Source organism: Pararge aegeria (assembly GCF_905163445.1).
Source record: "Pararge aegeria chromosome W unlocalized genomic scaffold, ilParAegt1.1 SUPER_W_unloc_1, whole genome shotgun sequence".
Lineage (NCBI taxonomy): Eukaryota > Metazoa > Arthropoda > Insecta > Lepidoptera > Nymphalidae > Pararge > Pararge aegeria.
In genome coordinates this window covers 568,662-640,750 of record NW_024396987.1, presented here as the reverse complement: position 1 = coordinate 640,750, position 72,089 = coordinate 568,662, and the positions used below count along the sequence as shown (strand labels likewise).

General features: G+C 36.4%; 3 protein-coding genes and 1 non-coding gene across 5 annotated transcripts; 1 reads left to right on the top strand and 3 right to left on the bottom strand.

Moving 5' to 3' along the window:
* Nucleotides 1-16,538: 16,538 nt before the first annotated feature.
* On the top strand, nt 16,539-21,800 carry LOC120636771. 2 transcript variants are annotated; one of them, XM_039908336.1, is made up of 6 exons: nt 16,539-16,660; nt 17,041-17,162; nt 18,525-18,653; nt 19,889-20,152; nt 20,274-20,387; nt 21,592-21,800. In XM_039908336.1, the coding sequence occupies exons 1-6, from the start codon at nt 16,619-16,621 to the stop codon at nt 21,677-21,679; spliced, it is 759 nt and encodes a 252-aa protein (XP_039764270.1). In that variant the 5' UTR covers nt 16,539-16,618; the 3' UTR covers nt 21,680-21,800. The 2 variants fall into 2 exon arrangements, with proteins under 2 accessions (XP_039764270.1, XP_039764269.1); XM_039908335.1 differs by having other exon boundaries at nt 18,522-18,653.
* A 6,638-nt stretch (nt 21,801-28,438) lies between these two features.
* LOC120636757 (MATH and LRR domain-containing protein PFE0570w-like) lies at nt 28,439-31,463 on the bottom strand. Its single transcript, XM_039908318.1, has 2 exons — nt 31,431-31,463; nt 28,439-29,748 (listed from the first exon to the last, which is right to left on the bottom strand). The coding sequence occupies exons 1-2, from the start codon at nt 31,456-31,458 to the stop codon at nt 28,439-28,441; spliced, it is 1,338 nt and encodes a 445-aa protein (XP_039764252.1). The 5' UTR covers nt 31,459-31,463.
* Nucleotides 31,464-40,019: 8,556 nt separating this feature from the next.
* On the bottom strand, nt 40,020-66,043 carry LOC120636756. Its single transcript, XM_039908317.1, has 13 exons — nt 65,802-66,043; nt 63,970-64,122; nt 55,832-55,981; nt 54,483-54,518; nt 53,005-53,037; nt 51,963-52,133; nt 50,592-50,657; nt 49,670-49,743; nt 47,152-47,310; nt 45,599-45,729; nt 43,502-43,585; nt 42,180-42,295; nt 40,020-41,123 (listed from the first exon to the last, which is right to left on the bottom strand). The coding sequence occupies exons 1-13, from the start codon at nt 65,976-65,978 to the stop codon at nt 40,020-40,022; spliced, it is 2,454 nt and encodes an 817-aa protein (XP_039764251.1). The 5' UTR covers nt 65,979-66,043.
* Nucleotides 53,626-53,707, bottom strand: Trnas-aga. Its single transcript has one exon. It is a non-coding gene; the product is annotated as a tRNA-Ser (tRNA).
* Nucleotides 66,044-72,089: the final 6,046 nt, after the last annotated feature.

The following is a 72,089-nucleotide window of genomic DNA, read 5'->3' as shown; positions in this document are numbered from 1 at the left end:
ATCTTAACTGTTATAGTCTAAACTTACATCTCGATTTTTATTTATTTCAATTACATTATCAAACTCTGCGTAAACTATGCAATTCACAGTTGTCGTTAAAGCTCTTTCAAATCGAACCTCAAATCTTACACTGCCCCGTTTAATGAGGTTCCAGTGAGAGTTTGAATTAGCAGACAAATCGGGGGTTAAATCAAAAGCAAAAAGACAATACCCATTATTATAATCCTCTTTAGAGACATCATTTCCATCATTCAAAAATTGAATTCCTGTTCCAGAGAATAAAGTATGATATGCACTTGTGAACACATTATCATCAAATGATGGTGTTAATGTTTTAGATGGTATGGATTGACCATCAACATATAAACCGAACAAGTTAAGTCCATGATTTCCAAAATTAAAAGGATTAGTATTTAGAGTTCCATTAAAAGCAGAGTTTCCTACGAATCCAATAATACATCTTTTGGGTATTTGTCCTAAAAACACATTATCTAGCATTTTACCCTGGATTCCAGATGGAATGGTTAACACTTTAACTTCAGCACGAGTGACAGGATATTTTGCAGTTGTAGTAGCTAACACTTTTTCATGTGCAATTAATACACTAGGATTGATCCGAACTTTACGCATTATAAGGCTAGCACTAGATAAATGCACTTTGAATTTACTATCTATAGATGAACACATAAGATTAAAACTATCTTTAGAACGTACGAGTTTTAGACGCATTTCAACACCATTGATTAAAAACTTGTCTTGATTAAAAATATCAGCATGTATATGACCAATCATTTCAATAGTTTGACTTTCCTTTGCTAATTCCATCGGGAATGCGCAAAATTAAGCCCTAGCGGCCCCATTCCCAGGAAATGGATTTGTTGTCCCTGTATTAAAGGCAAGGGAAAAGTTGCGACCTCAAGAATTCCAGACACTCCGAACCATCAATTGCCATGCTCCCCTAATCCATCGCAGGCTGCGGCTGCCATAGCCCAGGCCGTTGGGATTCCTAGTATGCACGATGATGTTGCAAGTAGCATAGTGGCCGAGCTCAGACTTTTGCGAAGTGAAATCTCCTGCTTCAGAGGGGAGATGGCACAACTGAATGCTAGTATAATCGAGTTTAACTGTCGGGTGGAGAAAATGGAGGCTAGGCTCTCACAATTGGAGGCGCAATCTACGTCGCGCGAATTAGGTGACCAGGATAATGTGCAATCTGTTATTTCACATCTTCAAGAACAACTAAATGAAAGGGATCAAGACTTACTATCAAATAATGTGGAAATATCGGGTTTGCAAGAAATTGCCGGTGAGAACCTTATAAACCTAATTAGCCTGGTAGGAAAAAAATTAGGAGTCGACGTGGATGATCGTGATGTGGTCTCTGCGGAGCGCGTGGGCCCGCGGCGCGTCTCAGTAGGCTCCGGCGTCGGCGATGCGGACGGGCAGTTGCGCCAGCGGCCGCGGCCCGTAGTCGTGCGTCTCGCTCGGCGCGCGGTGCGAGACAACTTGTTGCACGCGGCCCGCGTGCGCAGAGGGGCTGATACCTCGGGCATTATATCTGACTCCGCTCCACGACGTTTTTATGTTAATGAGCATGTTAGCCGAATGAACAGGCAACTATTTTATAAAGCACGCGAGGAAGCCCGCAAAAATAACTGGAAATATGTGTGGACCAAGGGGGGACGTATATATATTCGGCATACGAGTTCAGCGCCCGTACATCGTGTTCGCACTGAAGCAGATATTGAGCGTTTTTTTGGAAGCGTATCTATTTGATTTTAGGATGCGATAAGGCTATATCATTGTATATAAATAGACTATGGCGTGTTTTTTCATTTTTAGATAATAACAATCCACAATTGTTGTTTTTTACAAAAGTATCTATTAATTATTATGAATATTTTAAAACCTATGAGTATAGTAAAGCAGCAATGCCTGATTTTATTTATATTATAACGGTATATATTATGTGTGAGAGTGGGTGTAAAATGATCGGAAGTAATAATAATTGTATTTTATTTTTTATTTTCTATTATATGAATCTACATTTTACAATATATTACATTATTTTATTTTTGTGTGCTTATAGGATGACAATGCTTGTATACGTAATATATTCTTATAAATGTTTTGAAATACCATAATAATTTTTTAAAAATAGGTTTCCTCAATGCGGGGTCTTTAGGAACTATGCACGATGAATTCTTAGTTGCTATGGGTCGTGTTCAGGTTGACATCATGGCAATCAATGAAACCTGGCTTCATGATGGCGAAGGCAAGGCCGTGCGCCCTCTGTCCCCGACTATAGACTTTTGCAAATTCCTCGTCCGGTCACAGTGCGCAGTGGCCGTGGTGGAGGCGTTGGTTTTTATATCAGAAAGGGACTCAAGTTGAGGCCCTGTCCGTTCCCCAGGCACGAAACTGTTGAGCAAATGTGGCTAGGTCTCGCCGTCAACTCGCTTAATATTGCTATTGGTACAGCCTACAGGCCCCCGTGGTTAAATGTTGATCTTTTCTTGGACGTCCTTACAGATACTATTCAGGCATTGTCTAGCTATGAGCATATTATACTGCTAGGAGATTTTAATATTAACTTATTGAACAGTAATGAAACTAAAAGCATTAAGCTGACAGACTTTTTTAATTATTTGCAATTGACACAATTAATTACTTCCCCGACACATTTTACTGATTCTAGTGAAACACTTATAGATATTATAGTTACGGATCTCCCTGTTAGAAGTGTAAATGTAACATCTATCCCGTCTTTGAGTAGTCACGCCCTTCTAGACTGTGTTTTGTGTATCAAGAAGAGAAAAATTCGCCCAAAAACTGTTGTGTACAGGCCTCTTAAGAGTGTATGCATGGATACTTTTAATAGGGATCTCGATGCTATACCATGGGTTGACGTTTCGTCTGCGGACTGCGTCAATGACATGCTATCGGTTTTTAATAATTGTTTAAATGAATTGTTTGATAAACATGCACCAAAAAAAACAAGAGTTTTCAGAGAGAGATACAGTCCTTGGATTACATCTAACGTAAAACTTATGATGAAATTGCGAGATGATGCGCATATTCGGTGGCGGTATGATAAATCAGACGTTAATAAAACATCTTATAAACAATACAAGCATTTGGCTGTGGAGGCTATACATAATGAGAAATGTTCTTTTTTTAAACAAAACATTAACAGTAAGCTTAAATATCCAAAGGTCCTATGGCAAAATTTAAAAAGGACAGTCTTGCCTAATAATCCGAACCAATTGCCGGCACATTTCACTAATGCAGATGCTATTAATGCACATTTTCTTAATGTCCCAGGATCGAATCACGTCTCTTTCTCTCAATTAACTTTTTATGAGTTCAATAAACTATATGAGGACACTTTTTCTCTTAACACAGTCTCTGATACCGTAATCTTTGAAATACTTAAGCGGTTACATTCTAATGCTGAGGGTATAGATAAAATAACATTAGATATGATTTTTATGTCACTTCCTCAAAGTTTAGATAGCATTTGATCCATTGTTAGAGCGTCTATAACTACTTCTGTTTTTCCGAATGACTGGAAAGTTGCACTAATTCGTCCACTCCCGAAAATTTCTAACCCTCTCACGCCAAAGGATCTTCGTCCTATAAGTATTTTGCCTTGCTTATCGAAGGTATTAGAAAAAGTTGTGTGTTCTCAGGTGTCGGCTTATATTGAGAAGCAAAAAATTTTGCCGGATTATCAATCAGGTTTTAGGGCTGGTCGTGGTACTGTTACGGCACTGTTGGATGTGACTGACAACATTCTTAGAGCACAGGATTTGGGTATGTGCACACTGTTGGTGCTTCTTGACTTCTTTCGGGCATTTGACAGTATCAATACAGCACTTTTATTATCAAAGTTATCGCATTATGGCTTTACTGTTGATACTGTCAAGTGGTTTGAGAGTTATCTTAGCAAAAGAGCACAAATTGTGGAAATTGTACTCGAGGATGGTAAGGTGCATCGTTCGGCGCCGGTGCCAGTCAATAGAGGCGTGCCACAGGGCTCAGTCCTTGGTCCTCTTCTTTTTATATTGTATTCTGCTGATGTTGCTAAGCAGATCTTACACTGTAAATATCATATGTATGCAGATGATTTGCAACTCTACTACCATTTCAAGGCAGAAAACCTCGATGACGCTGTTCGTTTTGTTAATGCAGACTTGGGCCGAATAGGGGCTTGGGCAGACCGTAATTCTCTTGTACTTAATCCGTCAAAGTCGAAGTATATACTATTCGGTTCTGCAAAGCAACTATATAAGCTTCGTTCCGGTGTTAGTATAGATATTGAGGGCTGCGCCATAGAGAGAGTCTGCAAAGCTCGAAATTTGGGATTGCTCATGGATGCAGATTTGAGGTTCGAGGAACACTTAGCAGAAGTAGTTCGCAATTGTTTCTACAGACTAAAGATACTCTACAAGGTCCGTCAGTATCTTTCAGTAGAAGTGCGCTTACAGCTAGTAGAGGCTTTGGTGCTGTCTAAACTAAACTACGCGGATGTTGTGTTCGGTCCTCGATTGCTGTGCCGTACGAAGCGTCTCATCCAGAGAGTGCAGAATGCATGTGCGAGGTTTTGTTTCGACATACCTCCTAGAACCCATGTAACTCCTTTCTTAAACAATCATCACTTGTTAAAAATGGGTTCTAGAAGGAAGTTGCATCTTGCAGGTCTTCTCTATGGCGTAATAAAGCAAGGTAAGCCTTTGTATTTAATAAATAAACTGAATTGGGTTAGTGACGATGAAAGGAAGCTTCGAAGCAGTCGAAACCAGCTTCGCATCCCACTTCATCGTACTGCTGCGTTTAGGGGCTCGTTCACGTACTCCGCCACGAAGTGTTGGAATAATATTCCTCCGCCAATCAAGAACTTTAAAAGTAAGTTTGGATTTAAGAACCAAATTAAACAATATTTATTGGCCAAACAGGTGGAATTCCAAGAACATGTGGCGGAGTCATCTTTTCTCTAGAGACAGTCTGTATACTTTACTATACTTTACTTTACCACTTAATAATTTTATCACTATTATATTACACTGTGTATCTTAATAAGTTTATGATATATGTACGTTTTTATTTTCAAGTTTATATAAATATATGTTACTTTAGTTTATTATTATTATTGTTGTGGATTTATTTAGTTAGTTTTTTTTTTAAACTAAGCTTAAAATGTGGTCAGTAGATGGCTACGTATTTCCGTGGTGTTACCTGGTACAAGGTGCCAACTGAAAATCAGCGCTGTATGCTCCCACTGGCGCATGCAGCACAATGCTGAGCTGGCACCTTTTTTCTAGGTTGTGCCACACATAACATATGTGGTGTTGTGAATATTGTAATGTGTGGCGCAATGTAAAAAATAAATGTTTCTTTCTTTCTTTCTTCTTTCTTTCTAATTCTTCTCTTTTTGCGTATCCCTGGTTTGAAGCATCACATGAATCCATTTTTGAAGCCGTATCTTTATACCAAAGACCACAAGTAAGGTGAGATTTTTTAGCAGCTGTACCATAATTAAGCAAAGTCTCGATGTAAGCTCGATATCCATAAGTGTTGTTTGGAGGTGTTACGAGCTTTTGATTTAAATATATGTCAACCTGACTAAAAAGTGAGTGAAGCCAATTGTTAACAGGAGCAACATTAGAAGCACTTGAAATGTTACTTGAATCGGTATTCTGAACTTTGGCTTTTATGTGCAGTAGGGTATGAGATAAATCAATGTAATCATCACCATTTCCTGGTACTAAAAATTCAATTGGTCCATCATCGGTCAATGATGAAATGGGGTTGTAATGAATCCATTGACCTCCCTCAATACTAGTCTGAGTCGATGGTAGAGCAAATAAATCCAACTCTGATTTTACGCATTCACAAGAATTATGATGTAAAAATGACATTTTTAAATTTTAACTTTTAAAAAAAATATCCTGAATATTACTATGTTTAATTTTCTTAGAACCTTTCTGTTTGAGAGTGTTTTTGGAAGTGAAACGTTTTCTTTTTTGCCGTCTAATTTTATATCCTGATCCGTTTATGATGGAATCAATTTTTTTATCAGCTTTTTGTTTTAGATTCGAAGTTGCTGTTTTAAAACGTGATCTGATAGATTCATCTATTGGTTGTACATTCAACATGTCGGATAATAAACCCACACCAGCATTCAGAGCTTCTTTACCGACAACTTTTGCACCATTTTTCAAAAGTGGAAGAACAGATCTAAATAATCCACCCAAAAAACTACCTATACCATGACCTCGCTGATACGGTGCACCCTTGTAAATTGCACCTATACCTGTACCAGCTTGATGAGAATAATAATGTAAGTATGGGCAAGGCATTTTGAATGGAAGTTTTTTCACTTGATTCTCTTAAAATGTACTTTAATACACGTCGTCCCAAACTGAAATGGTACTTTTTGACCTGTACTCATTCTTATATCTTTTTCTATTACATCAAACTCTCTTCGCATGAGAGGTAGGTAATGAGGTGGTGAAAAAATATGCATTTTGTTTGCCCCGTATACATAGACTGCAGGATCAAGTGGAACGATTCTAAGAAGAGGGGCCATGACATCTCCAACAATTTGTGGTTCGATAATATCACAATAAATAAACAATTGAGAGGGTAATCCTAATTTTAAATTATAAGGATATGTTCCCGTTTTATTTTGAATTAGATTTGTATTTGGTTCAAACCCTAGCTGTAAACATAACTTGGTTGACAACTTAAGTACATCAATTGCATTATCCATACATAATACTGATACTTGACTTTTTATTTCATCATAATTAAACATAAGTTGAGTATCAGTATGTTTGTTTAATTCAGCTACAAGATGTTGAATGCTATCATAATTCATAGCAGGAATATGGCTTCTATAGTGTACTAATGAAATTATATCTTCATCAGGTATCATAATCCATTTTGATGTATAAATAACGTTTTCTGATTCCCGAACTGTATACATAGTACAAGGATATTGAATTTCAACAACTCCAATATACCATTCTCCTTCCAAAATAAGTGATTTTGGTAATTTGGTTGAGAACTTGGTCGTCGTGTTTTCTGGGAAGTACTCCATTGAACTATTACTAAGTAAAGTTAAATAAAAATTTTCTTCCATCATAACTTTTTAAGGCTGGATTCTAAAATCCAACTGTTAAACTTATCAGGATAACCTTTCCACTTGACAAGCAATTGTTTTCTGTTACCTGAATAGCGAGAGCATAGTATTTTATCAATATTATATTGAGTGGTGGGGTCATATGTTACTTTTTGCAATTCATCCTCATAGAAAGTACCTACAATAGGCTCATCTTGAAGATCTGTGATGGTATAGACCACCTTACGCATACTATTTTTTATACCCGTTATTATAAATATTTCATCACTCCAATTAGTTTCATATCCTTTTTGGAAAATGTGTTTATATTTCGTTATCCTCACGTGATCACCGATTGAAAACTTAGTCTGCTTTGTAACACTAACTTTATTGTTGAGGCTTCCATATAAATTGTTCCATACTTTCATGATATTATCTACATTAACTTCAAATGGACACATTTTTATACTGGAATGAAAGCTATGGTTATAAGCATAGAGTAAATCTTGTAAAACATTAATATAAGTATAGGTATTTTTGTGAGTGAAATAACGCCACATTCTGGTTTTTAGTGTCCTTTGAAATCTCTCAACTATACTAGCTTTAATATCTGGGTTATTGGTTGTATAGTAATTCATATTTTTACTTTTAAAGTATTGTCTAACATCTTTTGAGACAAATTCAGTACCTTTATCAGATTGTAAGTGGGTGGGAGTTGCTTTAGCTTCGGTAAATATGCTTTCAAATGCTTGTTTTATATTTTTAGAATTTTTCTTTTTAAGTGCTCTTGCAAAAGCATATTTACTAAAAACATCAATAACACACAGAATATAGTTAAAACCTTCATTATATTGAGAATAAGTACGCATATCGCTTAAATCAGCCTGCCAAAGTTCATTAAAATTAGATAATATGTATTTGTTTCTGGGGAATTTCCGATGCACAGGCTTATGTAACGTATAAGTTTCTTGAGCTTGCAACCACTCTTTTAGTTGTTTCCTATTCATTTTACCCTTTAATGCTCTTACCAAGTGATCTATGCTACTGTAACCAGCTGGGTTCGAAATGTCGTAATAGATATCATTTATGTCTAGTATGGATTCCATCTTTCCCAAATGTCGTGTTTTTTTCTTAATGATTTTTGAGTTTCAAGACTCTCACCATCATTTGAGGTACTACGTCTTCTGAATTTTGGTGATTTATTACTAATATTTTCAAAAGCTTGCGGATTACCAATACAAGTCGAAGGAACTTCTATATTTTTTAGAGCAACAATAAATTTTTCCCATCCGATAGGTTTAGGTCGTTTTAATGATCTTAACGTATAATTCACTAGATCAACAATATTACTATCATCTATAACTTCATTATCTAACACTAATACCCCATCATTTTTCCACCTAATTTTGTCTTTATGGTTTAGGAGAGTATTTAACAATATATCACCCTTTTTTTTGTACGTTTTTGGTATAAGTTTGTTTATATAAGTGGTTGTGTAAGAAATATCAATTGAAGAACCACATGCGTGCTTTTCATCTTCAGAGTCCTCACAAACTGCAGAATAATTGTCTTTGCTCTCCTTTTTAAGCAATTCAGTATCGTGCTTTTGCTCATTCTCTATAGTCACGGGTAGTTTTAATGGTCTCCTCTCTTCTCTGGTAAGGTGAAGATATCTTTGTAAAATTTGCATATACAATGACCATTTTTCACGGTCGTCCATTTTACTTTTTAGTATATTTTTCATTTCTTTGTCTTATCTTGATAATGAGTCTTCATGTATCGTATTTTCTGATTTTAAGCGTTCAATTACCTCTGGTTCAATAAGAATCATTTTCTTAGTGTACTCCATTTTTATACTAAATTAAACAATCCATTCAAAACAGCCCCCAATATAATCGGGAGAAATGCTCCTCCTTGCTGAATAATAATACGCTTTCTTACTTTACCTTTTCCTTTTTTAATTAATTTTCTTAGAATTGTTTTGTGTTTTTTCAGTTTACCCTTCTCACTATCCTTCAAAGGTTAAAGTACCTTTCAATATATTAAAAATACATTCACTAATGCAATCAATTTCTTCGTCTTTGCAAACTTTTAATAACGCTGTACGATATTTAGGTTTAAGCGTAAGTAAAGCCCTTAATAAATCTTTATGAGTTTTTACACGTCCAAACATTATTATGTTCGTATTTTAATATTTAAATCACATTTGTAGAAAAAAAGCAATTCAGTTTTACTATGCTTAAGATGGGTTTTCTTGCTTCTTTATATTTCGGGGTATCGTCTTTAAAAATTTCTTTGATATATTCACATACACAATTTATTTCCTCTTTTTTAAGAGAACGAAGTAAAATTTTACGATATTTTGGTTTAAATGTTTGCAATGCAAATCTTAACTTTTTTATGTGTAACGTCGTGTTGCCTTCAACCATTATTTGTTACTGACATTAATCGAGTGCTGCACACCATATTTAAACCCCTTCTTAGGGACATATACTACACAGTCATTAGTAGAGGGGTCAATTTTAGTTTTAAAACGACATGCGTCATTTGTATTTTGTTTCAAATCAACCATTAAGTAACCATGAGGTTCCATAGTTGCATCTTTATAGGCCTCTTCGACAAATTTTGAATTATCTGGAAACACCTGGCGTGCTAAATGACGTATTTGCGTCCGGTCTCTGGGATTTTTGAAGTAAATAATATAGCTTGTATTCAGAGAAATATCTCGTTGTCCTCTACCTTGATGAAATAAATTTTGTGTAATGTAAAACACGCTTAAATTTCTGTGATGACTACCTTTAGTAAAAATATCAACGATGCGGCCATCAGACTCTCGCATGAGATCATCAATTATTACTAAACGCGGTTGCTGACCATCAAACATACTCATTTCAGGAATTCCTTGTACATACGTTACATTTTCTAAATTATAAAGAGGTTGCATTTCATCATAACACCATAAAACTTGAGAAAAATGTGTGCTGCATACATTAGTACAGTTTTTTAAAAAAGTTGTTACAAAGTTTGATTTACCACAACCACTTGGACCTGCTACTATAGCAGTAAATGGATGTAAAAAATGATACATTTGTGAAGTGGTACGTGCTGTCTTGGTTATGGTAGAACAGGGAATGGGTTCAAAAAATAATATAACAGTATTTTAAAGTCACAAATATAATATGCTTAATAAAATGTTAATATTACAATGGAATCGATTTTATACACCTTTAATACATAATACAATTATTTGTAGTCTACATTATTTACAGTTTTAATACATCTTTGTATGTCAGCTAAATTATTCATCAATATTAATGATTAAAGAACTTTATAGCTAACATGGCTTTCCTTTTATTTATTATATTTTTCATAGCCTTGCTCTGTTGAAAGTAAAAAATTAACATTACTAATAATAATCAAATACATTTAAAAAAAAATTATAACAAATAAGTTTATTAAGTATAGAGAAAACTTATTCTACAAACAAATACCATCGATAAAACTCATGATTCAGTATTGAGCAAATTAATTTTGTAGTGACCCCAAGCTAATGTTTCAGTAGAGTTATTGATAAAAAATCGTTTTGTATCAGAATGTGAAAGTGATATTTTATTATTTTTTTGAGTAAATATAACATGTTTTATTGATCGAAATCTATACATTTCACATATCTCATTTTTCTTTTTGAATAGAACTGTTTTATAATTTTCCATTTGGAATGTTTTAGTAACTGATTTGTTTTTGCGTTGGAGTTTTAAATAACGAAGATCATCAATATTTTGAAAATTCCTACTCAGTTCAGTAAAGTTTTCATCATTTAAATTTTTCGATAACGAATCTATGCTACATGACAAAAATTTCAAAGAATCAATGAACCTTAATTCAATCTTATTAACACCTATTTGTATAATTTTTGAAAAAGAAATATATCGCTCTTTATTTTGGGGTATGACATTTACTTCACCCTCCGAAAAATTTAATGCATGCACAATGAAATGAGCATCATAGTTACTTAGGTTGTGTAAAATTATGGGAATAAATTTGGGGGTTTCAAACTTTTCTGCACAACTTGTATGACAGACACCTACAAAGGTACCAGTATATTTATTAAAATCTATTTTATGTTCCGAATCGAGATCTTTATCACATATATAACATGTAGTAGTGACAGATATTTTATCCTTCATATCCACCGTGAGGGGAAGAGGGTTAATCACAGTTAAGTTTTGATTAACAATCCGTTTAACGTCTTCGCTTAACCTCTCCATAAATACTTTGGAACAATTATTACCCGTATATGTTTCATACTTAGACAAACTATCATTAAATGCACATTTTATATAGTACCCAAAACTGTATTCATCGTGTCTCTGAATATTTTCAGTATACGAGGTAGATGGATTATTACCACAGCCTTGTATAGGATTTAAAAATGATTCGAAATCTGCATAAATAACAAAAGGTACTTTTAACTTCCTCTCATATTTATCAAACGTCAATTTAGCTCTCGCAGCGTTCGGTAAATCGGTTCGGATGTGATTACAATCATGTTGTTGATGAATTTTCAATTTAGAATTAGTTTCAAAGTAAAGCAGACAACCATCACAAATATGTGTAGCATGTTCATGTGAATTTATTTGTCGGCTGACTAATCGAGAAAGATTTTTAATATAACAATAATGACCATTGGATCCATTGTTAATGAATAATAAATTAACATGATTTTGTTTACGACATTTTGTGAAATATAGTGGACCAATTATTTTCGTAGATTTATTTGTTATATCACGATCAAGACCAAAAACATTTATACTTATATTATTAAAGCACTCAAATTTATTAATATCTTTTAATTTAACCGGGAATGGGATATTTGTGAAATTTAAAGAGTTTTGTTTAGATAAATATGAAGATACTCCATCTGAATTTTTATTAACTGGATGCAAAGCAGAAAGTATTGCCCATTTAAAACATTGATGATCTTTGTTTTTTACATTAATTATAGCCCGCTTATGTTTAATGTCTAAAGGTAAATCTATATAAGAAGATCCTTTTAATGGGTTAAATTTATAAATGTTTATATCAATATACTTTATTTTTTTAAGACTCCATCCACTGTCTTTCTTTTCAAAATTACTTATTTTATTTGAAATTTCTGTACTGCTACTAGAATAAATAACACTAATGTCATCACCTAAACAAAACATATAATTAAATGTTTGAAAATCAAAAGTATTTTCTATATTTTTTGTTGGTTGTACAAAATCTCCTTGTAAAATAAAATTTACTTTTATTGTAGTATGCTCTTTTAAAGCATTATCAAGCAAATTATATACAGTATTTTTAATTATGTTAAGAAAGTGCTCAGGAGTTTCGAATATAGAATTAGTGTTAGTGGAATTGGGGATTCTGTACGTTACTATCCGCCGTCCGAAAGCAGTTTCTATTAATTGAACATTATTTAAGTTGGGATTTAAACTTAGAACATTTTTGCTATGAGTCTTGCTTTTAAGATGATTGGTATAATATTTTCTGTTAACATATACTTTGCAGTTAGGGCATTCGATAGTATTATTGTTTGTAGAACTTACAGATGTAGTTGTTTCTTCCTGTATTGGGTTCGTTGTTACCACCGCAGCAGATGTTGAAGGCTCTTGAGAAAATGGACGCTTACTCGAAGAATATTTTGTGACAGCAATTTTTCTTTTTACACCTCCTCCACTTTGTCTTGATCTGAAAATAATTAAAATGATAAAATCAAATAACATATCTTAAAACGTAATAGCATTACTAATACACTAGTAATAATTTACCATTTTTTATACACATTACGCAGTACGCCATCATAGGAAACACGCCATCAATTTCATCGCTTGAAATGGAACACGCGGAAGTAAAGTGATCCGTACAAGGGGTATAAAAAGGTTTTATGTCTGGATCCTCTAACAACCAACTCGGAAGTTTATCACTTATGTACCACAATCGTATATACCTATGCATCTTATTAACCACAAATGGTTTAGTGAATACACTAATGTCATCGTGGGTCAAGATTCCATAGTGATTATTTTGCTTTCACAGTTTACCACTCAATGAGTAAAACTAAGAATCATCCGAACATTTATATATGGCACGCCCCACTCTCAGAACAGACAAGATGCAACAAGTATTCTTATGTAACTTAAACAATAGTGAAAATATACTCACAAAGCAGCTTGATCGGTTTCTACTTGTATACACAGGTTCACTAAGTCAAATTCAACTTCCGCTGCTTGACATAGCTCAACCATTTCTTCTTCGTAAACAAAGTCGTTGAGTTCGACAGTCATTGTGCAGTTTTGTGTGGTAACTTAGAATGATAATGAAAATAGGAAGAAGATTAGGAAATGTACTTCATGTACATTTCCTAATCTTCTTCCTCGGAGTCCCAAATGGGGCTCGACGCGGTACGCGGGGCGCTTCGGCGCGGGGCGGAGCTGCCTGACGTGGCCCGAGCAGCGGTGTCGGCGCGCCAACCCCACCGACCCGGCCCCCGGGGCTTGCCGCTGGTGGCAGACCGGGGAACCAGAATCGGGGAGGAATGACGCGTAAATCCGAGCGCCGCCGCTGGACGCAGTTGGTTCGGTAGGCAGTCGCAGTGACCGAACACTAGGACGGGCCCGAACGCCGGTGCACAGGTGTGCACGCGATGGCAGCTCGAGCAACTCCTCATTTAACTCAACAACAACTCCTCCTCAGAAGTACATTTAAGAAAAAGGATAGCTTTTATATTAGTTTCGCTTGCATGAAGCAGTGGGGATAGCAAATAGATAAAGAAAAATATTTTTAAAATACAGGTAATAAGCACTTAAGTTTTCATGGGTTCGTATAGAGGGTCTTTTTACTTTGTGATGTTTACCGACCGCTGGTTCAGAGAATACTTATTGTTTCTGGTTATCTCTGTCAATAAAGTATTTTTTACAGTCATGCTTCCCAGCGATTTGCTTTGTAATGTTGTATATAATATCTCGCATGCTTTGATAGTGCTTATCACCAGCAGATTCAACGTAGTACTTTAATCGCAAATCTGCATATTTCCAGTATTCAAGAGGCGAAACATCTTTAAGACTCTTCATGTCATAGATGTCTATTTTGATTAGATGTGTTGCACTGATACTGTCATCGTCGTTGGATGAGATATATGATAGGCCCCCGTCACTTGCTTGCGCTACACATGAAGACTTTGACTGTCTCTTCTTTTTCTTTTGCTTTTCAAAAAAAGCATCTATACTGTTGCTCCTTCTCATTGCGGTCTTTTTATTGTCACTCATATCTTGATCATCTGATATATCGAGTGGATAGAAGTGCTTTAAATTATATTCATCATTCGGTGAATTCTAGAATAAATATGAGATCACGATTAAAACAAAATATTAATTAGATTCATAACAGTTCCACATCGTAAAGATTCAATTATAAGTTACGAATAGATAAAAAAAGACAAACGTATGTGCTTCTTACCTCCATGATGAATAAATGTTGTTTCACACCACTGGTCGATCTTAGTAAGTGTTTAATAAGTAGACTTTTAAAACACTGGGCTGGATACTAACAGTCTGACACTGAATAAACTTATGCCTTAAAGACTTTTAAAACACTGGGTTAGATACTAACAGTCGGACACTGAATAAACTTATGGCTTGTATGGTTGAGTGAAACGTTTTATACGCACATTTTTATAATACAAGTTTGTTCTTGTCTTTAATTAATCATTGAAACTACCGTGGCTGTTTATTGCTTGTAACTAGGAATGGACAATAAAAAATACTTTGACAAAGGAAAGGTTGGGTTATTTATTACGGTGTTTCGTATAGTTAAATAAAAAAAATTCTTTAGATAATGTTCCAACGAACAATATATTTTTTTTTTGAGTTGAACAAGTAAGTTCTTGTCTGCAATCAGGTAGGTTTATTGTTTGTAACGAGGAATGTGCAACAAAAAATACTTTGGGAAAGGTTACTTGCGTGTTATTTATTTCAGTGCTCCATAAAATAGAATTAAAAAAACTTTGGAATCTTTTCGAGACGAAAATAATTTATTAACAATACATTGTCTTATTTTAAACGATGCTCTACTAAGAATTTCTCTTTTTTTGTTATAAATATTCTAATGTTTCAAACATGATGTGCATATCCTTTGTCAATAACAATTATCGAGTCTTTAATACACTTAATCAAACCAAAATCATTTTGATAATGCTGTAATATTATGTTAAACCTATCGTAATATCAAATATAGAGTTCTTAATAAACTTAATCAAACGAAAATCCATTTGATAATGCTGTAATATGTTAAACCTATCGTAATATAAAGTCCTTAATAAACTTAATGAAACCAAAATCATTTTAATAATTCTGTAATATGTTAAACCTATCGTACGTAATGTTTTCATAAACCTATTTTAATAAGTTGTAAATATTCTTATTTTCCAAATATTATGTGCATATACATTAAGTATATGCACATAATATTAACAAAATATCAATATCACATATTGAGACCTTAATAAACTTAATCAAAACGTAATTATTTTGATAACGCTGAAATATGTTAAGTTTATATATTTTGGTTTCATCTTATCAAAGTATGAATTTACTAATTGAAATTACGATAATTTGAATTACTAATTTAAAGTACGAGAAAATCTAATAATAATTAGAATAATAGCTTTGGTTTTAGAAACTTGTTAGAATTCGAATATACCTATATCAAATAGTAAAGTTAATAAAAAAAGTTATATCTGCTATAGTGTAATGCGTATTGGAACTTATCCCAATACGCATTACACTCATCCAGGAACTATATTCCAATATGAATTAGAATCCACGGACTTAGGTAAAAACCTGAGGTAGTGAGGTAGAGTCGGCGCATTTATGAGTGCTATGAGATAGTATTTTGACCTATATAACGCAATTGGAATTAGTTAGATTTTCATCAAAATCCAATAAGAATCTTATTAGAATCCTCAAAAAATTTTCGATGAGGTTTCAGGATGAGGGAAACCGGGCTTAGCCCGGTTTCAGAAGGGAGGCAAAAACGGCATTCTATACTACTTCTGATGGCTATATAGCTGGACTGAAAGATCTGGATAGCAATTATGAAGAGTACTTCGACGATGATAATCTTTATGACGATTATATACAAAGCAATTCAATGACCAGTTATTTAATAGAAAAGGTTCAAGAGCTGCACGACTGGATTATCTCAGACGCTGACCTTGAAGGAAAACCTACTGATAAAAGGGACTCCAGTAACTCAACAAACAATAACGAATTTGGACAGTTACTACAAGCGTTAAACGAGAGTCTGGTTGAGGGAAATGTGACTATAGTGATGAGCAAACTCAGGAAGCTGTATTACGGAGAGAATTTCACAAGCGTGAACCAAAGTAGAAAAGTCATTTTGAGTAACAGCACGAATCTGCTCTCATTTGGTATTTTAACGCTAGATGTTATGCTTCTACATAACATACAGCTGATGGCGTGGGAAAATCAGGTTGGTAACGTTAACATTTGATAACTTAGCCTTGATACTTTGGCCTTTGGGATTTCCAAAAATGTCCCATGATTTTCGGCAGTATATCCCAGAAATTTCTTAATTTGCATAAATTAAAGGTTTTGTGGATATAAATAAATAAATATAACTAGGTAACTCTAATTGTTCTACCGATCTCCTCATTTCTGATCACGTAGAGATACTCCTAACATAGCTTTTTCCATCGCCCGCTGAGTGACTCTGAACCTTCTTATGAGGCCCATAGTTAGCGACCGTGTCTCAGATCTGTAAGCGATCACTGGCAACACGCACTTCGAAGACTTTGGTCTTCAGTCACTGAGTGATTATTATTTATTAAATCCAAAGGTGAATCTTTCCAGGAATCAATTCGTAACAAAATGCTCAAAGATCCAGATGTGTTCGCATTCAACGCACTGTTCATGGAGCCATCAAAGGTTGAGGTGAAGAGGAACGAAATATATCACCAATATGACAGTTTTTCGTGAGTATCCTTTCTAGAGTTTCTTACCAGGGCATCCTTTCCTCCTCTAACAAGAGTTATAAAAAAATATAGGGCAGGCAGTGCTTTTGTGCATGTATGAAATGCACGCCACTGCTGTGCCCCATTATCATCATCATCAGCATCATCATATCAACCCTTGTATATCACTCTTGTCTCTTGTTCTGGGGCTCAGAAAGCAGGATCGCTGCAAACTGCGCCAATCGGCCGTCAAAGATTTGCCGGACGACTGGCGCAGTGGACAGCTTTCTAAGTCCAAGGCCGTGAGTTTGATTCCTAAAACTGGAAAATGTTTGTGTTACATTAAAGTTGTTCAGTGTCTGGGTGTTTATCTGTGTATTATAAATATTTATGTATATTATTGCCTCATAAGAAGGCTCAGAGTCACTCAGCGGACGATGGAGAGAGCTATGCTCGGAGTATCTCTACGCGATCGAATCAGAAATGTGGAGATTCGTAGAAGAACCAGAGTTACCGACATAGATCAACGAGTCGCGAAGCTGAAGTGGCTATAGGCCGGGCACATAGCACATAGGAGAAAGGATGGACGTTGGGGTCCCAAGGTGCTGCAATGGCAGCCCCGAACTGGTAAGCGCAGCGTTGGTCGGCCCCCAACGAGGTGGACAGACGACATTAAGCGCGTCGCAAGTAGCCGCTGGATCCAAGCGGCGCAGAACAGTGAAATTTGGAACTCCCTACAAAAGACCTATGTCCAGCAGTGGACGTCTATCGGTTGATGTGATGATGACGATTATGTATATTATTCATAAAAATATTCATCAGTCATCTACCCATAACACAAGCTACGCTTACTTTGGGGCTAGATGGCGATGTGTGCGTTGTCGTAGTATATAAATTATTTATTTATTTATCTGTATATTATAAGTATATACTAATAAAAATATAAATAAGACATCTTATTAGTCATAACACAAGCTACGCTTACTTTAGGGCTAGATGGCGATGTGTGTATTGTCGTAGTTTATTTATTTAGTTTAACGCATGTCGCATGCCTGCGAGATACGTTATAACCCGTTGTCTCCCACAATGAGAAAGGATTAAGGCCGTAGTCCACCACGCTTGCCCAGTGCGGATCGGTTGACACACCTTTAAGAATATTATGGAGAACTCTACGGCATGCAGGTTTCCTTACAATGTTTTCTACCTTTGAATGATTTTAATTGTTTAAAAGTAAGAGAATAACTCGGCCCCACGAGTGTGAAATCGAAGTCCCACTGCGTGTTATACGATTATGAATTTTATTAGACAATTGGTTGGTTCCTTAGTGTTGTTTCCATCTTCATTGTATAAGCTTCTCTACTCATGGATCCGTTGTTTCAGAAGAAGACAAAACCTTCGCCAAGAGGCAGAGGAATCTGACTTCGGAATGAATCTTCTAGAAAATGTACTGGAAATAGGTATGAGTACTGCACGCGCCGCTATACACCTCGGGAGAGCTTTCAAGAACACCAAGTAAGTTTATATTACCACCTGAGATTTCTACAGCTTAAAATCAAAGTCAAAGTCAAAGTCAAATATTTCTTTATTCAAATAGGCACATAGAGGGCACTTTTGATACGTACATTACATGTAAAATATGACATAGAAGTGAGTTGATGGCGATAACTGAATTCGTCAACTTAAAACTAAAGCTACGAGGGTTCCAAACGCACTCTGGTCTAAGAATCCCACAACAAACTTAGCCGGTTGTTTTTTTTGTGTTATCACCATCTCACATTGTCATTTAAAACTATTAAACAAGCAACCTGGTTAGAGGTTAAATAATTTACACCCAAGCATTTTTATCGTTGACGTAGTCCTTAATACTATAATAGGAATTTTCTATAAGCTTACGTTGAATACAAACTTTGAACTTTTTAAGAGACATCTCCAACTGGTAGTTTATTGTAAAATTGTATAAAATTTCCTTTAAATGAATTACTTATTTTATGTAGTCTAGTATATTGCACTGCAAGTTTATTTTTGCTTCTAATGTTCAAATGATTGCAGTCACATTTTCTCTTAAGTTTAGATATATTTTTGTGAACATACATAAAATTTTCAAATATGTATAGGCTAAAAACTGTCATTATTTTAACATCTTTAAATTTATCTCTCAATGACTCTCTCGGACCCATTTTATAGATCGCACGAACGAAAAATAGTTTATAGATACTATCGACCCGGTGCGGCGCACGGGCGCAATCTATATACTAATATGGGGCAGTTTGGAGAGATTAATCGTACAATTCCGCAGTACTCTATCTCGTAGGGTTGACAGTTGGTAGAGGACCGGTACAGAATAAGGAACATACAGAACCCCCGTTTTGGCATGATCGCGTGCAGTGCAACGCCCCGCGCACGTCTCACTTCGCACTCGCGTAATGTTGCTAGCTCATAAAGTTTTCCCATATTTCCCATTTTATGGTAAACGTTTAAGAACATTTCCCAATTTATGGTAAGAACATTAGAGGTAAAATAATTAATAAATTTCAACCACTAAATATCACCGTACAGCCATGTCAGTGGACTAGTGCTTAATGATAAAATCAATATCCACTATATCGGAATCAAAAACAATATTGAGCCAAATATAATGTGTAGATGCCAAAGATACATATACGATATTAAAATATTGTAGAGCTATCAAAAATTGAACATAAATTTAAATAAAAAATTATAATCTTAAAATAAGTTTTTATTTTCAGGATGGTTTTGAACCAGCTGTCAAATCGAGAAGCGTTAAATGCCAACATTCAAAATCAACTTTCGCGCAACATTGATGCCAACACACACGCGCTGAATCATCTCCAAACGTCATTCAATAAGAATGACAGTACGAGTTCCAGTGTTGCCAACTCTACGAATGCAATTTATACCGATTTAGATTGTGTTTGGTTGTTGTATTGCAAGAATTTGGTGGCTACGGCGAAGTTGAACGCACCGTACGGTACAATGGCTAGGATTAATGGGTGAGTGTTTATTTATTTATTTATATTATTGTATGGGATGACACACTTAGATAGTACTCGTAGGCTACTTTTCTTACTACTTTACTTGCACACAGGATTTACTTTTTCTTTATGTTCCTAGGCTTGCGCTGCGTATGCTGACGGGTGAGGTGCCAGCTGACCGGGCCATAGATATCATGATGTACGAAGTATTAACAGGATGGACAGAACTGAAATGTACAGACATGTTTCCGAGGTAAGAGGTTTTTTCGTTTGCAAAACCTCACCTAAATATAATGTAACTGCCGTGTGGTGACGAAAGATCAGAATACAGAGTCACCACACCTCCGCTTCCCGCGATCCCACCAGACCAGACTAGAGAAAATTCAGTATTCACAAATTCCGGAATTGTATTTTTTTAACGTTATCGTCGGACCAATCAAATGCCCTTGATGGTAAGTGGAAACCATCGCAACACTTCGCAGGACGTACAAAGTGCTTGATCTAAATTAGTACAGTGTGTCATTGTAATTTTTTTTAAACTCCCGTCTTCCCTGTAGGGAAAAGGCAAAGATATATCACCGCACAGCCATGTCTTGTATAGTGTGGCGCCATCTAGTTCTGTAATGTGGAGACCGCTACATATAGTTTACGAATATGCTTATCGCTATCATCTCAATACCGTGTAATTCTCATGTAATGTACGCATCAAAAGTGCCACCTATGCCAAAGGGGCCTACTTGAATAAAGATATTTTTGACTTTGACTTTGACATAATTATTATTTTTTTTACATTATCGGGACACTAAAGGGCACCGGCGTTCTTTAAGAACTGAGAAGGATCTAGACTTTATTACACCACTCTGGCGAAGTGCGGATAGGTAGAATTCACACGCATTTTACGACATGATGACTAATAAACCTGATGCTGTTTCCAAAAAACTTGTCACAACGCGCCGTTAGAGCGACAGCGTCGTAATTGTATGTAAAAATGAAGATCGTTATTGGAATTGGATGTCAGGTTGCTTTATTAATGTCGTAACTCGCAGTAATAAAAACATGAAAGCGGTCGCCGGGTTTTACAGCCGATTGGGCAGCAACCTTTCTTTCTGGATTCAAGCTGTGGTTTCGATTCCCAAAATGTTTCAATGGTTTTCATTGATTTTCTTATCTGTATTTATGTATATTATTCATAAAAATATTCATCAGTCATATTAGTACCCGTAATAGATCTTTGGAGTTAGATGGTCCTAATCAGTGGCGTGCACTTCATACATGCACAAAAGCACTGCATACCCTAAACTTTATATATAACTGGTATAAGAGGAGGATTTTTGTCGCTTTATCCAATTTTCTTGCTGTATGCATAACCTAGTAAGAAACCAAATGCACGCCACGCACGTTCCTAATATATTTATTTATTTATTTCCTCACATCAAATTTATTTTATTTGTCCGCAGATGCAGCAAAGCAAATCCAGCGACAGTGGTACTTGACTCAATTCTTCAGCCATTGAGAAAATCACAAAATACTTCTAATAGGTTATAGTAAAAATGTTAGAAGGACAAAAACTACTAAAAGTAGCACTGTTCTGTTTTTAGTAGTACAGTGCTACTCATAGTAATATTCATGAAGTAATAGGTCAATTTAAAGAAAAGATGAAAAGTTTCTACAGTCACACCCAACTTCTCTATAAAACGTTTTAAAGTATAAACAACTGCTGCACAAGTTTTAATAGTAAAAATTAACATCCTTAGTTCAAAGGGCCATTTTTAGGTCAGTGATTAAAAATGACAAAAGCGCACGAGTTTACTAGGTTAGACTAGGTGTGTCTAAAAAGCTACTTGAATGGTAGAAAATCTCTACAAATTAGGTAGAAACTACCAAAATAGTAGAAAAGTTTTGATTATTACGACCGGTGGATTTAAATTTAGAACCAGTGTTAAATATAGGTAAAACTTTATTTTTATGTGTGTTACTGTTTTTTTTATTTATTTTAAATGGCTTTCTCTACGGCTCTGGGCTCTTGCCTTCTCGAGCCTGTAACTATTGTTATTTAGTAATAAGTACAATGAGTAGAGCCTGTTTTAAAACCTGACTGTTAAAAGCCTATAATTTTAAGTATTTATAAGTATATAAAAGGCGTTAAAATTCCCAAATGCTCCAAAGAAGATAATATTCTATACCCGTCTAACCCACTACGACACTAGTCTTCTCTTACAATGAGAAGGGCCGTATTCCACCACGCTGTGCAATTGCGCGTTGGTAGTATTCATACGCCTTTGAGAACATTATGGAGACGCAGGCTTCATCCCGATGTTTACCGTCAAGGCATGTGAAAATTTATTCCTTAAATTAAAAATGCAAATAACTCCGAAAAATTAGAGGTTCGTGCCGGAATTCGAACTCTGTCCTCCGAAAGGGAAAAGGGTTGGATACATTTATGTTCGTAGATAGTACAAAAATTAAAAAAACAAATTGTTTTTATGCAATACATATACTATTAAAATATGACGAGGTGCGAAAATATGAATTTTAACGTTTTTTGTACAGATTATATAATTTAAAATGACCAAACAGTTCTTTTGTTTCGTTTCTTGACGTGTATAAAACACTATGGATTGATATTTATAACTGTGTAGTTTGTTCAGAAATGCATAGTTAAATATATTATAATAAATAAAAGTTAGTTCTTGGTCATCGCATTATTTTAAGCTATAATATTGATACGATTATCTTATTCTTACAGACTGATAAAAAATAAAACACTATGAAAACCTTTTACTTGAGTTTCGTTGTTTCATTTTATCCATACCACATCACATATGTGTTTGTACATAAACAGCTTGTCTTTATCACCATCTTCGTATACTCATGGAGAGTTGCGGCGTGCAAGTATTGTCAATCTTCGGGATGTACTTAATTACTACAGCCAAACATAAGTTTAATATACCTACTGCGATTGGTGATAGAGTCACTACAAACAGACTGACTGAAATAAATGAATTTCGAAATTTTTTATGAGTTTTAGTATTTTACGAAAGAAATATTATGAATCCCATATCCTCTGTCGGATCCTCTGTGCCAAATTTCATTAAATTAAATTAAATTAAAAATATTTATTTCGTTTCGTACAGCAAAATAATACATTGAAATTGGGGTCATCCTAGTAAGTTACTAGTATTACTACTAGCACTTGTGGCAGGCGGCCCCGCTCTTCCATAACATCATATACAAATTGAAATAAATAAGTAGATCAAAGTTATATAAATCAAAATTAAGTATAATTCAAAATTATAAAGGTAAACCAAAGATAATTACAACATGTGTGTCTACTTGAGGTGCGTTAGTGTGTGTGTGTGTGTGTGTGTGTGTGTGTGTGTGTGTGTGTGTGTTTGTGTTTATGTGCGTATGTGTGTAAGTGAGTGTATGTGTAAACGAATGGATGTATAAGTTATAAACGTGTGCTTGTGTGTCTTTTCATGACAATGTATGGGATGCAAAATTCATACGTTCATTTGTTGCATCAAATCCTCCGTTTCATAATAGTTCAATTTATGCAACCACTCAGTAAGCACTTTTTTGCAATTATGAAGTGCTAATGGATAAATATTTAACTTACTGTTAATTATGTTGTAGAGATAAGTCGATTTCCTGGTAAATTGTTGGGAAGCAAATTTAGTCCTACTTGGAATTGAGTGTAAAACCATATTTCTTCTCCTCGTTTTAAGTTTGCCAGTATTGTAAGGTAAATATTTATGTACTCTTAGTAATGATGAAAGTAAATATAATTTTCTAACCGTTAGTAACTCACAATGGTTATATAGGTCTACAGTTGAAAATCTGTATGGTTTGAAAAACATAACTTTTAGTAAAGACCTTTGACCTCTTTCAACTTCTAGAAACTTTGTTTTTGAAGCAGCACCCCATGTTGAAATGCAATATCCCAAAATGGATTGACCCAATGTTACGTAAATCTGAGTCAATAATTTTTTTGTTGTTACGTGTCTCAGCGTTTTAAAAATCCAGACAAGCTTCCTTATTCTTCCATTCACAAATTCGACATGAGGGTGCCATGAGAGTCGCCAATCTAACATTACACCTAGATATTTGTTTGTTTTTACTTTGTTAATTACAGGACAATTACAATTACTAGAATTTAGATTACTACATTCATGAATTTTAACAAGGAAATTATTGTGAGGTTGTGTTTTTGAATTGATTGTAAAGCAAATATAGTTTGATTTTTCAGTATTTAGCGTTAAAAGATTAGACTTTAGCCAAAGAGAGATTTTTGATAGGCCTGATTCAGCCATCAATTTAACAGAGTTCCATGATGTGCTTGAAAAAACTAAAGCAGTGTCATCGGCATACGAGAACACATGGCCTCCGTCAAGTTTTAAATTGCATAGATCATTAATGTATATTAGAAATAAAGTTGGTCCCAATAAACTTCCTTGAGGCACACCAAATGTTAGTTTAGAGTCCTCACTAATGTAATCTCCAATTTTGACACGCTGAGTTCTATCGTGTAGATAATCTTTGAGTAACAGCAGTGCTGTGCCTCTAATTCCAATTCTTTCAAGTTTTTGTATAAGCAGAGGTACGGAGACGGTATCAAACGCCTTTTTAATGTCTAAAAAGACAGTTAAACATTTTTTTCCTTTGTCTAACTGTTCTGAAATTAGTGACGTTAACGCTAATACGGCATCCTCTGTGGATTTTCCGTGTCTAAAACCGTATTGTGAGTTAGAGAGAATTTTAAATTTATCAAGGTAACTAACCAATCTAGAATTTATTAATTTTTCCAATACTTTCGCAATGGATGGTAAAACAGAAATCGGTCTGTAGTTATTAATATCTTCACTATTTCCACTTTTGAACACAGGTGTAACGATAGACTGTTTCAGTATAAAAGGAAAAACTCCTACTTTGAAACAGAGATTAGCTAGATGACAAATTATTGGTGCGACTATGTGTATGGCTAATTTAAGAAATTTGGTTGGAATATTGTCCCAGCCTGGCGCACTGTCAGATTTAAGATTCAAAATAACATTTTCAGTTTCATATAGATCAGTATCCAGGAGAACAAATGAAGATAATTGACTATCAACAAATAGTAAGGGATCTTCAGTTTTGGGGGCATTCAACATAATATCCTCTGCTAGTTTCCTTCCAACACTAGCAAAGTAGCCACTTACATAATTAACAGAGTAAACTGGAGAGGGATTTATATTTAAAAGATTCAAACTTTGAGTTCTAGTTTTATTTAAATTAGCTATAGATTTAATTTTACTCCAAAGTACTTTGCTATTATTTACAGAAAGAACTAATTGTTGTCTATCATAATTCCGTTTTATCTTTTTAATCAGGCTGTTACAGTAGTTACGATACCGCTTAAAGCTGATTTTTAATATTTCATTATCAGGATCGGCCCTTAGCCTTTTTTGCATATTATTCCTGTTTCTTATACATCGTAGGAGGCCAGATGTCATCCAAGGTTTGATATTGCGTTTATTTTTAGGGAGGTACATAACAGTCGAGCTCTCTTTCAGTGAGTCAGTCAATTTCTTTACAAGTTCTTTAACTACCAACTTAGGATCTTCAGAGTAAAGCAATGTATCCAAATTTTGTTCCATAAATATTCTTATAGCTTTGTCATAGTCTACGAAGAGCTTGGTTTTTGGGCACTTGTGGTTACTATGCAATTTAGCTATGCATAAAAATATCATGTAGTGATCGGTAATCGAAGTGTTGAGAACTGATATGAAAGGAGATACGTTCTTTTTCTCTAATTTTAATATGAAATGATCAAGGCAGTTACTACCTCGAGTTGGAAGGGAATGACCTGGGAGTAGGCCATACATAGAGAGCATGTTTAGGTAGTTGACCCTATTATTGGATTCATTATTAGATTCGTTATCTTTAGGTATAAGGTTTATATTTATATCTCCCGTAATTATAATATTTTTATGTGATTTGATAGAATCAAGATATCCACTAAGCGAGTTTATATAGTTATTTGCATTGGTATTTGATGGAGACCGGTAGATTCCTAAAATAATATAATCGTTAATTTCTAATTGCAAACACGATGCATGTTCTAATATTACCTCCTTAGCACTAGCCAAAAGAGTATTTCTAACATAGATAACTACACCATCGTTTTGATTAAGGTGGTGTTTAGTGTTGAATGAGTTGTAATTATTGAGGGATGGAATGATTTTTAGAGGATTTAGTCGACATTCTGTCAGGACTAAAACATCTATATGAAACTTTAGTTGAGATAATGAAATTTGAAGATCATCCAGATTTGAATAAATACTGCGTATATTCTGTGAAACTACTTTTAGATCATTTTTTTTAATAGTCTTTATTTGGTTAAGCTCCTCAATATCACATTGCTGTGATAATGGAGCCATAGACTGGTCTATTTCGTTTAAAGTGACAAGAGAATTAAAATTCATACTGAGGCCTGACTTATGAATACAAGGTGATAAATTAAGTTGATACCTGAGGGTATATCGATAAATAACCAGTAAGATTTAATGATAGACACAGTGCAACATTTATAAGTTATTTGTATGCCTGACTTATATATGTGAGGAGTGATAACATTATTTAATGAGTATGAGTATTTGTGTAGTATGTATATTGTGCCACGTATTGTGTGTGTAGATTTTTGTGTGAGCTCAAGCAAAATGAATAATGAATCGCTTACAGGTAGACTAAACAGTAAAATACAAGTGCAATAACAATAAACAAAACTGTTTGCAAAGACTAAATAAATATTATAGAAGTCAGCATGCAATGACAAAGTGAGATTAAAGAGTATGGCCATTTTAGAGAATAGTCATTTTTCTTGCAATAGCTTGTGAATTTGGGGTTCATTCGTGATTAGGATAATGTGGGAACCCTCATCTTTTCTTAAATATACCTTGCCATAGGCCGTCCAGCAGAATTTGTAAGCTTTTGATTTAACAAGATCGCGTGCCAGAAAATATAAACGGGCCGCTTTAGACGTAAGCTGTTCCGAAATGAAAATAGGTGTGTCTTCACAGGTACGGAACCCCAGATGCTTGGCACATAACTTTGATTTGTGTTTGATATTATAAGACTTACTCATCTTAAGAATCTCAGTTTTTAATATAGTAGAAGACGTTTCTACAATAATTGGTGTATTTTGGACACCCTCTTTTTTTGAACGAATTCTGTATATATCTCTTATATCAGATTTATTGATTTTACAGTCAATGTTGTTAGACAGGCTTAATTAATATCATATCCATTAAGTCCTCTTTAGTTTCATTGTTTTTCTTAGGTACGTTTTTCATCTCAAAGTTTGTTTTGCGGGTATCTCTCTGCACTTCTTCTATTTTATCCTCTAGAATAGTAATATACTTCTTGTCCTCCTTTATTTGTCCTTCTAAGCTTTCTATCTTTTTCCTATACTCTTCGTTATGTGCAGAAAGAAATGCCACCGAGTTCTCAATGTTAGTATTAGTTCGTAAAATTTCTTTGAGGGTAGTTGCATTTTTCTTAAACTCACTTTCTTGATTTGACATTAAAGTTGAAATCATTTTCCTCACTTCCTCCTTAAAATTGTTAAACTCTTGGGAGATATCTTCTTCTCTTTTCCGTTTATTTCGCATAGATATGAAATTGGGTGGTGTAATGGCGGATTGTGTACCCGATATGTGAATATCAGAGTCCGAGATGGATCTATCTAATGTGGTATCCATTTCTCATGTACCAGGGAAGCATAAATCAAAAGGCTGGTTGAAGTCACAGCCTGATAGGGGGTGTGGCCTGTTGTTTGATAATCATATAGTCAGAGGCGTAGCCCACAAGTTAGTGGGTGTGACCTATTGCATGAAGAAGGTCCAATCTCGTTATAAGAGGAGAGGCCAACAAACTTGCGCACGCGCTGATAGGTGAGGGAATAGTAATGGCGACTTACTTATGGTCCGCCCTTGTTCTGTATTGTAGATTAACAATCACTCTTTGATTTTATGCACTCCTGGTATAATTTTACTTTATTATTTGAATTTTAATTTAATTTTAGTTTATAACGAAGCAAATTAAATTCATATACACGTCCACTACTTTCAAAAATCCAGGGGAAGAGGGATATATCGATAGAGCTGAAAATAGGTAACAAGCAAGCAAACAAACAAGCACTCTTTCAAACTACGTATAAAATTAGTATGGATGTGCCACACATCATGTGCGAAATAAATACTTGTGTTATTATTATGATTATTGTTATAATTGTTATTGTAAAGTAACATTCATTATAACAAAAATCTAATTTAAACTTCTTTCAACGTAACTCTTCAATATTTCGAGCAAATCAGTTACAGCGTTATTGGAAATTTTAACTGTATCGTACAAATTTAAAATCTTTTTATCGTCCCAAACGTATTTGTTTTTATTCATATCCCTTTTCATATTACCCATATTAACTTGTAGAGTATCGATACTCGATATTATATAACCAATTTGGTATCTGATGTCATTGTAAAACATTTGCTTAATCTGTTTTAGGGAATCGATCTTTTTGGTTATATCCGAGAACGCTTCGTTTATGTACCTGAATAAATGATTCTTAACTTCGTCGTTTGTCGGTTTTATTGATATCATAGACCTTCTGCCACTTATTGCGATATCTGCTTCAGTCGTACTATCGCTTTCTACTGTAACACTAGAGTTATCCTTTTTAACTTCAACTGTTTTATTTTCTGATTCTGCAGTCGTTTTAGACACTATTTTATTTACTTGTGCAGTATCTCTTTTTACTCTGGTTTCTTGAACATTTCGATTATCTAAGTGAGACGTTGAATTATGAAATTTATTTTTCTTCGTACTATTTTTGTTAATATTCAATTGATTGCTATCTATTTTTGTTGTTGCGAAGTCATTTACATTAGTTAAATTATCCTGTGTTTTTAAATTTGAATGAGAATTATTTAAGTTACCCATGGATTTATTTTCATATTTTATCGGCATATTATTATTTGTCTCTATTTTAGTTATGTTGTCTTGCTTATTCAAATCATCAGGTTCTACAAAGTTATGTGTAACATTATTTGATTTACCTGTATCTTTTTTAGTTGTGTTACTTGGAGTTTTAGCAACATTGTCTAATTCTGTAGATTTAATACTAGAACAATTCAAATCTCTCTTAAATCTCTCTGTTATTACATTCTTTGCCTCGTGTTTCGCGTGTAAGAGTTCACGAATGTCATCAAAATGGTGGTATCGAGTATATTTAACTATGTTTAGTATTTGTGTTAGGACATCTGACAGTTTAGTTAAAGTTTCAGTTAAGTTCGTCTCTATTTTTCTGAACCTTATTCTTTCGTTCAGTGCTTCTTCATAAGAAGGTAATTTATGATTTTTGGTTGCAATAGTAGCATTTCTGTTAAGCACATTCTTTATCCAATCAAACAACCGTCTAGATTCGCTACTAAGAGCCGAGGAATCGTCTTTTATGTATTCTAGAAATGGTTTTTCATGTTTATCGTAGTTTAATTTGACACTATTTTTATTGTAACGTCTTAGTTGGAATTCTTTATTGTGTTTATGTGGAATGGAAGTTGCATTTTGTATGAAACCTGTAAAAGTTGATTAGAATTACATTCAAAAAACATTTATTTAAAATTGGCTTACTCTAGCACTTTTGAAAGATCAAGTCCGTCCATTTGTATCTCTACCACCGGTGAAGAAGGTAGATCCAACCGAGAAGAAGCCGGCAAGAAACTCAGAAGTTCCTCTATTCCAACATCAACAATTTTATTTATTTATTTAAACTCTTTATGTACACCACTACACAGTTAGGAAAATAAAGGACGAATAGAGAGAAACTCAAAAAACTGGGGTAGAATACAAAAGGCGGCCTTATCGCTTAAAAGCGATTAGGATTAGGAGACAACAAGAGCGAGAACAAATAGGTGGTGTAAAATTATTATAAACCTACATTCAAATAACTACATACGAATACATAAACAAAATATACACCTAACAATAAAAGTTAGGTGTTGCAATTTTTTAAACATCATATTCTGAACTGGTGGTAGAGTCACTACAGACATACTGGACATTTCAAAAGTGCTAACGTGATATTTATTAATTATTGAACTATTTCAAAATAGCAAATTCACGCAGACTAAAGTCTGATTCTAACGTATGCTTTAGACACCCAGTTAAATAAAACCATCTTTTTCTATACGTTCATATAATTGAACTGCAGCCTTGAACCCAGTAAACTGAGTTTAGCATACTTAATCGCGTTTAGTTTCAACGATATAATCGGACCCAAGTTACAGGCAATATCTAGTTTAATACACAAGCTGCGATAAAAGCTTCAATAGATAATTTCGCCGATAAGATCCAGTCGGTCGCCGGGCTCCTTCGTATGACTATAATACAATCATTCACATTCTGAGCACGCCGCGCCGAGCGAGACAAATCTCTTGGCTGTCATAATGAAATAGAAATACGTTTATTTAATGAATATGAGCATACATAGTCGAAGTCCTAGCCGCTATGGTTAGGGCTTCGACGTTTGCTTTAACAGTGAAGGAAAACATCGTGACGGAACCAGCATGTCCACCATTCCGCACATGGCCAGCGTGGTGGACTGCGGCCTAAAACTTTTCATTCTCAGAGGAGAACCGTACCCTGTAGTAAACTGGTAATAATTCGATAATGATAATCAATATTTTCGGAACTAAGTTTCGTCAACTCGGCTTCTGGGAACGCTAGTAATCGACACGTAATAAATAAAATAAATATACTAGGACAATAAGCGTAGCTTGTGTTATGGGTGATAAGATGACTGATGAATAATTATTTAAATATTATACATAAATACTTATAATATATAGCTAAACACCCAGACACTGAAAAATATTCATGTTCATCACACAAACATTGTCCAGTTGTGGGAATCGAACCCACGGCCTTGGCTCAGCAAGCAGGGTCGCTGCCCACTGCGCCAATCGGCCGTCAAATAAATAGTAATGAAAACGTGTAACGCACCGTTTTCTCTGGGAAGATAACAGGCACATTAAATTGAATCTAAATATCTATAAACAGTGCGTGCATAGAGGGTATGCAGATGATATAAAATAAGGAAAATCTCCAGTACGAGTTTTACAATACCTAAGGATAGTCATTTTAAGAGTTATAAAAAGCCTACCCTTAAGTATTTATTACTCGTACTGGACATTCTCTTCATTTTATATCATCTGCATACCACGCACGCCACTGTGTATAAATATTATAATATACTTACAAAAAACCAAAATTAATTTCAGCAACATGGTCACATCTAAACACACGAAAACTCCGACTGAAAAGCCAATTTTCCAACTCAAACTAATTTAGTGATGAAATGCAAAAACTAATTTGCACATGAACATGGGAAATTAGCAAGAACATGATTTCAATTATTTCGAACGTGTAGCAAATAAATCCTTATTGAAATTAAATTCTGTATGTTTTTTTTTGTATATTTCTTACTCGATTACCCCGCCAATTAGAAACCGATTTTGATGAAATAATTCTATGGTAAATACCTACTATCGGTTAGCTAATATCCATTTAGTTTTTTTAAGCCCTATTCACGTGCAATCCATCGCTATACCGAATAATTACGCGAGAAAATGCCTCATTCATCTTTATTTAATTTTTTTTTCCTATTTCATTTACTATTAATATACTCGGGTCTCAGCTGAAAATCAGCGTCATTCGTGTACCTATAATGCATGACAAATGCTGAGCTGTACACCCTTTCTGTCTGGTGTAACAGGCAGACATTCTGTTACTGTATTAATATAGTGAATAATAATACGGCACACATCGCCATCTAGCCCCAAAGTAAGCGTAGCTTGTGTTATGGGTACTAAGATGACTGATGAATATTTTTATGAATAATATACACAAATACTTATAATAAACAGATAAACACCCAGACACTGAAAAACAGTGATGCTCATCACACAAACATTTCCCTGTTGTGGGAATCGAACCTGCAGTCTTGCTGCCCACTGCGCAGTGGAGTGCACAGAGGGTATGCACGGGGTATGCAGATGATATAAAATGAAAAAAATCTCCGTTTTGGTCGTTGTTTATTAAAGGGAACTACTTTTTCATAAATTATTTTATCGAAACTGTAACCGTTTACGCAGCGCACGCAGCGAAGCTCTCAAAAGAAAAAAATCTTCATTGATTGATTTTAGCGTGATGACATTTAGCCTATAGCCTTCTTCGATAAATGGGCTTTCCAACACTGAAATAATTTTTCAAATCGGACTATAAGTAGGAGATTATCGCGTTCAAGTAAACCGACAAACAAACTCTTCAGCTTTACATATTAGTATAATATTTACTTATTCAATCGCGTGAAATTTAATTACAATACTCGGTAACCGTACTGTCACTAGATGTCGCTCTTTCGACACCATATAGATAGCAGTTTCTCGATAGAAATTCTCACACTCAGAACTCAGGAAACGAAGTAGAAATAAAACACACACATCCAAAATAGTAAAGTATAATATTTTTTGTATTTACAATTTATTATAACATAATGTAGTTCCGCTAATCTTAAATAAAAATTTAACTATTATTTAACTAAAACTAATATGTTTTCTATAACACGTCGATCTTAAATCTTAAAATACTAGAACTAAATAATATATTGTGCACCGTCAATACGTAACTGCGAATTATATAACAGATAAAAAAAATTAATTGTAGATATGCACTGATATTATGGAGGGTAGAGGTAAGGAGGATCATCTGTGTATATGAAAAAGTGTCGTCAAAATGTATTAAATTAGGATGGCGCCACATTTGCATCAAGGTAACTCTTAAAAGAAGCGCCAAATATTGTTAGAGTAGGCTTGAAAAATAAACAAGAAAGTCAGGTTATATTTACCACAATATTTTGTACAACGTAAGTATGGAGAACGTAAGTTGTTGAAATTCTCAATAATTAACTACTTTAGTCGATAATGACATAATTTTTTTTAACTCGGCATACTTCAATTCATCTACGATTGCTACATTCATACCATACCCTGTGCATCCACCAGCGCCATTGTGGAGGATTTTTGAACTGTTATTTAGCGCATACAACTGGACACTTTTTCAACTTTTCTCCCATATAAGATGACTCTCCTTACCTCTACCCTCCATAACTGATATCTATGTTCACCTCCACAGATAAAGCAATTTCTTTTTTAATTTCTTATAGAAAACGCACACAGCTGCGAAAGAAACAGGTAACGGGTATCGACCGAAGCTTTAAACTCTAGGCTATCAACGGTTGGTGGTGAGAGAAAACGTCGTGAGGAAACCTGCATGCCTAAGGGTTCACCATAATGTTCTCAAACGAATATCTACGATTGAAATCTCCGATACTTTTCTACTATACAACTTCAAGGAAATGTAAGTTTATTGAAGACTAGTTATAGTCGTAAAAATGTAATAGGCCCGTTTTGACATTTGTCATCGCGACGTAACTAGTTATGGAACCATAAGACTGTACTCGATACTCACGATAAATCAATTCAAGTTTGTATCAGTACTTGATTGATATTATTATGTATTGTAAAGTGTTCGTTCGTTCAAAGTATTCCTTTAACTTCACAACCAATACGCGTGACTGGCTGTTGATTATACGTCCACTTTTCAACATGTTGAAACAGAGTTAGTACTATATAACAACAAACACAAAAATCGAGTCAAATCACTATGTTTAAATTAATGTCTAAAATAGAAGAGCCATAGTTAACGTAATAGTAAACAATATATATAAAACTTAAACGAGCGCACAGTCAACTTTACAAGATGAGGAACGAAAAACTGCGCAGTGCGCGCGGGGACGCTTCAGTCATGTGCCGCTTGGTCAGATACATCATCTCAGACCAATTATTTAGAACCCATTTTGAGAACCAAGCTCATTCTTTGCAGTAAAGATAACTACACAATATTTAATTTCGATATTCAGTAAAAAAATGGTTACAGCTCTAGTATAAAAAAAAAGACTGAGAACGTAACTGTTTTCGAAACGTTTCGCAACAATTATAAATTGCATGCTACTATGAAGTAAGCGCAAAAAGAATACTCGCGATATATTCTTTCATATTATTTAACGTCCCAAAAAAATTTACGTATTTTTTAAAACACTGTATGTAATTGATTTTTATTTTTTTGTTTCTTTCAGTTTCGTTCCAAGTTACATTCTATGGTCTTGCACAAATGTTAAAACGGGCCTATTACATTTTTCCGACTATAGTTCACCGCAATTTAATGACTGACGGCTCCCATTTATAACATAATACCGTTATCCATTACGGCTCGATTCAAAACGGGCAATCTTTCAATAATTGTATACATATCCATATAGCATCAGAAAATATATATCTCCATAGGCTGAGAGGTACATTATGTACAGTCTCTGTGACTTATCTGTGAAACCGAAAACCTAATAGTTTTTGAGTAAACCACTGCCATAGTTTTTACTGAAAGAAATCTGATACAGTCCTAACATCACATGCCAAATTAAAATCATGTGATTCTCACTTTATTAGGTACGCGTCGCATAGCGTAGGTACTATGCGCGTTTTGGGCTTTTATCTACAACAAGTAATGTTTTTGATTGAATATTTCTACAGGGTGATTCCTTGTGAAATATACTTATGTATACTTCAATATTATTTCGTAATTCCGTTACACGTTGTATATATAATAATATCAGAATAAATATAAAAGATAACAGCAGTTGCCCGCGTTTATTACGTTTTTTACAAATCCCTTAGGTACCGTCTATTGTCCTGGTATAAATAACAGTCTTTGTTTCTCTCCGTTCTTTCAACTAACTATATACCATAAATCAAATCGATTGATTACATAGTTGGGGCGTGAAGGCATGACAAACAAACAACTTACTATTCACTAATATTATAAATGCGAAAGTGTGTTTGTCCGTCCATCATAAACGCAGCAACAGAGCAACGGATGTAAGTGAATTTCTGCATAGAGATAGTTTATGGGCCGGAGAGTGGTATGGGCTACTTTTTATCATGGAAAAATGCAAAGTTCCTGTTAGAAGATACGCTTGCGCTCTCGCTTGCTGGCTTGCTTGCATTTTTAGTAGCTTGGATAAAAAGTAGCCCATGTAGCTCATAAAACTATGCCTTTTTTTTTTTAAATTCCACTAGTAAGTAAGCTCTTCTCATTGTGGGAATAGACCCGTGCCCTTTAGTGGGCCGGTAAAGGGTTGATACGATGATAATTTCTTTTGTATGTAATAAATGAATACTAAATTTTGTAAAGGCGCAAAACAAAAGTTGTTAGTTTTAATGATGGGAACTGCAAGGCCGGGACCTTTGATTTGTTTTTATTGAACCCTACGTATATTTTCTATCTAGATAAATAGATATTATAGTATCAGTAAAACTGTCTCGAAATGCACATCCTTTTTAAAAAAAAACATAACTTACCTAACAAAATAAAAGGACGCATTCTTATTGGTCGTTCCACCTACGGGAAATCCCCGCAGTTATGACAGTGACAAGCTGGCCGCTGGATATTACGATTGACGGACTTCCCCGCTGTTAAGATGATGACAAGAGAAATTATCTGACCGTAATAAAACCACCAAACTCTGACCAGGCAGATGTTCGACTGATTTTCACTGGCCACGATTTAAAAAAGAAAGGGAGAATGTGAAGAAGTAAATAGGAAGTGAAATAAAATTCAAAATTCATTTATTTCAAGTAGGCCTAATTAATAAGCACTTATGAAACGTCAAGTCTGTTTGTAGTGACTCTACCACCGGTTCGGAAGGCAGATTCCACTGAGAAGAGCCGGCAAGAAATGAAGACAGAAAAACTAACCTCCATAAAGCTGGAGGCGTCAGAGAAATGGTAATGTATAAAAATATACATGGAAGAGATAATAAAAGCAAAGGAAAGTGACGAAAGAGGGGGGGAGGTAAATGGACAATGACGTAAGTGGTAGGCCAAAAAGCAGGTACACTAACCTGTAGAAGGCAGGATGGATTTTTAGCCGGTAGAAGTCCGACACAATCCATGTCCATGAGGATTTTCCCCTCTTAATTATAAATAAATAATAGAATAACAAAAAAAAGCAAATAAGCTTAATTTTCATGATTAGGTAGCGACCAATAAAAATCACGAATCGATGTGTTCTCACTTTCCTGTCGACCAATAAAAATGCATCCTTATATTGCAAACAAACAAAAAAAAACAATATGCATACATTTATATACCCAGTGATTTTTTTTGAGTCGAACATTCAATGCCCTTTTTAATCTATCCAATCTACAGTAATTCTGAGCAATATTCAAAATAATTAAAGTTTACTTTACACTGACTAGTGATAAGAAATAAATATTATTACAGTATTAAGAAATTCAGAAGCCGCTGATCAAATTAAGTACAATTTTTTTTTATGGAAACTTTTTTTGAATCGCTGCGATTCGTTACGTTAAAGAAACAAACACATAAATGTAAAGGATTTAGTCGGCGAGATAGACGGCCTCCCTTTAATTTCCGGCCGGGGCAATTCGGGAATTCATAATTTCTGAATTTCTGTGACAAAGGCTCCACGCATGCCAAATTTCATCCAAATCCGTTCAGCATTTTTTGCGTGATTGAGTAACAAACATCCACATTTTCACATTTATAATATTAGTAGTTAACTTCATTAAATAAAAGGAAAAAATGTACGGAATTTTAATTTGAATATTAAAAGGTCGCTATACAAAATACAAAGTAACGAACTAGCAAATTAAAAAAAAATCTGAGCGACCTTTTAAAATTTGAATTTTTAATTGAAACCTTCAGGAATTAATTTTTTTTTGGTCTATAAAAATATACCGTAACAAGAAAAAAACCGCGACCTTTTAATAATTTTTTTTGAGCTGTCTCCAAAGGACAGCCACCGTCGAAAACAGACAACATCGAAAACCGATATTTTTTGACGTGAGACTAAAAAAAAAAATTAGTCTGTTTTTTGCGCCACCCTAATATGTATATATATATTTAATTCCACTACAAGTTAGCCCTTGATTGCAATCTCACCCGGTGGTAAGTGATTATGCAGTCTAAGATGGTAGCAGGCTAACCTGTTAGAAAGCATGGTGGTCATACCCCTAATTGATATCTACGCGACATCGCACGGGAACACTAAATCGCTTAACGGCACGTCTTTGTCAGTAGGGTGGTAACTAGCCACGGCCCAACCTCCTACCAGACCAGACCAGCTAAAATTCAGAAATTATAAATTCCCGAATTCACAGCGCTCACCGTTGCGCCGGGGAGGTCGTCTACTTTCCAAAAGTTTTACTGCTGCCTTGTGTGAATTGTGGATTTTATTTCTACTGCATGGCACGACAACGCGCCGCTAACACTCGATATAGAATGCTTCTTATACACCAAACTAGAATTAAAATGTTTATTATTTCTTGCCAATGAATAGTAGACAATGGACGCATTAGCTGGGTCAATATTGTAAGACGAAAAAAAGTCACCGTGTATATATATATATATATGGTAAAACTATTTAAAACGCTGAGAGTAACAATAACCGAAAGGTATAGTATAATGTAACTTATCAACTTTGTTTTAAAACTCAAATTTGATTACAATCACTGTCAGACTTCATTCACAACAGATTGTTATAATATAGAAATCTTAATGAAAACCAACTAGAAATTTGTCGCCGCGTACGTTACTCTGAGTACACCAATTGGAATTTTATATTAGAAAAACGAGGGTTCGATTTCCACAACTGGAAAATGTTTGTGTGATGAACATGAATGTTTTTCAGTGTCTGGGTGTTTATCTGTATATTATAAGTATTTATGTATATTATTCATAAAAATATTCATCAGTCATCTTAGTACCCATAACGCAAGCTACGCTTACTTTGGGGCTAGATGGCGATGTGTGTATTGTTTTAGAATATTTTTTTATGATTATTTATTTTGATTTTTTAAACTACATTGCCTCTTACGCTCTGAAACAACTAGTGTACACTGTTGTGGAAAACAGTAATGTATGACTCCAAGCGCGTAATGCTTCTAGCATAGACAGCAGGGCTAGCTCAGGCTTGCGACAAAAATTAAGCAAAACCAGTTTTTACTGAAAGAAATCTAATACAGTCCTAACATCACATACAAAATTCAAATCAAGTATCTAGTGACACTTTATTAGGTACGCATCGCGTAGAATAGGTACTATGCACGTATCGGTCTTTTATGTTCAATAAGTTAACATTTAGAATGTTTCGATTTTTTTTTTGTATAGAAAAAAAATATGCTTTTTTATGAATTAATACTTTTACAGGGTGATTTCTTATGAAATATACTCATGCAACCTTCAACAGTATTTCTTAATTCCGTTACACGTTGTATTATTTTGAAGGCCGATTGGCGCAGTGGGCGACCTTGCTTTCTGAGTGCAAGTCTGTGAGTTCGATTCCCACAACTGGAATTTGTGATAAACATGAATGTGTTTCAGTGTCTGGGTGTTTATTTTTATATTATAAGTATTTATGTTTATTGTTCAAAACAATTTTTCATCTTAGTGCCCATAACATATGTGTATAAGATGTGTGTATGACATAAAATATTTTAAAAAACGTTTTATATAAACCGACAATTTCGATAAGATTACTACGCACAGCGTTTTAAACAGGTTTTTCAAACAAAACCTTTCTAATAAACTCTTTAATCATAAAATACATTATAGCGTATAATTCAACACAACGGTAATGCCTTGTTTTATGGGCGCCGGGATAAATCCTGAGCGTATATATTTTTAAAAAAACATCCTAGAGCAGCGAATGTTTTGCATCTAAAATCCGGATATAGCATATCGAGAGGTTTAGAGGTGCCCATACTCTTCTTTCACACCTGGCATCAGTAAAATATGTACTCCATGGTTTAAACGTGCATAGCGTATAAAGGGCTCTAGTGAGAGGGAGGTCATCTCGCGAGGGTTTTGCATCTCAAATCCGGAGTGCAGCAAAAGGTTTAGGGGCGCCCAAAACAAATAAAGCATTACCCCTGTATTTTATAATCTTTTTCACACTTCACATACAATAAAATCTAATCCAATCTGATTTCTGGATAACAGGCTCTGGCGAAAGGGACAGCGCGCATTCAAATCGAGCGAGATAGCTATATAAGTATGAACACAATTTTCTTCAGAAGTGGGATGTTCCCTAATTAAAATAACATTACAACATATTGATAATGGATTTCAGCACAACATTACAACTCGCTATGCATGCAATTATGTACTTTAACCATTAAGTAACAGGTCTTGGAAATAGGAATTTTCAAGCTATTATTGTGCAATTAACATTTCAACTCAATAGATCCGTGGTCAGAGTGAAATACAACTTATTTACATTATCTTAAGGTTCAAATTTGTACATATTTCATACTGACACAATGGCTCTTAAGGATTCAATATAAGATGCTAATGGTTTATAGAATTGTCAAACTTAGGCAAAGCCGCGGGCGGCGAAATGGTATTAACTTGTTTCTATATGATTTATGACCATTTTGCCTTAGCCATCTGTGATCCTATTGAACTTAAATATGATCAGCCGATGTTTTGGTTGTCATTGCGTAATTTTTTCATTCGCTTCAGTTATATGTGTTAAGGCATTGATGGGTTTCTATTACTATAAATACTGCAATATCCCATCGAATTCACACTATTAATCCACAATTTTTGATGTTTTTTTGAACGTAGATAATAAAAGCACTTTCGTTAATGTAGATTTCACTGTCGCGGAAACTGTGTTCGATATAATTTTGTACATCACGTTAATTCGTTTAATTTTCATCTATTTGTTTATCCAGGGCTGCCATTAACCTACTGTCTTCTATTTCGGTATCACTCACATTCTCTAAATCGTCCATACTGAACGCTTCTGTTAAGTCAGACTGTCCGTTTACGCGAGTTTTATCATTATTTGCTTCCGCTGTCTCGTCTTTACTATCTTTTTCTGCATCACCGATATCTGTAGTATGATCATCTTTAACAACTTTATCTCTATTAACTTCTCCATTTTCTTCAGCGTTAAAATCTACACTAAGTTTTAAATCTATATTATTATCTAAATTCAAATCGCTTGATTTACTTACATCTTTTGTCGCTTTATTAACATCATTTACACAATTTTCACTTCCTTCTTCACATACACCTGATTCGTCTGAATCTTTTGTTTTATTGGTTTCACTAACACTAACAGATTCATTAATATCCTTATTCTCTAATGTTTTAGAACATTGTTCTTTACTTGATACTATATCGCTTCTCTCGACTTTATCGTCCGAGTCTAATGGTAATTTCGATGCATAACTTGTAATGTCTACACTGTCTTCACTTTTATTATCAGCTGTGGAATCATTGCATGTTTTACTAGCATCTTTACTGAAAAGTGAATCAAAATCATCGTTGGTTATGGCCGGGGAGTTATCGTCACCGAACAATGGATCGTTGTCTGTTCTATCGACTTTATCCGACGCAGCACTATTGTCAGTGTCTAAAACACTTTTGTCTTTTTCGTCTCCTAAACTGTTGATAATGTTATCGATACCTAAACGCATGTCCGTATCGAAATCACTAGTGGAATTCAGTATTGAATCAAATGCTTTATCGACTTTCACCTTTTTGCGTCTTTTAGGTACTTTTCCAATTAGTTTTGGTGAGAATAGAGTTTTTATCGATAGCGACGTTAGTGTATCGACTTTTTCGGAAAGGTCTAGATCGCTGTCAGTCTCGTCCGAATCCCAGTGGACGTAGCTCTCGTCCAAGTCACACGCTTTTTTGATTTCGTCCTGTATGTTGACCATGTAGCTGGGCTCAGACTTGATGCGTAGATGTCTGAAAGTGTAGATATATGGGTAGACGCAGCTTTTGTCCAGTCCATAGTCCTGTGAATTAAAAAAAAAAAACTATCAAATTATGTGCTACTACTGCTAGGGTACTGGGTCTATACTTTCTTTTGCTTTTACTAGATTAAATGTACTATATCCATGCTCCCATGGTCCATACTAATATTATAAATGCGAAAGTATGTCTGTTTATGCGTCAATAACGCAGCAACAGAGCAACGGATGGAGGTGATTTTTTGCATAGAGATAGTTTATAAAAAAATGCACAGTTCCGGTGGGAAGATACGCTTACGCTTCCGTTTTGTCCTGACGAAAAAAAAAACGAGTGTGTACTTATGTACACGCGTAAGAAGTATAACTATACTTCTTTGGCGTTAAACAAGATAAAAATCTTTTCAAAAATTTTATCTCACGCGCTATTCTACATTTATAGAAAAACACGACACTAACAATAGAAAAAAAGGTATTTAATACATCGAAAGTTTTATTATAACGCATTTCTAAATATATAAAATTTATATAAATATCACAAAAAAATATAATAAACATAATTAAACTTGGAATACTAATAGACTTTGAATTTGAGATTTTTATACAATTAAATCACCGGAATGAGATCGCACACTTTGACAATTGAATGTGTACACTGTCAAACCTTATAGCTTATTTTTTTCGGTTTTTTGTGACGGTGTACACGCGCATCGTTAACATTTACCCTCATCATTTTTCCCTAACGCGCCAAAAGAAATATAACTTGAAAAACAAACAGTTGAGTCAACTACCCAACGTAGGAGAGGGCGGAAACTCTTCGAACCTTTTGACCACAGTTTATTCAACAAGCGCGTGTTCGCTTGACGGCCGGTTGGTACGGACTGGCTACCCAGTACGCGGCCTGACGTAGCTACCGCGCAATGCCTAGTCAGCCCCATACATAACACGAGCTAATTTTGGTTTTGGAAAAAAATCGAATCCTCCTTCATTCCTTCGCGTTCCAACAAAGTAACCAAACGGCTTTATTATTGTCAGATATGTCTTTCCTTCTGCACTTACGACTGTTTTTTCGGTGTAACTTGTAAGTGATAGGTATATACTCACGTAGTCTACGTCTGCAGCGTCGTAGTGGCCTCCGATCTTGTTCTCAAGCAGCGGGTCGCATTTCGAGATTCTCACTTGTAATGGCCGCAATTGCTTCAGTAGTTTCGGATCTATTTCTGTAAGTAATAGATATAAATAAATAAGTTACTACGACAATACACACATCGCCATCTAGCCCCAAAGTAAGCGTAGCTCGTGTTATGGGTACTAAGATGACTGATGAATAATAGAATGAATGAATACACTTTTATTGTACACCAAAGAAAAAAAAGTAGTTACAGAGAGATATAAATACATATCAAGAGAGTACAATTTGGAGGCCTTATCGCTACATAGCGATTTCTTCCAGGCAACCAATGGCGTAAAAGGAAAAAACATAATTATAATATGAATAATATACATAAATACTTTTAATATATAGATAAACACCCAGACACTGAAAAACATTCATGTTCATCACACAAATATTGTCCAGTTGTGGCAATCGAACCCACGGCCTTGGCTTAGAAAGCAGGGTCGCTGCTCACTGCGCCAATCGGCCGTCATTAAAGATATAAATATTAGGATATATAATAATGGAATATTTCATCATAACAGCCCATTAATGTCCCACTACAGCGTGCCCTGGTCTCCTGCGATGACGAGAAGGGGTGAAGGACGTAGTGCGATTGGTGGACTCCACACACCTTTGAGAACATTATGGAGAACTCTTAGGCATGCAGGTTTCCTCACGACGTTTTCCTTCACCGATGAAGAAAGTTATGTAAATCATCACTTGCTTCAATGGTGCTGATGATTGCTTAAAACGCACATAACTCACGAAAAGTTAGAGGCGTGCTGGGATTGCGACTGGGGCCCCCGAAAGTGACGTCAAAGTCCTACCCACCTACAGTCCTACGTTTTAACCTCCGATGCAGATACGTCAGGGGTTAACGGGTGTGTGTGTCTGTCTGTGGCATCGTATTTTCCGAACGATTTTGATTTTATTTCTTGAAAAGTGAATTAGTCGAAAGTCTTCTACTAAGTTCTCGGAAGTGCTATCACCATCACTAACATTAGTGTAACATGTTAAATGTATGAACGCTTTATAAGTGCCTGTGACAAGGTCTACATGAATAAAACATTTGAATTTGAATTTGAATTTGCACTTTTGTTGCGTACATTACATGTAAAATATGACATAGAAGTGAGTTGATGGCGATAACTAAATCCGTCAACTTAAAACTAAAGCTACGAGGGTTCCAAACGAACGCCCTGCTCTAAGAAGAAGCACACAACAAACATGGCCGGGTTTTTTTTTTCTTTGTTCTTTATATAAATACCTTGACTTCTTCTCTTGGGCGTGGAAATACGCACGGGTTTCGACACAGGCCTCTGCACTAGCTCGGCCTTGGCTGCGGTTTTAACTGTGAATAAAAATAGATTATTAGTAACACATTGGAAATGTTGGATGGAAGCCAACATATTGCCTGGTGTGAAGGTTGCGGGGGAGCACCAACAGCATCACGAAGATTGCTGGCGGATTGGACTGCGGGTATGTGAGTCACTGCTGTGATATTTCAAATGGATTGGAGCGGCAGAATTTAGAATAGAATAGAATTTGTTTATTTACCAGAACAACACAAACAGACTTACATACGGAGTAACTTAAAAATTTTGTACTTAATTATAAATAGCTATGATGTGTTGTGCCAATAAAAAGGTACTGACTCAGCTTAATGTTCCGGATACTAATGTACCCACAACAGTATATAATATATAACAGTGTTAAGAGAAGTAGTAATGGAAAAGTATTTTAGTCAGATAATAATTTTTAGTTTTTAGTAGTTATTATTGTAAGATAGTGCCACATTAGATTTTTGAATGTTTAGTAGATAATTTAGAAATTTCAGTCAGAAATACACGTGTCACATTATAAACTTAGGCAGTATGAATGAATGAATGAATGAATGAATATACTTTTATTGCACACCACAAAAACAAAAAGAAAAGTATAGCAAAACAAATGATAAACGACTAAGACACCGTGAGGTATCTATGCATCGCTCGAGTTCATGTAGGACTGAGGTGCATCGATAATGCAGTCGTAATTATATCAAAACACCCACCAACTCAATGACAATCTGGCAAATATTAATTTAAAAAAAAAAAAAAAAATTCAAAATTCATTTATTTCAAGTAGGCCTAATATAAGCACTTTTGAAACGTCAAGTCTGTCTGTTTGTAGTGACTCTACCACCGGTTCGAAAGGCAGATTCTACCGAGAAGAAGCCGGCAAGAAACTCAGCAGTTGCTCTTTTCCAACATTAACAATTTACATTTTACATTTCAAAATTCATTTTTCTATCTTGTGAGAGATGAAAGCGGAGCCGGATGCTTCCAAGCAACCTTGTCATTAAGAAATTCATTAAAGAAGTTTAAAGAACTTTAAACTTATGCATTGGTAGGTCCAAGGTAGGTATAGTTATCAAAAGTTTGGTTATTTCCCCACTTTATAAAATTACTGTACGTATACAATTTGGCTGCCTTATCGCTACATAGCGGTTTCTTCCAGCCAACCAATGGCAAAGATAAAAAACAGTTACAGAAAATAGTTAGGTGGTACATATATATCTGTACATATATATCTGTACATATCTGTACATATATATACCCATAAAATATCTGACATATAACAACATTGTAATATGGACCTTTGAAAAAGTAGATCGAAACTGCAACGTTTCCTACTAGATGGCGCTACAGTCGCTATAAGACTGATGTGAAAGGCATATACTAATTTCGGCATCGACGGTAGGAGAGTCGTAGCTTAGTTGGAGAAAGCGCTCAGGCCGCGATTGCCAGAGAGTCGCAGGTTCAAATCCTGTCGGTTCGGAAAAAATTTATATGCATTTTAAATTTGTAAAATTAACTAACATAGATATTAAGTTTATTGTGAACTAGCGTACCCAGCCCGCTTCGCCGGGCTAGATTTTGCATTATTTTGATTTAAACAATAAACTTACATCATTAAATTTTTAATTTAAGTCTAAGTATTAAATCATTTATTTCTCTCCGTATACATTCTCTTCTATTCTCTTCTCGAGCGGGTGAAGATCATTATCTACACCCATGTACACCCAACAATAGAATATCATCATAGTAAATAAAAGCTGTATTTGACAGTTTGACAGTTCAATAATAGGAGTGCTCCGATCGTCACCAAACTTTACAGGATTACTCGCCAGGTCAATCCGGAGATTCCCTGAAATGTTCATTGAAATCGGTCCAGCCGTTTCGGAGCCTATACGGAACATACCCACACAATTTCTCTTTTATATATATGGATTACTAAAACATGGACTTTTGTAGCCTGAAATAAATTCATTTATTAGATTTATAGTCAAGTGCTGACCTTGTAGAAGCTTCTATGAACTCACCAGCATTTGCATTGCACCTGTGAATTTTCATAAGGCTCCTGGCGTTGAACTCCCGTTTGCATTGCTTGCATTCGATTTTTTTTAATTCCTTTCTGGGCGGCGGTGGCGGGGAGGCTTTACGTTCGACTGGCCTGTAAAAAAACGATAATAAACTTATTTTTCCTAGTTAAATAAATAAATATATATATATATACTACGACAACGCACACATCGGCGTCTAGCCCCAAAGTAAGCGTAGCTTGTGTTATGGGTACTAAGATGACTGATGAATATTTATATGAATAATATACATAAATACTTATAATATACAGTCGCTACCAGTTGTGGGAATCGAACCCACGGCCTTGGACTCAGAGAGCAGGGTCGCTGCCCACTGCGCCAGTCAGCCGTCTTTTTCTTCATAAGGTAGGAATTCAGTTGGTATTCCAGTTAAAAACCAAATTGAATACACCCTATCATCATATTCATCTATATATATATATATAAAAGGCATAGGTGACTGACTGACTGACTGATCTATCAACGCACAGCTCTAACCACTTGACGGATCGGGCAGAAATTTTGCACACAGATAGTTATTACAACATAGGCATCCGTTGAGAAAGGATTTTCGAAAATTCCAACCCTAAGAGGGTTAAATGGGGGATGAAAGTTTGTATAAAATCATTTATCGATTTATTTTTCAAGTTACATCAATGAAACTTTGATTTTAGGTTTTCGATTAAAAAATAATGAAATACTTTTTTCGCAATTTTAGAAAATTCCATAGGGGATGAAAATTTATATGAAAATTTCTGATTTTTTAAGTAATTTATTTACGTCCATATTTGTCTTTTAGCAGCAAGACATTTTTTGTTAAATAACCATGGTAGATAAACTTACTAAATCTAAAATTGAATTGAACATGGGCGAAGCCGAGGGCAAAAGCAAGTCATCACATAAACACATTACCGGCCTACTACAGGGCACGGGTCTCCTCCCACAGTGAGAGGGGTTAGGGCCCGTAGCCCACCACGCTGGTCCAGTGCGGATTGGTGGACTCCACACACCTCTGAGAACGTTATGTAGAACCCTCAGTGCAGGTTGCACGTGCAGGTTTCCGCAGGATGTTATCCTTCGCCGTTGAAGCAAGTGATAATTTAATTACTTAAAACCCACATAACTCAGAAAAGTTAAAGGTGCTGGGATTCGAACTCGCTCCCAAGAAAGTGAAGTCGAAGTCCTACACACTGGTCTGTCACCACTTCTTAGGACACCCAATACTCACATAGGTCAACATATACTCACTAAAGGATTGGATGCAACTTCATATGCTTTGATATATAGTGAGTATTCATTGACCTGCCACCTTGGTCTGTGGCTGTGGCTGTGGCTGTGAGGTCACAGTGTGACCCCATGTGATCTGACACCACAAGACAAATCACATGGGGTCACACTGTGACCTCACAGCCGCAGCCACAGCTACAGCCACAGACAAAGGTGGCAGGTCAATGAATACTCACTATATATCAATGCATATGGGGTGTGACCTCGGCAGGTCAAGGTATACTCACTTGCTGTGTGGATGCGACTTCATGTGATTGCTGAGCGACCTGCTGTTATCGAAGGTACTTTTGCACACCTTACACTTTAGCATACTGTGTGGCGACGGTTTCGGTTGGGGTTTGGGGCTCGGCGGTTTGGGCAATAAGCTCATCTTGTTTATCACGATCCTGTTAATTAAGTAAACAAATATACTACGACAATAGAGACAACGCCATCTAGCCCCAAAGTAAGCGTAGCTTGCGCTACGGTTACTAAGAAAGCTGACGAAAATTTTTATGAATATTATCTGTATATGAATACGTGAAGCAAAATCTTTGTATCCCTTATAGTTGCATAGTTTATAAAGAGAAGTAGTGTCGAATGCTAATCTATAAATATAAAAATCTATGTTACAGCGAGTTTCCCTCGTATTTTGTTTGTATGCAATTTACACGTAAACGCTTACTGCGTACTTTATAAGACTCATTTTCGCTAATTACGGGTCATCACTATGCCCGTGATCTATGCGTCTACGCATCGCCGTTTTAGGTGATTCAGTTGTCTTTGAACTCCGCTCTGAGCAAGACGATATTGCTGCCCTCTCTAATTAAGGAGAACAACCCCGCGCCGCGACAATCTTTGAAGGTGTTAGTGCTGTGAGACTGATTCGCTCTGAAGAAAGATCACCCCTGAGAACGAGTAAATAAGGTGACTCGTGAATCGTGTGTAATTTGTATAGATAAATACTTGGGAATCTTTCTATTGCGTTCGTCATCACTCCGCCATATTCAAATTTGTCTTCCGAATACAATTCCCCCTGGAGGAGTTATTTACACGCCCCTCCAATCTAAATAAATGTTTAGGCTTTGTTCGGACTATTAAATAGATGGTTTGTGTGAAGTTTGCACAAAATCGGTTGAGCCGTTCATCATTTATCAAATTTTTTGTAACTAATAGATTCAATAAATTGCGGATCATTTTGTTAATGGGGACAAATTGACAAACAAAAATTTCAGATGGACACTGAAAACAACCAGACACTGAAAAACATTCATGCTCATCACACAAACATTTTCCAGTTGTGGGAATCGAACCCACGGCCATGGACTCAGAAAGCAGGGTCGCTGCAAACTGCGCCAATCGGCCGTCGGGTCAGTGTTGACAGTATCAGCATGTTGTTATATCATAAATTCGGTCATTTAATTTTGGACATGCTTCGATTAAAGCAAATTGTTTTTATTTATTTAATTTGATTTCAATAGGAAATTCATTACATGTGTAGTAACCTCGCTGTATTAGATGTGTTTTTACACATTTTTAAAATTATGCATCGGTAGGTCTAGAATTTACTTAGGAATCATGTTGTAGAACTTACAACTTGACGCCTAAGGAAATTCAATCAAGTTAGTTGTTTTTGAGTAAACCGCTGCCATAGTTTTTACTGAAAGAAATCAGAAACAGCCCTGACATCACATGAAAAAATAAAATGGAGAGACACATGTCACTTTAGTAGGTACGCGTCGCGTAGCGTAGACAGTGGCGTGCACACAGGGTATGCACAGCGTATGCAGATGATATAAAATGAAGAAAATCCCCAGTAGGAGCGATAAATACTTAAGAGTAGGGTTTTTATAACTCTTACAATGCCTATCCTTAAGTACTTTATAACTCTTATCGGAGATTTTCTTCATTTTATATCATCTGCATACCCTGTGCATACCCTCTATGCACGCCACTGAGCGTAGATACTATGTGCGTGTCGGACTTCTATCTTTACTAGGGTTGTCACAAGAATGTTTTGAATTCGATTGTATGGAAAAATAACAGTGCTTCTTTTGATTTAATATTATTACAGGGTGATTCCTTATGAGATATACTTATGCACCCTTCAACGGTATTTCGCAATTCGGTTACACGTTGTATAATTCAAAATTAAAAAAAAAACATTTATATAAAGTAGGCCTACTTTATAAGCACTTTTGAAACGGCAAGTATGTATGTTTGTAGTGACTCTACCACCGGCTATCTCTCTCTGTTGGTTTATTAATATATTTTTATTCTGTATTTCATACATATAGTATGCATTGTATCTATGTATTCTATTCGTATCAGTAGTTTCTTTAAGTACCTACTCAGCTTTTCATTTTTTGCTCACATTAGAGGATGTCTTGAAGAAATTTATTTAGAGATAAGTTGTCTTTGTGCACGTCCTGTCCTTTGTGGGTTAATTGTAAATTTTTCAAATTTCAAATTCAAAATTCATTTATTTCAAGTAGGCCTAATATAAGCACTTTTGAAACGTCAAGTCTGTCTGTTTGTAGTGATTCTATCACCGGTTCGGAAGGCAGATTCTACCGAGAAGAAGCTGGCAAGAAACTCAGCAGTTGCTCTTTTCCAACATCAACAATTTACATTTTGCATTTTAACATTCATCTTTCTATCTTGTGAGAGCTGAAAGCGGAGCCGGATGCTTCCAAGCAACCTTGTCATTAAAAAATTCATCGTACTAAATAAATAAATAAGGGTAAAAGAAATATGGCAGCTCACTTGACTTTCTTGCTGTTGAACAATTTCTCGTTTTCTTTCTCGCGCGACCTTGTCACTTTTGTTGAGTCTACGGACTGTAACAAATAAATGGACACCATCAATCAGATCTTCATCATCATATGAACCGATAACCGGCTCATTACAGTACCATTAAATAAATAAATAAATAAATATATATACTACGGCAACGCACACATCGCCATCTAGCCCCAAAGTAAGCGTAGCTTGTGTTATGGGTACTAAGATAACTGATGAATATTTTTATGAAAAATATACATAAATACTTATAATATAAAGATAAACACCCAGACACTGAAAAACATTCATGTTCATCACACAAACATTTTCCAGTTGTGGGAATCAAACCCACGGCCTTGGACTCAGAAAGCAGGGTCGCTACCAACTGCGCCACTCGGCAAAACCATTATCAAAAGATTTGTACCCTCGCAATCGTAGTCGTTTTCGCATATCAATCTTTTCATCGTCAAAGAAAAATGGACCTAATGCCACTCGCTTTAGAGTCGCAAATCCTGTACTTTAGATTTTTGTTTTACAAACGTTCTATAATAAATCCGAGGTAACGAATTTTAGGCAAATTAAAGCTTAAATACAATACACCACAGAATTGGAAACATACAGAACCCTCATTCAGCAATGAGGGAGGCAAGCAGTGCATTGTGTCCCAAGAACATTGAAAACGCCCCGCGCAAGTGTCACTTCACACCCGTGGACTGTACCACGTAAGATCCATTTTACTCCCATGTTCAAGTAATTCCAAACTCGAAAACGAATCATCGTTTGCGCGAGTTACTCTTGTACTAAGACTGGACTGGACTGGACTGGACTGGACTGGAATGGGCTGGACTGGACTGGACTTGACTGGACTGGACTGGACTGGACCAATAGTAAATAAAAAAATTACCTTAACAGATTCTCTGTCTCGCTTCAATATGGACCTGGGAGTTGTTTCATCGGATCTTTTAGATTTCTGTAAAAAGAAAAATGAAAAAAAAAACAATTTTAATGACAGTGTGTTGGAAAAGAGCAATCTGCTGAGTTTCTTGCCGGCTCTTCTCAGTGGAATCTGCCTTCCGAACCGGTGGTAGAGTCACAACAAACAGACTGACTTGACGTTTCGAAAGTGCTTATAAAACCTAGGCCTACTTGAAATAAATTAATTTTTAAATTGTGAATTGTTATCAACTAGTTGCCGCCCGCGGTTTTCGTCCGCGTTTGTTACGGTTTTTTTACGAATCCCGTCGGAACTCTTTTCTTTCCTGCAGCCTTAGTACAATATTTGCCTGCTCGCAAATGAGGAGCAAAGCGGTGATAGCGCATTGGGTAGGTGCTCGACTTCACTTTTGGGGGATTTGGGCGATCCCCCAAATGTGCGTTTTAAGTAATTCAAATATCACATGCTTCAATGGTGAAGGGAAACATCGTGAGGAATCCTGCATGCCTCAGAGTTCTACATAATGTCCTCAATGGAGCGTGGAGTCCAGCGTGGTGGACGACGGCCTTAACGCCTTCTCATTGTAGGAGGATACCTTCTGTATTGGGCCGGTGTAATGGGTTGATGTGATGAAGCGATGGGTCGTTTTTGAGTATTAAACTCTGCAGCGTCAAAGTAAAATGGACCTAATGCCACTCGTTTTAGAGTCGCAAATCCTGTACTTCTGATTTTTATTTAACAAACGTTCTGTCAAAGCTCGAGCTAAAGTATTGTACGCAAATTTTTAAATTTGAGCTTCAATGCAATGCTAATACGATCCATTTTACTCTGATTTTTAAGTATTTCCGCACTCGAAAACCTCCTCGATTGGAAGCGAGCAAATATTGTACTAAGGCTACTGGGATAAAAATAAGTGTTACAGTAGTTTTATAACGTGGGTAAATAATAATTAAACTTTTGACTATAACTTCATATGTTCAAGATATTAACCTAAATTTATTAGCATTTGAACGCATATGCAAATAATTCTTATTTAATTAATTAATGATTTTCAAGAAATAATTAGAATTATATTTGATTCACAGCCAAAAGATTGAGGTGTATCGAACTACTATGTCATGAATATCACCTCAATCTTGTATGAGATGCAAAGATACCTCCGGATTTCTTACAATGGAAGTGCGTGCGTGCGTGCGTGCGTGCGTGCGTGCGTGCGTGCGTACGTGCGTGCGTGCGTGCGTACGTGCGAGCGTGTGAAGCGAATTAGTGCGTTAGATTGCAGTCAAGGTTTAACAGGTAGGTCATCGTAGGTCCCAAACTGAGTTTTTGTATTTAACAAACCTGTATGCTGCTAAGTGAAACGTCATCATCGTGATGTCGCTTTGTGCCTCTCAGCAAACGCGCGGGACTGTCTGGTGGGCTGGAAGGCGGACTCGCGGCCCTGCGGCGAAGGGTCCGGGGCTCTATGCTGTCATGACAACCCTCCTTCTTTATGACTCTACTATGCAGGAACTGTAAAAGAAACAGTTACACCAGATAATTTCCGAAGTACACTTGCGAATGAAAACTCCCGACTCATTTAAAACAACATAAAATCAGTTTATCAGTATGAATTGATCTAACTTATTTCTACGACGAACGAAGTTCTTCGGTATTTCTTTCACCTTTAAGACAATTATGCTCTGGAACAATCCGCCTGCTGAAATCCTTGTAAGTAATTCCCTTCCGAAATTAAAGAGTTGTGTGAAGGACTACTACCTGTCTTTGAGTGATGGCATTTGAAGTAGCTTCTTTATTATTGCTTGTAAATTATGTATTAAAATCTACTTATATATAGTACTAGCTGTTGCCCGCGACTTCGTCTGCGTTTGATTTTGTTTTTTGATGTGGCATTCAATTTAGTTGTAGTTCTAAAAAAAATTAAAGTATTCAGTATCGCTAAGCCTTAAATGAGGGGTTTGCTGCTGTCCGCTGAGGAGTTTTGTCCTCTATCTCCAACCACATTCATCAGATGTGCAGAAAGTTTGGGCAAAATTAAACACATTATAACTCTATAGTACAAAAATAATTATTTAAATCGGTTATAATTTGTCGGAGTTGTGGGGTAAAATCGTAAAACACTTCATCCCCTCTCCCAAAGGAACCGAGCTAAAAGTCGGGATAAAAAGTATCCTATATTACTTCTAACACTTCCAAGAATATGTGTACAAAGTTTCATGAGGATTGGTTAAGTAGTTTTTGCGTGAAAGCGTAACAAACAAACTTACATTCACATTTATAATATTAGTAGGGATAGGCATCGCCTTAATCATTGGGCATTCGATTTAGACGATTCCTAGGTTTAGTCAAAACTGGCATAAGTGTATTTCATTTAACTACTAACCTTGTCTCTTTCACTCCTACGTTCATCTCTCTCCTTCCAGAGCGCATAAAAAGAAACAGTGTCATTGTTAATGATGTAAAAATCCAGGAAGTGGGAAAACCAGGGACCTACAAAGACGCGCTAAGCGATTTAGTGTTCCGGTGCGATGTCGTGTAGAGACCGATTGGGCCGATTTATCACTATTTGGTCGGTCCACCGATTGGTCACTACCATACTCCCTAACAGGTTAGCCCGCTACTATCTTAGACCGCATCATCACTTAACACCAGGTGAAATTGCAGTCACGGTTTAACTTGTAGTGTAATACAAAAAAAAAAACCTGGGAGTAAAAAAAAAGTGCACCGTGTCCGTAACATACATTCTAACCGACTTAAAAAAAGGAGAAGGGATGCGACTTATGTTTTTTTTTTTTTTATTTGTTATAGGACAAGTTTACCCCCGTTTATTATTAGACATATATTATTTGGATATTATTTCCAGTGCTCTGAGAGTTGATAAAGCTGTGGGAGAAGATAATTTTTTATCCTTTCCCCGGAGAGATAATTGTCTCCTGCCCCATGCTAGTCGTGTAGTATACTTTATTAAATTTTTTTCCCGTTACAGAATAAATTGAAAAACAAACGCAGTCGGTAGGATTCGAACCTACGCTCCCAGAGGGAATCTGATTTCTAGTCAGACGCCTTAACCGCTCGGCCACGACTGCTTCTTGGTGGAAGCTTGAAATAACACAGGTGTAGTAAATGCTGAGTGTATACCATTTTGGGACCACACACGCAATTATTAATCTACGTTTCCTTTTTGTAGTAAAAATAAATAAATATACTACGACAATACACACATCGCCATCTAGCCCCAAAGTAAGCGTAGCTTGTGTTATGGGTACTGAGATAGCTGATGAATTTTTTTTTAATGAATAATATTCATAAATACCTATAAAATACATAAAAACACCCAGGCACTGTACAAAATTCCTGTTCATCACACAAACATTTTCCAGTAGTGGGAATCGAACCCACGGCCTTTCGACTCAGAAAGCAGGGTTGCTGTCCACTGCGCCAAGCGGCCGTCTGGTAATGTCTATGTGGTTTTTATAATTTTTATTAGTGTTTTTACCTACATTGGTAAAAAAAAAAAAAAAGCAATGTGTCATCTCTTGTTTCAAACGTGTCTCATTGTAATATGGACCTTTGAAATGTAGATCGAAACTGCAACGTTTCCTACTAGATGACGCTACAGTCGCTATAAGACTGATGTGAAAGGCATATACTAATTTCGGCATCGATGGTAGGAGAGGCGTAGCTTAATTGGTGAAAGCGCTCAGGCCGCGATTGCCCGAAAGTCGCAGGTTCAAATCCTGTCGGTTCCGAAAATTTTTATATGCATTTTAAATTTATAAAGTCTATGTGGTTTTTAAATAAACCCTTTCTCTTTCTTTCTTTCGCATAATGACTAATGTGTAAATATAAAAAATCGCTCACCTTTTCCTTCTCACTCTTATGCTCTTTTCCATCCTTCTTCCGCAAAACATGAAAATAGAAATATCATACAATAAAAAAAAAGAACTTAATATCGCATAACGCATACGCATAAAGCAGGAATATGACATAAAACTGAAGATTCCTCCTACTATACGAGTAACATAAAAAATTTGGGTAGGTAATGCTTTCGCGCATATACGTGCACGGCGCTTATCATCATCGCCAACCAATTTTAATGCATGCCTCATGGGAGATAGTTTAGGAGCATCGACAAAGCTGCCAACGAACTTTGTTTTTTTTTTTCCACTACAGGTTAGCCCTTGACAGCAATCTGGTAGTGATGATGCAGTCTAAGATGGTAGCGGGCTAACCTGTTAGGGAGTATGTTAGTTTGTCTTTGTCGCTAGGGTGATAACCAGCCACGGCCCTCCCACCAGACCAGACCAGGGAAATTTCAGAAATAATAAATTCCCAAAATTGCTACACGGATTTGAACCTAGGACTTCCTGATATAGTTATGTTAATGTTGGAAATAGTTGATGTTGGAAAAGAGCAACTGCTGAGTTTCTTGCCGGCTTCATCTCGGTATAATCTGGACATAGGTCTTTTGTAGACAGTTCCAGGAACAATGGTCTTGTGCCGCTTGGGCCAGAGGCTTCTAGCGACTCGGTTGATGTCATCCATCCACTTCTTCGGGCGTCTACAAACGCTGCGTTAACTGCTACGAGATTCCGTAGAGGCACCTTCCACAAGTCGCAAAGCTGAAGTTTCACCTTGAACGCCCTGATTAATGTTGCCTTGTTGCCCCTTCACTCGGTCCATCAATTATTACTATACAATAAATATAAAAATGAATGGGCACGGGAACAGAGCATCAGGCAGGAGGAGACGTTTAACATTGTTGTTATGTTGTGGTCGATAAACAATCACTATATTTTTTTTTCATCAAAGCATTTTAAGTGACAACCCTATTGAAGATAATCGACCGAAAGGGGCATTGTACCCACGCTACGCGACGCGTACCTAAGAAAGTGTCAGGAGTCACTTGATATTACTTATACATGTGATGTTCAGGCTGTATCTGATTTCTACCAGTAAAAACGATGGCAATGGTTTACTCAAAACCTATTTACATTTCGGTTTCACATATAAGTCTGTTTAGGCAGTAAATAATGTACCTCTAAAGTCTCTGAAGTACTATTTCGGTTTTAAATTACACGTTTTATATAAACACCCAGAGAATGGATTTCGCAAAAACACTTTCTAGTTGTGGGCAATCGCACCCACAGCCTTGGAGTTAGAAAGCAGGGTCGCTGCCCGTTGCACCAATCGGGCTTCCAAAATAGTACCTTATTTCGGGATTCTCGGCTCTCTGGTTCCTTCTTGACTTTGACACTCTTTACAGATTTACTTTTGGACCTCAGAATAGGCTCATTGGAGTCCTCGTTATCTACGAAGATTGGCTCAGTAACTCCTAATATGCAGTCACCTGCATCAGGCTGGAAAGTGAAGGATAAAGTTTAAATAGAAAGTGAGCCCTTGACTGCAATAAGTAAATAAATATATATAATAGATAAAAAAAAACTAAAAGAGACGTTTTTTTTGGGAAAAAAATTCTAATAATAAATGAATAATAGTGAAAATTAACTTGGTCTTGCTCTTATTGATGCACAGACCAAGCTCCAAACTCTCCACTTCAAGTCTTTGCAAGAGCTCTTTCATATCCTTCATTGAGGTGGTAACGAGAATTGTATCATCAGCGTACCTAAGGTTACATATTCGCTTCCCACCCAGTGGGAAACCCCCTTTCCACGTTTCCAGTGCTTTACGGATGATATATTCACCGTACACGTTAAATAGCATTGGAGAAAGAATGCAGCCCTGTCGTACGCCTTTTTTTGTAGAGAATACATCCGAACATTCAGTATCAATTCTCACAAAAGAACGGTTGTTGCAGTAGAGATTTCGAATAAGAATGATAAGGTGTTTTGGTACTCCCATCTTTTCCAGCACTGACCACAATTTACTCCATATGACGCAGTCAAAAGCCTTCGCATAATCTATGAAACAGAATACAACGGGGTTATTAAACTCCCGACTTTTTTCTATGATCTGACGTATATTAAGGATTTGTTCTCTATTGCCTTTCCCTTTTACAAATCCTGCCTGTTCCTCCGGAATCTGTCGATCTAAAAAGGTTTTGAGGCGCTTGTTGATCACATGTAGAAGGATCTTGCTTGCATGTGAAATTAAAGCTATCGTCCTATAGTTACTACACTCAGTAGTTGAACCTTTCTTGTGCAGCGGCACAAAGACGGATTCGGTCCAATCCCGAGGCCAATGACCTGTCCTCCAAACTGAGTTACAGATGGCAGTGATGATATTAATGCCTGCTGAACCTATGCTTTTAATAAGCTCCGCTGGAATGGCGTCGTTTCCTGGGGATTTGCCTATCTTCAGCGATGACATTGCCAGTTCTACCTCCGATCGTAATATGTCCGGTTCCAGATCTTCCGAATTCCAGTCTTGTGTTCGTTCATCTGCGAAGTCATGTTCATACAAAGCTGAACAGTATTGCTTCCAACGCTCCAAAACTTGTTTGGTCTCCGTTACCAAAACACCCCCCTCATCCCTAACCGCGGATATTTTGACCGTGCGAGTTCTTGTTAGGTCTTTCACTTTCTGAAAAAGGTCTTTGGTTTCGTTCTTCACAGAATGTCGTTCCAACTCTGCACATATTTTATTGATTTGGTTAGTCTTATCCCTTCGACAAAAACGCTGCACATTCTACTATCACTTTTTTCAGACGATTCCATGAGAGATTTGGGTTGAGCATATCATCTTGTGGAAGGTTCATGATTTTATTACTTACGGCTTGTTTGAACCCAATCGTATTCACTCTTCGGAGATCCGATACTCGAGTTGGTTTTTGCACTCTTTTAAACCGTAATTTTAGTGTGGTTACAAGAAGCTGATGGTCACTTCCACAGTCTGCTCCCGGAAAAGTGGTTGTGTTGACTATTGACGACCGCCATCGTTTTTGTATCAAGATGTAGTCTATTTGATTTCTATATCTGTTACCCGGAGAAATCCACGTGTACAGTCGGCGAATGTGGTGCTCGAAACATGTGTTTGTGATAACAAGGTTCTGTTCATTGCAAAATTGTAACAAACGCTCTCCTCTTTCGTTTCTTTCGCCTATTCCAAACCTTCCAACAAGATGTCTGAGATGGGCATCATCACTCGTTCTACCGACCTTGGCATTTAAATCTCCTATAACCAGTGTCACCTCTCTCTGGGGAATATTCTCCAAAGTCTGAACCAGTGAGATGTAAAATCGTTCGATGTCTTCTTCAGAAGACTGTGCAGTTGGAGCGTATACCTGTACAATGTTAATATGGCATGGGGATGCCTTTAGCTTGAGAGTGATTACCCGGTCGTTAACTGCTTTATATCCCATTACACACCTGTCTAATTTCTGAGGTACACTAAAAGCAACCCCTCTAGAACTTTCCTCTTCAGGCCCCGAGAAGTATATTTTGTTTCCCAGATCGGATACGAAATGGCCAGATTTTTTCCATTTAGTCTCGCTTAAGCCAAGCAGATGTATTCCCTTCCTCTTCATTTATCTTTCTATGATTTGTAGCTTTCCATCTTGATTAAGACCCCGGACATTCCATGTTCCAATGCGTTGTGGGTGTCTGGCTAGGATCTTATCAGAGCTATCTGCACCAGGTGCATAATTTCCATGTGGTGCCTGGTGAGTCACACCTACGTGGCCGGTAGCATATTTCACACCACCTATCCCGGGTAGGTGGCGCCGGGCGTTAGCCGGATCGTCCGACAAAATCACCATTGAGTCTCGATCTACCATTTCTCTCTTGGGAACATAGTGCAGTGGTTTCCCGTTGCCTTCTGCACCAGACATTTTAGGAGTTATTTATAGCTCCAAGGCCACTGCAGCCTCTTCCATCCAGTTTCCCGGACGGGAGTATGGATATCCCGCCACTGATCGGTCGCCAGAGCCTCGTCTGTTGTCTAGCAGGGAGCACCACGAGCAGGTGAGGTTGACATTTGGGGTTGACTAGGTGTTATCGTCAAACAATTCCGAGGTTAGAATCCATTTTACCGGCAATTTCATTTTGAATACACTTACTTGACATTTCTGACAGTGACATAACACGACACTTGACATCCAGAGGTAGTGTTGCCATTGCTCAGATATAAATAAACTACTACTAATTTGGTAGTTTTTAATTAGCAATGGACCCCCAATTTCAACTATTATGGAATAAAATGAAGGAGGAGATGAGTCAACAAACGGCTAATATAAATCAATGTATGAATGTAACCATGGATGAAAAACTAAAACCTCTTGTGAAAGACATAGTTGGGTTGAAACTGGAGGTAGAAACACTGAAAGCCAAAACACAGCACTTGGAAAGACAATCAAGGAAAAATAATGTAATTATCCATGGTGTTAAAGAAACCGAAACTACTTTAACTGACCTACTAAATTGTGTCATAACAACCCTGAACGTTGTTAGTGAGAAGACAGGGATAGAAGCTTGGGATAAGTGGGAGATAAGTAACGTTCAAAGAATAGGGAAAAAGAATGATGGTAAAACACGTCCTATATGCATGTCACTCACATTGTACTGGCGGAAAATGGAACTTCTAAGGAATAAAAAGCATCTTCCAGAAAATATATATGTAACAGAGGATTATCCCAAAGAAGTACTATTAAAAAGGAAAGAATTAAAGAATAAACTAAAAGAAGAACTAGAAAAAGGCAAAGAAGGGTTTATCTCCTACGATCGACTAATAATAAAAGAAAACAAAGAAAAACGGAAAAGGTCACCTATAACATCGCCAAACTTACCTAATGAAGAGAAACTGAACATCAACAAGACTAAAATGGGCAGAGTTCACTATTTTGACAAAGCGAGATCGCTCTCATTTAGTGGAACCAGCAGCAAGAATTAGCAACTAAGTAACACCAACCGCAAACGGAAAACTAAAAAGTCAGAAACAGAAGAAAAAAAATTGGTTGCCTGTAAAGTCGGTATACGGGCGAAAGTTTTACGTGACAACGACTTTGAGTGGTAAAATAATTTTAATGTGAATATTCATTCGTATAGTAGGAAGAAGGATGAAATAATAGTAACAATTTAAAACATTTATTTATACAAAGAATTATATTTAAAACATTAATTTATACAAAGAATCTCGCACTGAATTTCATATTAACAAAATTTTATTTTTACCTTTACACATACATACGTATTTATATACAAATATACATACAATAACTTGCAATACATTTGCGTACAATGAAACAGCGTTTACTACAAAGGGACGCGTGCCTTTCACTTTTTATGTCTGTCTCTCTCGCTCTTAGGCGGGCTAACCATGCCCGAGTGGAAGGGACGCGTGCCTCTCACTCGCTCTCATTGTGAGCGCATAACGTGAGCGGAGCGTAACGCAGTTTCTTGAAGTGTCACCCGGCAAACCAATTTATAAGACGTTGTCACGTCAAAAAACAAAACAACAATAAATGATCCCAATCAGGCTGGTCACCTTGGGATTTCCGACCAACACCCTCTGGAATGCTTACAAAAATTAGGAAAATTTGAAAATTCATTTAAACCTAAACTTTTACCCAATTTTATATTGAACGCCATAAAAGGAAAAGATAAAACTAAACTAATTATAGCAACTTTAAATACAAGAACTCTTCGAACAGATCACAAACTTGCAGAACTAGAGAATGCACTAGAAAAAATAAACTGGGATATATTAGGATTGAGCGAAATTCGACGGTTAGGAGAAGAAGTGCGAGAGTATAAGGATTATATATTTTACTATAAAGGGGAAACTAAAGGACTACATGGAGTAGGTTTTATGGTCAAAAAGGAACTAAAAGAATCAATTATACAATTTAGAAGTAAATCAGAAAGAATTGCCGTTTTAGATCTGGCTTTACAAGAAGGAAAAGATCCATGGTCTATTATACAAGTGTATGCACCCACAGAACAAGCCAAGGAAGAAGATAAAGATTTATTTTATGCATCGCTACTGGACACCATTGAAGAAAGCAACAAAAACAAAATTATAATGGGAGATTTCAACAGCCAAATAGGTTGCCAGCAAGAAGGAGAAAACAATGTCATTGGTCTCTATAGCCAAGGCAAGCGTAATAAAAACGGACAAAAATTAATTGATCTTGCTCTGGAATCAAATCTAAGAATAATGAACACCTACTACAAGAAAAAAATAAACAGGAAATGGACATGGATCTCACCGGATGGAAAACATAAAAATGAAATAGATTTTATATTAACTAACAAGCCTAATTTATTTAATGATGTTAGCATTATAAATCAACTCAATTTTAGTACAAATCATAGGATGGTTAGAGCCACCTTAAAAATTACTAAGCGGAAAACAAGAAAACACATAAAAAACATATCGGATCAAATACCTATTCCAATCCCAGAAAATATACGAAATAAAGCTAAAGAACAACTAGACAACCTTAAATCGAACTATTCCATCCAAGAAAAATACAATGAACTTGAAAAAATACTAACCAAACTAAGAATTGAATTAACACATAACATGAAACGGACAAATAAGGACAGAATAGGACATAACGCAAGGATATTAATAAACGAAAGAACAAAATTGTTAACAGATAGAAAAAAGAACATCAAAAAGATAGAAGAAATTAGTAAAAAGATCACATCAAGTATAAGACACCATAAAAAAAAGACACGTCTCAACAGAATTCATTTTGAAATCGAAAAAACAGGAGGAATCAAGAGAGCAATGAATAAACTTAAAAATCATTCGTCTTGGATACCAAAAATGAAGGGTAAAGACAAAGGAAACAAGGAAATGGAAACGTCAAAAAGAGCATTGATCTGCAAAATCGCCACCGACTTCTTCAGGGATCTTTATAACTCAACAGAGTTATCAATATCGGCCCAGGGCCCAAACGTGGAGGAAGTCCCACACATATTAGAAGGCGAAACCATGAAAGCCATTCTATCTCAAAAAAACTATAAAGCCCCTGGTGAGGACGGAGTGACCGGCGAGCTGCTAAAGGGGATATTAGACATTTTGCTTGGCCCACTGACTAACCTATTCAATAACATCTTGGACAAGGAAGTTGTTCCAGAACAATGGACCAGGTCAACTGTAGTGCTAATTCACAAAAAAGGGGACAGAGACAATATGGACAACTATAGACCAATAAGCCTAATGACAACAATTTATAAAATATTTTCTAAAATCATCTTAGACCGGCTCACTAAAAGGTTAGACGAAGAACAGCCTAGAGAACAGGCGGGTTTTAGAGCTGATTTTTCAACAGTAGACCACATACATGTAGTGAAACAAGTTGTTGAAAAATATAATGAGTATGGTAAATCATACTATATATCATTTATAGACTACAATAAGGCATTCGATTCCCTTTCTCACAACTACATATATAAAGCCCTTGCCAGTCAAGGAATAGAAAATAAATATATCAGACTCATTAGAAATATATACAGCAACAGCACAGCAAAAGTGAAGTTGGAAAGAATTGGAGAGGAGTTCAAAATAAAGAAAGGAGTAAGGCAAGGAGATCCTTTGTCTCCTAAACTCTTCTTAGCTGTGCTAGAAGAAATTTTTAGAAATCTACAGTGGGAAGAGTTAGGAATTAATATAAATGGATGCAAACTGACACACCTGAGATTCGCAGACGACTTAGTGCTATTTACCGATGACCCAGACACTCTACAAGAAATGCTAAACCAACTAGCATCAGAAAGCCGGAAAGCAGGTCTCACCATCAACACTTCCAAAACGAAGGTTATGACAAATAGGCATAAACAAACTATAAAAGTAAACAACCAAGAGATAGAATATGTGGACGAATATGTCTATATAGGACAAATAATCTCACCAAACATGCAGATGGACAAGGAATTGCAAAGGCGAGTGAACAACAGCTGGGCTCGATACTGGTCACTCAAAGAAGTACTAAAAAGCAAAGATATTCCAATGCCAACCAAATCCAAGGTATATAACATGTGTATTCTCCCAATCCTCACTTATGGATGTCAAACCTGGGGATTAACGAAAGCTCACCAACAGAAGCTCAAAGTATGCCAACATAGAATGGAAAGGAGCATGTTGAATATTAAGCTGAAAGACAAGTGGAGCATAAGGAAAATTAGGAAGGCCACATGAGTAACGGATGTCCCCAGAAAGATTAAGAGGCTAAAATGGCGCTGGACTGGCCATGTAGTTAGATCCTCGAAAGAAAAATGGACTAAAGAAATTATATCTTAGTACCCTAGAGATGGCAAGAGGAAAAAAGGACGGCCACAAAAAAGGTGGGAAGATGACCTGCCAAAAGGATGGCGCAGAATAGCCAGAGACAGAACACACTGGAGTATTCTAGAGGAGGCCTATGTCCAAGGACAGCCTGACTAAGCGCGCTGGTGTTACAATTTTTTTTAGGAATAAATAGAACTTAATTAAATAATAGATTTAGTAACTAGTAGTGTATAAGCAAAAATGTATTTAGTCAGAGAATAAAGGCTATTTTTATTTTATTTTATTTTATTTTAGGTGTTATCGTCACTCTTCCCCTTACTCCCCAAGTTAATGATAGTTGACCGCTCCGGAAATCTACTCGACACCGCCAATATACCATCCGTAGACATCGTGGAGGATTACATCTATCTAGGCTCCCAAATATGCAACGATGGTAGTTGTGTGCCGGAGATAAAGAGACGCATAGCAATGGCGAAAAGTGCTATGATACGGCTTGGCAGTATATGGAAAAATCGAGGCATAACATTCAACACTAAGAGCCGCTTGGTCCGTGCCTTGATTTTCCCTATATTCATGTACGGTGTTGAAACGTGGACCATCAAAGCAAGAGAAAGGCAAAGGATAGACGCGTTCGAGATGTGGTGTTGGAGGCGCATGTTGAGAATACCCTGGACAGCCAAGCGCACAAATGTGTCTATCCTGGCGCAGCTAGGAGTTCGTGTTCGACTTTCGTCTATATGTTACCAACGTTTGCTTTCCTATTTCGGGCACATAATGCGGCGGGGGAATGATAGCCTGGAAAAAATTATAGTTACGGGCAACACCGAAGGCAAAAGACCTAGAGGCCGGTCCCCAACCAGATGGGCAGACCAGCTGAAAAAATCAAATTCAGACCGCTTCTATCAAATCGCAAAAATGGCCTCCAACAGAAGTCGATGGAGACAGTTTACCAACCATAGAGAGAGAGAATAGTGAAAATAAGAAAAAAAAATTATTTAATAAAGAAGCATGGGTTTCTTTTTAAGATATTATCGAAATGATAATCCTTCTTCTATTATATATATCTATAATATTTATAACTGTTGACACCATGCACCTGTGAATTAAGAATATTTGAATTTGAAATATGGATTATAATTTAAAAAAATCTTACCGCTCCTCTAGGCAATGTCTGAGGTGGCAAGCCAAGACGGAGCCTAGTCCGTTTGTTAGTTTGTCGGCACATCTCCAGAAACTCGTAGAAGTCATTGACCTTGTCCACGCACAGCTTGCATATTAGCGGGGGCATTTTGTCATCTTGATGCACCTGAAACGATGAAAAAAAAAATTCTACTGTCACTTTTGAATACCTCCCTTCTTCTTCTATTTTTATGGCTCTTTGTACTGTGGGTTTGACCACAGTAATTCTGCCAGTGTCCGAGTAGTAGAAAAAACAGTGTAGTGTTGGTTCAGCTGCGCTTTGTATTACTTTTATAACATTTTGGAGAGACTTTTCCTTTGTTAGCTATAGCTACAACAATAAGAACACAAATATAGGTAGTGTGGGTTAATATTTTATAAGGTTTATGTTACAGTTTTATAAGCAGGGGCACATCAATCAAACCTGTTAACCGGCCATAAATAACACAGATTATGAATTTAATAAAAGTGTTATATTGTACATATTGACGGCAGTTGGAAAAGTGCACACCCTGCTTTCTGAGTCCATGGTTGTGGGTACGATTCCCACAACTGGAAAATGTTTGTGTGATGAACATGAAAGTTTTTCAATGCCTGGGTGTTTATCCATTTACTCACCTTAGTATTTATAACACAAGATATGCTCACTTTAGGTCCAGATGTGTGCATCGTCGTAGTACATTTAATTTTACTTATATTACTGTAAAGTTTCTATAACACATTTGTTAACCTGCTAGGCTGGTGCAGTGCATCACAGAGGTTTGCATGCTCAAGTAAATGACTTTTATGGTATAATAAGGAAGGGAGATCTGTGATGTGCAGGATGTGCTACAGCAGCAATCTCCAGCAACAGTGTTTTGCAAACAATTGCTAGGAAGTTAAATAACCCATTTTGGAAACACCAAGTGGTTTTACATATACAAACATAAAGCGAAAAGTCATCATCATATCAACCCATTACCAGCCCACTACAGGGCACGGGTCTCCTCCCACAATGAGAAGGGGTTCAGACTAGTCCACCACGCTGGCCCAGTGCGGATTGGTGGACTACGCACACTTTCGAAAAAATTATGGCTAACTCTCAGGTATGAAGGTTTCCCCACAATTTATGTTTCCTGTTGAATCAAGTGATATTTTTACCGAAACCGCACGTAAGTTAGAAAAGTTAGAGGTGCGTGCTGAGGCTGGGCCCTTCGAAAGTGAAGTCGAAGTCCTGCTATCACCATTATTTATTGTATTTATTTTCTTAATATTTATGACATGCCATCTTAATTGTATTGCATTTTAATTTGATATTGTCTAGTGTTAATTATTTCATTTTCTTCTCTAATTCTGTAATTTTTAGATGTATATATAAGAAGGAAAACATCGCGACGAAATGCCTAAGATATTTTCGTAACGTTATCGAGGGAGTGTGAATACCGATCTGCACTTGGCCGGCGTACTGGACTACTGGCAAGCCCTTCTCATACTGAGTGACCGATGCCCTGCAGTGGTCCTATAATGAGTTGATAATAATGACGATGAACCCCCAACACAATGTTACTCCTATAACCTATTGGAATTTTTATTGAAGTAATTACAAAACGGGAACCAGTAATCTTATTTCACCACACACTGCTCTGTAATCCTCGCTATGGATTTTCGGAAACCAAGGAGATGAGGTTAAAAATAAGACACTCGCAGCGTATCAAAACAAATATTGCTTTGGTAGTTTTCGCTATGAACCAAGTTGTAAACGTAATGTTATTCAAAAGTCTTGAAGCACTTAAGCCGGTAATATTTAGTTAAAAACGTGATAATCACCTCGATTTGAACACACTCACGGACTTTTTGCTTCAACTCCACTTCCCCGCTATCCAAGTCCACGACATTTTTTATTATTGGCATTTTGTAGCCAGCACCCGCGCCGCAAAGCCGACATGCTCGGTATATCTCGTATATCGTCTGTTTCTCTATTTTGGAATTGGTGAAACCATCCATTTTCTCATTAACTAAAGTAAATTATCACAAACATAGAACAAGTTGCCGCTTAGACGCCATAAACAATGTTGCCATTTTGCAAACTAAATTTCTTCTTCTTTTTGGTTTATTGGTTCTGCGCGCTGAGCGATTGAACCATAGTCAATTGCTTATTCTGTGGTCAAGTGTTTTTCTTATTTATACATTTTTTTTTTTTTTTAAAACGAGGAAACTTTTTACATTGAAAAAAAAACTAAGTTTTTAATAAAAAGGAAACGGAATTTCGAAAAGAATTAATAGGATCAGGAAAGGATTAAATAGTATAATAATATGGATTTAATAATAATATAATTTAATAATACGGAATATTTAAACTAGCTACTTATTTACAACTTAATATCATACAATAGGATAAATGAGGAAAAAAGTTTATATATACATGGTTCATTAATGGACAAGAGGATGTCAACGGAAGTAGGAAGTGGGATGTTTAACTTAATAAGACCCTGGTAAAATGAATCCCGGTTATATTTTGAGCATGATAAGAATATGTGGTTCAGGTCCCCCACCTCACCACATTCGCACAAATCACTATCCACAATTCCAAATTTCGCCAGTTGCACAGGAGAACAAACGTGGCCCAAACGCATACGCGTCAAGATACATGTCACTCTCCTGCTCAACTTTAAATCCGAGAACCATGGCTTTGACGGAATAGAGTTTTGAATCCTAGCGAAAGATTTACCCTTTGACTGGCTAGAAATCGACCAAGCCATTTTCCAAGATTCCTGAAGGGAATGTTTTGGCAGTGCACATAAATCATAGGCATAGTTACAATAGTCGGCAATATCTCCGCATGATATAGCCTCATTGGCAAGCTGGTAAGCACGTTCATTTCCAGAAATTCCAGTGTGACCTGGTACCCAGGAAAACACCACTGTATAGCCTTTTTCATTACAAGTAAGAAGGAGGTTTCTAATTTTTAAAATAACATGGCTTATCTGGGCATACTTAAATGGAAATCTAGATAAAGCTTGCAGAGCACTCATAGAGTCGGTAAATATGATAGATTCCTTAAGTTTGGCAAGAAGAATATATTCAACAGATTTTAACAAACCAAAGCATTCTCCAGTAAATACTGATGATTCCGGTGGAAGTTTTATTTTCTGGACAATATTATATTGAACATGAAAAACTCCAACTCCAACCGGGCCATCCGGTGAATGCTTAGAAGCATCACTATACATATAATGAAAATCAGAAAATTTATTTTCTTTTAATATGTTTACATATTGAGGAGCTTCCAACTGGTTTCTTGGAATACCTGGATTAATTCTAACATCCGGAGAGATTATTAATGCATTATATTTAGAATAAAAAGTAGGATAGCAATATGTACTATAGATCGGCGCTTGTATGGAGCAAAACCTTCGATAGCTTTTGATAAGACACGGGGCAGATTTATGGGACCAGTACGAACAAGTATCTATAAATTCTAAGAGGAGTTGAAGTTTATCACGTAAAGGATGCTGTGAAAATTGCATAGCTTTAAATAGATACCTATCAGCTAGAAATTGTCGTCTTAAACATAGAGGGGGTTCAACGCACTCTATTTGCATAGCATTGATAGGAGTAGATTTCAAAGCACCAAGGATGATCCTTAGCGCTTTTGCCTGCACGCTATCTAATTTCCTAAGAGCAACGGCACTACAGGGCTCTAGAATAAAAGTGGCGTAATCTAATAAGCTACGAATAAGGGCATTATAAATAAGACGCAAGGAAAAAGAATGAGCACCCCACCAGACACCGGTTAGACACCTGATCATATTTAAGTTTTTTTCACACTTAGCTACAATATAGTTACAGTGAGGAACTCCAGTAAGTCTGGAGTCTAAAATAACGCCCAAGAATTTCGCTTCAGACTTTACAGGGATAGGATTATCCCTATAAAGGACGTTGAAATCGGGATAGATTCTCCGTCTAGAAAATAGAACAACAGTGCTTTTATTAACAGACAATTCCAGTCCGTGGATATCTAACCAGTAATTTAGCTTTTTAAGAGTTGTAGTTAAACAGTTACTAGAATTTTCAATACACTTATCCGATTTGTATAAGAGTAGATCATCAGCATATTGCAAAATATTTACATCAGAGTTTAATGATTTTTCTAAATCATATGTATAAATATTATACAGTAATGGACTGAGGACGGACCCCTGGGGTAAACCTCTCCATGCCAGCCTTGAAAGTTGAGTACCGTTATGTAGGTCTAATTTAATACACCTCTCCGAAAGCATATTGATAATAAATGTAATTAATAATTGTGGTACATGGAGGTCATGAAGTTTTCTATGCATAACTGAGATCAGCACATTATCATACGCTGAGCTGATATCAAGAAAGGCCGCAAGAACCGACTCATTACTCGAGAAAGCTAGCCGAATATCCGAAACCAAAATACTAATATTGTCTGTGGTACTACGGCCTTTTCTGAATCCCAGCTGATTAGCTGTCAAAATATTATTATTTTCAATGAAAAATTCTAACCTGTTTTTAACAAGATGCTCAGCTATTTTAGCAAGAACAGAGGATAGGGCTATTGGGCGAAAAGAAGAAACATCAGAGGCTGGTTTATTTGGTTTTAATATGGGAATTATAGCTTGGGTTTTCCAAGAAGAAGGAATATTACCAGACAACACAATGGCATTAATAATACTCAAATAGTAGTTCAAGGAAGCGACACTGCTGTTTATTAAGAAAGAGTAAGTAATGCCGTCTTCGCCTGGGGATGAATCTTTTACATAAGATAAAACCCCTTCTAGTTCAGACAAAGAAAAGGGAGCATTGAGGTCTGTATAACTACAAGCTTTAGAGGAAAAAGTACAACACTGGACATTATTAAAGTCAGGAACTGATGGAGGAGCCAACTTATCCATAAATTGGTCGGCTAGCTCAATAGGTAATGCACCAGATGGAGATTCATAGAAAGCTGATTTAAACCTTCTAATATTTCTCCAAACTACCGATGGACAAATATCAGGACTTATGGACTCGCAAAATCGTTTCCAACCCTCAAATTTCTTCTTTTTGAGGAGCTTACGAGTTGTAGAAACTGTTTGAGAATAATTTTCAAAATTATCCGTAGTCATCATGGAACAATATTTTTTCTCAGCCTCTTTCCGTTGCTTAATGGCAATTGTGCATTCATGATCCCACCAAGGGGGAAATGGAATTTTACCTTGTCTATTACCTCGTTGTGGGAATAAAGTGTTAGCAGCATCAATAAGAATTTTACTAAATGCATCTGCACATATTGTTTCATTACCACCTTTAACCGTAGGAAGGCTAGATATTTTTGAATCAACATAATGTTTAAATGTAGTCCAGTCATCTGGCAGCTTATGTTTTAATTTAGAACTGTATTGTAGGTTAGAAGGAGGGCAAGAGATAGGTAAAGTAAGAACAAGTGGTAAGTGATCACTGCCATAAGAATGATCAAGTACACTCCAGGATATCAGAGAGGCCATACTTGGAGAGCAAAGAGATAGGTCAGGAGCACTAAGGCATTCACCAGGACCAGTACGTCGAGTTGGAGTGCCATTGTTCAAAATACATATATTTTGAGAGTCTAAAATATCTGCCATCAATTCACCATAATAATTAGAACTAGTACTACCCCATGACTGATTTTGACAATTGAAATCCCCAAGTACTAAAAATGGACTAGGTAAAGTAGTAAGTTCGAGTGGCCATTTGGCTTCCTAGGAGATAGCACGTGCCTGTATTTTTTCTGCGAATTTTCGATTTTGATTGCAAAGTTTTTGTGGTTTGTTGTGTAACTCGGTACATCGGTCGACAGTAAGTGTTTTAACCTATCTTGTACGCCGCTAACAATCCTGCAATGCCTCCTATCCCGCCTAAGCCCCCTGACCTGAGTAGCAATGTGGGCTTTGCTATGGGCTCTCAGGCTTCTGGGTCGCAAGACGCGGTGGCTGGGGAATCGATGGATACCTCCGACCCTTCCCGCAGAGCCAACAAAAGATCCTCAGAGCAGGTGGACGCTCAGCCACCGGCTAAATTATCAAACAGGGCTCCATCTGATCCCATTAATTCGTTGTACATCCATCCCAACTGTAATGTACTTAATAAAACGACGGACTATCGCAGAATGGTTTATTGGTAGAACAACATAATGAAGTGCGGGCTAATTATTAAACTACCTACATTACACTGCTCTTCTCCAAATTTAACTATTGGATTTACATAAAAGCCAATAAAAAAAAACTAAATATTTAAGCCACTTAATTAATTACAATTTCATCATCTTTTTGACCCGCGGTCTTAATGCCATACGAAGAGGACTATTCGTATTGGGAATCGCTTGAGAAGGTGAAGGTGCCTTTACTAGCTGATTTTCTGTATCTGTTACAGGAGACGAACCGACAACAGAATTATCGAAACTTTTGAACGCTTCATCATTCATCTCTCTTTCTCCCGAGTTTTCATTATCCACCATGCCTGTTAAAGTATACCTAGATTTTTTATAATTTTTGTCAAGTATTTGATCAACGTGTCTTCTACTAGTACGATTGTCATCGTCTGTTTTGACAACATAGGAGACGGGACCGGTTCTATCCAACACTACACCTTCCTTCCATTTTACTAAATTATTATTATAGTTCCGGACCAGAACCCGGTCTCCAGTGCTCATTTCTCGCAATGAGCCACCGCGACGTTCTTCTTGACTTGATTGTTTATCGCGAATGACATCTCTGGTATTCGGTCGTAAAAGATCTAACCTGCCGCGTAACCTGTGTCCCAAAAGTGCCACGGAGGGTTCTTTTTGAGTGGTACAATGTTCTGTATTTCTATATGTAAATAAAAATGTACATAACGCTTTTTCTAAATTCACGTTTTCGATTATAGCCTTCTTTAATACTAGCTTTACAGTTTTAACAACGTTTTCAGCTGCACCGTTACTCGATGGATGATATGGGGCGACTAATATTCGCTTGATTCCATTCTTATTCAAATAATGTAAGTATTCGGATGAAGAAAATGGTGGACCATTGTCGCTCACAATGACCTTGCATAGACCGAACCGGGCAAATATTTTGCGCAGGCAAGATATAACGGTAGCTGCCGAAGTATTTGGCACTGGTTCCACTTCCAACCATTTGGAATGAGCATCTAAAATAACTAAATAATATTTATTACGAAACGGACCTAAAAAGTCAACATTCAACCGCGACCAAGGCTCCACCGGCCACTCCCACGAGTGCAGCGGCGCGGGCGGCGGCTGTGCGCGCAGCGCGGCGCATGCGGTGCACTCGCGACACACGCGCTCAATATCGGCGTCCAAGCCGCTCCACCACAGATAGTTCCGAGCCAGCTGTTTCATTTTAACAACGCCTATATGCCCGGAATGTAATTCGTCTAACACAGCGGAGTGCAAACTGGCAGGGATAATTACTCTATATCCCCAAACCAAGCATCCCTGTTCTAAAAAAATATTTTCCCGCCTTAAATGATATTGTTTGTAACGATCCGATTCAATTTGTTCGGGCCATCCGAACTTAACATACCCTACAATTTTGTTTAAAGTAGTGTCTTTAGCAGTTTGATATTTAATTTCGTGAAACGTTATAGGCAATTTGTCCTCTATAAAAAATAAATAACTATTATTTCCGTTATTATTACTTGAAACGATACTTTGACGATTAACGTTTTCTTCTAAAGGCAAACGAGACAACGCATCTGCGAAACAGTTTCTAGCCGAAGAAATAAATTCGATGTCAAAGTTGTACGCAGCTAAGCGAACTGCATATCTCTGTAAACGGCTAGCCGCCGTTTGCGGAATACCTTTGTTTTTACCGAAGATATAGCTTAAAGCCTTATGATCGCTGCGCAAAATGAAATGCCGACCAAACAGATACTTATCATGCCTGCTGACTCCAAACATTATGGCTAAGGCTTCTTTATCTAGCTGCGAATAATTACGCTCGGCCTCATTAAGAGTACGCGAGGCGCAACTGATAAGACGTTCCGATCCGTCGGAGTAGCGGTGCGTGAGAACCGCGCCGAGTCCATACGCGCTACTGTCCACTGACAACAGCAACGGTAACTTGGGAT

What these genes read in the sequence shown, in the direction of transcription:
- LOC120636771 (XM_039908335.1), top strand. Translation starts at nt 16,619, where the DNA reads ATGCTTCTACATAACATACAGCTGATGGCGTGGGAAAATCAG. An exon ending in AGAGCTTTCAAGAACACCAA is followed by an intron (nt 18,654 to 19,888) that starts GTAAGTTTATAT and finishes TTTTATTTTCAG; the next exon opens with GATGGTTTTGAACCAGCTGT. An exon ending in TGTACAGACATGTTTCCGAG is followed by an intron (nt 20,388 to 21,591) that starts GTAAGAGGTTTT and finishes ATTTGTCCGCAG; the next exon opens with ATGCAGCAAAGCAAATCCAG.
- LOC120636757 (XM_039908318.1), bottom strand. Translation starts at nt 31,458, where the DNA reads ATGTTGCTGAAATTAATTTTGGTTTTTT. An exon ending in GAAATTAATTTTGGTTTTTT is followed by an intron (nt 29,749 to 31,430) that starts GTAAGTATATTA and finishes CAACTTTTACAG; the next exon opens with GTTTCATACAAAATGCAACT.
- LOC120636756 (XM_039908317.1), bottom strand. Translation starts at nt 65,978, where the DNA reads ATGGATGGTTTCACCAATTCCAAAATAGAGAAACAGACGATATACGAG. An exon ending in TTTCACTTAGCAGCATACAG is followed by an intron (nt 50,658 to 51,962) that starts GTTTGTTAAATA and finishes TTCTTTTTACAG; the next exon opens with AAATCTAAAAGATCCGATGA. An exon ending in GCCCAAGAGAAGAAGTCAAG is followed by an intron (nt 42,296 to 43,501) that starts GTATTTATATAA and finishes TATTACTTACAG; the next exon opens with AAATAGATCCGAAACTACTG.